The sequence below is a fragment of the Otolemur garnettii genome, unplaced genomic scaffold, assembly GCF_000181295.1.
Source record: "Otolemur garnettii isolate 467f Iridium unplaced genomic scaffold, OtoGar3 scaffold00021, whole genome shotgun sequence".
Taxonomy (NCBI): Eukaryota; Metazoa; Chordata; class Mammalia; order Primates; family Galagidae; genus Otolemur; species Otolemur garnettii.
The window spans coordinates 24,151,686-24,223,171 of NW_003852416.1; the positions used below are offsets into that span (position 1 = coordinate 24,151,686).

The window sequence follows — 71,486 nt, forward strand, 5'->3', positions numbered from 1 at the left end:
AAAAAAAAAAAAGAAAGAAAGAAAGAAAAAAAACCCAACCAGAATGTATTTATTTAATATACATCACAAGGGCTCAACCAGAGACTAATTTAAAAAACAAACAAAACAAAAATACCACCAAAGTTCGAGATACAGAGTCCTATAGAGAAATCAAGGAAAGGACAGAACACTGAAGGAAAAAATGAAAACACAATATAGGGAGAGGCTGAATAGTTTGGGTCAGGGCTGCTGGTTGGATACCTACTTTCAGTAGGTTTCTTGCAGGTACTTCTTAAAAGCTGTGGGGTTTTTCCAGAGCTCAGCAGCACGTTTATTCAAAGAGCTATCAATGTTGTGTTCTCCTAGAAGGCTCTGAATGGAAAGCAAGATGGTTCTGACATCACACAGGGCGGACCACTTGTCCTTCAGAAGTCCAGGCAGATGTTACCCTGGGTGTTCACATTGGGGTGGTAGCAGGGTGTGAGGAACTTTGCCGTGGGTTCATTGTAAGGGTGGCCACTGGGGAACTCTAGGGAGAGCTTATACCTCAGGTCTTCATATACTATGCCAGCTGCTCCATGGATGGCCCCTACTCATTTGAAAAGTTGTCTGATTCAGGGAAGGCAGAAATTCCTTTGTCACCAGATGTCATGAGGGTCATCAGCTCATGCTGTAGCCTTTTGCCCATGGGGCCCCAGGTGGTGCCCCCACTGGGCTCAGCTCCTTTACGGGCCACCGCGAAGCTGGCAGCTGCTGGGTCTCCCTTTTGGGAGGCCATCCCAGTCACGCTGGCAGGGAGATAGGAATTCAGAAAACATGGCTGCAATTGCAGCTCCCTCCCTTTCTTTTGGTCAAAGCCACTGCAAGTAAATTTATGTAATCTGAAGACAGAATGGAAAACCCACAGGGTGGAATAATGAAGACATCACCTGAATTTCTAAATTCTCCTGGTAGTGAAATTTTATTCTAATTCCTAGCTGGGAAGCAATCAAGTAAGGTTCTACTTGGCAGGTGTTGTAGTTAACAGAAAGTTTTGTAAAGAGGTAAACTTTACACCTTACAGCCTGACCTTGGACAGACTGTCTTGTGCATGTATAATGTGCACTCTGTAGATCTTTTTCTTTTATAATGCATGTTCTTTTTCCACACAGACTTCCTCTCCTGTTACAGGTGGGAAAGAAGCGGTAAGTATATAACTTGAAATGCTGAGCCTTAGTTTGGTCATTTATAAAATGGGGTTAATAATGCCCTACCCATCTTGTGCATTTGTTTTGAGGATTAAAGTTTGATAGATGAACTGTTGCCAAGCATAGAACCAGGATCAACTATTATTCTTATGACCAACTTAGCTCAGAAGTGAAAACATGTGAAATCACAGGGGCTTTCACAAAGCGTTGAGCAAAAGAAGCCAGACACCAAAAAGCACATCCCTTATGGACATCTACATGATGTTAAAAAAACAGATGCAATTGGATTCCAGGGTATGGTCACACACAGGAGCCTGAAGATGTCTGGAGGGCTTCTGGAGTACTGGTGATGTTCTGTTTCTTGAAATGGGTGTTGGTTAAATGGGTATGTTCCTCATGTGAAGTCATCAACCTATATATTTATGATTCGTATACTTTTATTAGCTTTCAATAAAATCACCACTCCAAGTGTGAAGGAGAATCCAGTATTATACGAGTTACACATTTATATGAGGGATTCTGCAGATTCTTTTCAAAATATCCAGATAATCTGAAAATGCATGTGGCTTCAAACATGAATTTTTCCATTCAGATCAAAGCAAAGTAGGAATTTGAAAATCACTTGATTAATGCATGTAGTGTAAGAAAATTTTTAAAAATTCACATCAAACTGGTATGGTAAATGTTAATAAAAGCTTTAACTTTTTGCCAAACTGGTAGATGAAAATAGTATCTAACTGTTGTTCTGAATTGTTTCTCAGCTTTTCCTATGTTGAAGAGGCATGTGTACAACTATTTCTAAGAGTGCCTGTTCATATCACTTGCCCATTTTCCACTTTATCACCCTTTCCAACTGATTTGAACTATGTAAATTAAGTCCTGTGGAAACAAGTCACTTGTCATGTATGTTACAAGCATTTTTTCACATTATTTTATTGCCCGTTTGATATTTTATATGATATTTAGGGTCAGTACAAAATGGATTCAATAGATTCTAGAATTTTTTCTTTATCCTTAAAGAATCTGGGCTCCCCTGACTGTGTGCTTTTCTCTCTATGCCAGGACTGTGGGCCATCTCTTGGACTAGCAGCAGGCATCCCATCCATAGTGGCCACAGCCCTGCTGGTGGCTCTGCTATTCACATGGATTCACCGAAGAAGAAGTAGCACTGAGTCCATGGAGGTGATTACCAGCTTCTTTGGGCCTGGGTGTGTAAGCAGGGATCAGTATGGCTTTTAGGTTGAGGGTATAAGAATTCAACCCATGTCTATTTTCTGAGGACAAGACGATGGAAGTTTCTGTGACATAATTTCATTTCAGATGTGACATTAAGCCCCATGCAGATTTGGCATACAACCCTCATTTAGAAGCTTCACAAAGGGAGGATGAAAATAATGTTAGGACAGATGGGAGACAAAAAGGTGCTGAGGGGTCTACATTAGGGATGTGTGAACTATTTGTCTCTGTCTTTCCCCCACATCTGAGCATGACAGCTCACAAGAGAATCTACATTCATCCCACCCTCAGGTCCTCTTCTCCCCAAATGCGAGATTGCTCTGGGGACCATTCTCAGAATTCAAAGGCCTTCAAGACCAATATCCAACAAGGTTCCATAGTGTCCAGGTTTCTAAGGTTCCACCACGTCATGTGGACTCTGGGTTCTAATTCCATTCTCTATTTATGAGCATTCCTCTCACACTGGTAAGCATGAATGGAAAGGTAGATAATTCTAATTCTGACTCTGCCACTTTATGATTTACATGATCCTGAACAAGTGGCTTAGCATTTTCTATGCCTTGGTTAGTTCAACTCCAAAACAGGAGTCGTAAAAGTCACTCTCTCTATTTTAACAGGTAGGCAAAGTTGTAGACAAAATGAGATCAGGAATGATGAACATCTTTTCATCATATCACATGTAGAAGTTCACAAGTTATAAACTTTAAACACATTGAGAAGTATGGGGTGGGCAGGAATGATTTATAGAAATAATAGTTTCTCAGCCTTTAGTGCACTTTAAACTCATTAAAGAGGTTAAAAAAATACCAATCACCAAAACCCAATTAAATCAGATTTTTGGATGATAAAGCTGTAGCCTTGATTTTTTTTAAAAGAAAACCTTTCTATTATGGATAATTTAAAATATATACTAAAATAGATTATTATAATGAACCCAATTATCAACTCACAGCCAATCTTGTTTAATTTCTACTCAGGCCCTAGATTATTTTTGAAGTAACTCACAATGATATTTCTTGGTTTTCTTTTGGGCTCTTTATGTGGTAGGGGGAGTTACTAGCTGTTTGTATATTTATTTTGGTTTTGTTGTTCTAATGTGCACTCAGGTTTAAAAATCACTGATCACAATGTGACTCTACCCTTCCCTTCCCTCCTCCCTTTCTCTCTCTCTCTCTTTCTTTCTTAAAACAATTTAGGAAAGTGAAAGACCATGTGAAATTTCAGAAATTGATGACAATCCCAAGATACTTGAGGTGAGAACTCTTGGTTATGATCTCTATATATCACCCACACAGTAAATAAGCTAAGAGTTTTAAAGCCTTTCATGAACGAAAGAAATACAGTGTGAACACATGTGGAAAGATGACCAAGTAAAGCTCAAGCACAGAAAAGACTCTTAGTGTATTTTTATCACTGATCTCTTTAAGATCAGAAATAAAACAAGGATGTTCACTAATATCGCTCATTCAATATTGTACTTGAGTCCTGGTCAGTGTAGAAATATGAGAAAAAGAAATGGAAAGCATAAGGCTGAAAAGGAAGAAATGAAATTGTCAATGTCTGCAGATGATATCACTGTCTACATAGAAATGCCAGATAACCTGTATCTATAGGTAGAGAGATACCATGTCAACAATAAACAAAAGAGAGGTGAATTGGGGCAGTGCCTGTGGCTCAGTGGGTAGGGCCCTGGCCCCATATACCAAGGGTGGTGGGTTCAAATCCAGCCCCCGGCCAAACTGCAATTAAAAAAAAAATAGCTGGGAGTTGTGGTGGGCACCTGTAGTCCCAGCTACTTGGGAGGCTGAGGCAAGAGAATAGCCTAAGTCCAGGAGTTAGAGGTATCTGTGAGCTGTGTGACACCACAGCACTCTACCAAGGGTGACAAAATGAGACTCTGTCCCTACAAAAAAAAAAAAGAGAGAGGTGAATGGCCTGAGAACTCTGCCTAGGCTGCAAGCTCAGGCAATTGTCAGCCTCTCCTCATTTGTTTTCTACTTCTCAAGGATAATCGTCCTTCCCTGCCTGTTGTCCAGTATCTTGAAAACTATTATTTCAAATGTTTATCTGATTTTTTGTTGTTTCAGGTGGGAGGGTAAATGTGATTGCTATTATACCATCTTGACTAAAAGCAGAAGTCTGAACTATATTTTTAAAAACCATATTTGTTTTCTCAAGAATCCTAGGCGTTCACCTACACGTGAGATGAATACCATGGGAGCACAAGAAGCCCACATATATGTGAAGACTGTGGCAGGAAGAGAGGAGCCCATGCATGACCCTTACCGCCCTACTGTAGAAATGGAGAGGAGGAGGGGGTTGTGGTGGCTTATACCCCGACTGAGCCTAGAGTGATGTGGTTCAGGCAAGGAGCAAGCCTGGAGCTGGAACAGGCCGAAGTGGTGTTAGGCCCACTGAGCAGGGCAGGCAAACAGTAATCAGTTTGCCCCAGCAGGTGGCGGCGGGGGTTGGGGGGGAACCTGTGGCCTTCTGATTTCAAGGTTGTTCTTCTATAAGCACCAAAGAAGGCAAGAAAAGCTTCAGATTTCTCTGCTTCACCCCTTTTAATAAAAGGATTTGTTCTGTAAAATTTGGAGTCAGTTAAAAGGTCACACTCAAGGATCCAGAAGGCCACCTGTGGCCCCAAGCCCGCAGTCCCCCACCTATGTGCAGGCAGCTCCTCTTCTTTTTTTCACACCCTTCCCCCTTTTTGCTGTTCCCTTCTTTTGCCCTTAATACTAATTACATTTCCTTTGTGACATTGGGTAAACTCCCTTCCCAGCACCCACCCAGCCTCAAAGACACATCATTCATTGCTCCCACTGTGTCTGTGATCAGAGAGTGTTTAAGGAAGGCAGTTCTGCAACAGGCTGTGTATGTATGCATGTGCGTGTGTGTATGTATGTGTATGCATGTGCGTGTGTGTATATATGTGTATGCATGTGTGTGTGTGTATGTATGTGTATGCATGTGCGTGTGTGTATGTATGTGTATGCATGTGCGTGTGTGTATATGCATGCATGGGTATGTGTGTGTGTTGAAAGAAAAGATGGGCAAGGGAAAGCAAGAGTTGCTCCAAGAGATTATCAGCAATGAGGGCTGTATCCGTTCTGTAGGAATGGAGAAAAGGCCCAAGTCCTTGAACCATCATGTGAAAAAACTGGCAGGAAGAGAGATCAAAAGAACCCAGGCAGATAAAGACAGGACCAAAGGAATGGACCAAATAGCAAGATACCTTCCATCTAAGGGAAGCCCATGGGCAGCATCTGCTGGCTGTGGCCAGACCTCCACCTTCACTCCCCTGAGGAAGCCTCCAGATAGCTGGTTCCTGCGTGCACAACCACTGTCCCTGTGTAGGCCAGGCTTCCTGGTGGGAAAGCCTGGGTCCAGGTCATCTTGGAGCCCATCCACCAGCTCCATGAACTACACCGATATCCTAAAAAACATTCCTTTCTCACAAAGAGCTTGTGAGTTCTCAGAAATGTGCCTCTTTCCCCTGAACAACCAAGAATGGGTTCTATAAAACAAAACTTTGTCACATGTTAACACTTGTTCTTCAAAGGGCCTTGTGAAATTCAATTTTGTGCCAAGTTGCCTGGGTCTAGTCACCTTGATTAGCAGATGTAATTTTAAGCAGACATGCCCAGTGATCTTGATGCCTGCACTTCTCTCTTGCACATCAAATAGAACACTAGATTTACTGAAAACTCAGCTATGGCCTTGGCTTTGATACTCATAGGTGTCAGCCCTAGGGCAGATTGTTGAGCACTCAGGGCCTAAATTCTGTACTTGTAAAGTGGAGATAGGAGTTCTCATCTTCTTCCCCTACACAGCGGTTGTGAAGCTGGATTGAAATACGCACACGAATAAGCCTTGTATCCTATAAAACAAGGTGTAATTTGTATTTTGGATCACTTATTTTAATTTTACTTACAATCTATTGCTTAGGATCTTTATTTCAAATTGTTTCTATTAAACTAGCAAGGTTCAGTATTTCTGTCATTTACTCTGCTATGATGCACAAGAATTTGTTTTTCGTAAAATGAAAAGTAAAATGGCCATTCTTATGAACCTAAAAAATGTCTGTGGCTTTTCTTTGCCTATAATAGGTAATTGTCCTCAGCTTTGGAACCAAGAATATCACCGATACTGGCACTTTCTTGGTCAGGCTGGAAGATGTTCAGTCCTTTGCAGAGGGTAGCCGAGAGTTGTAAGAAAAATGCTGATGTAGCCAACAGCTCTGGTTCCCAAACCCAGGGCTGCTGCCAGGTTATGGGTGACGTTAGGCAGGTTGAACAACAACACATTTGGTCTCATTTCCTCTTGTATCACTTGGAGTTGGACTTCCTGTGTCTCTAAGGTTACATCTACCCAGTTTGAACATTCTAACTTTGATTTTCCCAAACTTTGAAAAGTAAAGCAACGTGTACTTTCTTTACTTCCCTCCCCTGGTGACTACCTTTCTCACTCCCATCCACACAAACTCCTGGGCCCTCTGTGCTTCTCTGTTTCTGACTTCACAGGTGGAGAGACTTATCTATCCTATATTTTGCCAAGAAATAACAATTGTATGTAATTGTTTTCCTTGTGGCATTTATCCTTGCAACATTGTGATATTAATTGAAGACAATCGATTGCTAATGACTAATTTTTTGAAGGATTGCCAGTTCATAGAATGTTCAAATTCTGGTGTGAATTATTGTTTAATGCGTGAATTGATGTAAGGAATGAACAATGGCTTCTTTCCTGTGTCAGACAGGTCCTAAGACAACACTGGGGATATCATGAAAATGCTAAAGGCAACAGGGTTTTCTTGGAAATGTCTCTCCACCCAAAGGAATGTCAATCTCCTATTCACCCAAAGAAATAGTGTCAAGAACGTTGTCACAGCGGTTCTATGCTCCTGGGCTCAAAAACAAAAAAAGGTCTCTCTAAGGCTCGTATGAGAGAATATATACCCTCTTTCCTTCTTTCTCCTTTACTTGAACTTAGAGGAGAAGGAGAGGAAGACGTGGCCTGTCCTCCCACTGAGCGCTTCAAATGGCTAAAGAAAAGTCTGGTCCTGTCAGGGTAGACTTCAAAATGCTATGGTTCCAGCAAAAATCAGGAAGGACTCTCTCCTCAGCTCTATGGAGAAGCTACCTGAACTCCAATTAGACGTGTAAAAACCCTGGAATTGCGAGTGAGATGGGGGAACATTTTTTTTTTTTTTGAGACAGAGCCTCAAGCTATCCCCCTAGGTAGAGTGCTGTGGCATTACAGCTCATAGCAACCTCCAACTCCTGGGCTCAAGCGAGTCTCCTGCCTCAGCCTCCCAAGTAGCTGGGACCACAGGTGCCCGCCACAATGCCCGGCTATTTTTTTTTTTTTTTTTGGTTGCAGCTGTCATTGTTGTTTGGCGAGTCCGGGCTGGGGATTCGAACCCGCCACCTTAGGTGTACGTGGCTGGTGCCTTAGCTGGTTGAGCTATAGGCGCCGAGCCGGGGGGAACATTTTGTAAGATGGCTGAGTCTATCCAGTAAGCTGTAGGATCTGAAAACTGATGAGGCTCTCTGAAGGATGGGCAGGCTAGGTATGATTTGAGGCTTAAGAACTGATCTATAATTAGGTCAGATAGATTAGAGAGAATAATTTCTCACAGACTTAGATTCCCAGAGCTAGAATGAACTGGAGATTTGACTATGAGAACAAAGCATGGTGAAGGAACACCATAAATGTGACCGATTTTATGATGAAGAGTCAGGCGGTGGCTAGTGCTGACTCACCTGGCTGGGGATGATCCATTTATGAAGGCCAAGTCAGGGATGTGGGTCTTCGTCTTAGGAGCTGGGAAAAACCTAGTCTTGTGTGCTACTCCTAGTTTCTCTGTTCCAGACACACAGAACTCCCTCTGCTGTTCAGATGCCACAACCTCACTAGTACCATTGGCAGCCTCTCTGCAACCCAGACAGCTGGCATCTTCCAGCTGAAACACTTTCTCTCTGATGATCAGATGCTGTGCTCCCTCCTCCACATGGGCCTTTTCTCTGACACCAGTGTCCTCCTACCACATGGCCTTCGCACATGCTGTTGATGAGACACAAGTGGAGTCCGTGGTGGCCAAGGTGAGTAGAATTTGTCGGGTGGAGCACTGGGGAGGAAAGAGTTACACAGAGGCAGAACTCAGAGATCTGCGGGGGTACCTTTGAATACTGTATTGAGTACTGACCCACACGTGCGTGTGAGGAAGTTACTCAAGGCTGGACAAAGAACCACTCAAAAGGATTAGAGGGAACGATAACCTACGCTCCGACAGGGCCAGAAACAGTGGCTGTTCCCAAACAGTCAGAGCAGAAAACATCGTAATTCGTCAGATATCAGGTAGAATATTAACCCTACACTGAACTCTCTTAGTGCTGCTCTAGTCCTGCCTAATAAAGCTTAAGAGCAAGATAAGGATCACAGTTTCCAAGTAACTTAACCACATCCTAGAACAAAGTTCAAGAATATTAACAGGAATACAAAACTATCCAGCTCCCAACAGTAAAATTCACAATGTCTAGAATCCAGTAGAAAACTATTAAGGAGGTAAAGAGAGAGGAAAACATGTCCCATAATGAGTAGAATACTCAGAATTCGCACAGATGACACAATTAGTTTCAAGGACCTTGAAACAGTCAAAACTATATCCCATATGTTTAAGAAACTAGAGGAAAAATTGAATATGTGAATTAGAGACATGAAAGACATTTTAAAAAACCTGACTCATACATCTAAAGTTGAAAATTGTAACAACTAATACGCAAAAGATACTGAGTGGGGTTAATGAACCTATACACGACTGAAGAAAAGGTTAATAAACATGAAGATACATAAATAAAAATAAAAACTACCCCAAATAAGACACAGATTAAAGGGCTGAATAAAAAAAGTGAAAAAATAGGGGGATTCTAGGAAGATAGCTGACTGGTAGGAACCCTGGTCAGAGGCTCCTGAGCAAAGAAAGAAAAACTAGTTGGAATCAGAATCTATGAAGCCAAAGATGGGGAGCTGAGCCCCAAAAGTTTGGTAAGCTGTAAATCCAAGGAAGATCATTTAAGAACACAAAATATAGGTACAAAGCAGGCCCTAGAACTGCTTGCTAGAGCAGCCCGCCTCCCGCGGGTGGCAGGTGGCCGCAGAGAAGTCCCCTGCGCAGGGAAGGCACAGAACCACTTGCTAGAGCCTTGCACACCCCTGCAGGTGGTGGCGGACGAGTCCCCCACTCTGGGAGGACCCAGAACTGCTTGCTAGAGTCACGTGCCCCACAGGCGCCAGAGGAGACCCCTGCTCCAGGGCTCTGGGAAGGTCCAGGGCTCTGGGAAGGTCCAGAACCGTTTGCTAGAGCTGCAAGCCTCCCATGGGTGGCAGGTGGCCAGAGAGGAGTTCCCCTGCTCCAGGAAGCCACACAACTACTTGCTAGAGCCTTGCGCATCCCTGCGGGTGGTGGTGGATGAGTCCCCACTCTGGGAGGGCCCAGAACTGCTTGCTGGAGCCACGCATCCCATGGATGGCAGAGTAGATCCCTGCTCCAGGGCTCTAGGTGGGTGCAGAAGTGCTTGCTAGAGCTGCACACCGCCTGCGGACAGCAGGTGACCACAGAGGAGTACCCTGGTTTGGGCAGGCACAGAACTACCTGCTAGAGCCACGTGCACCCCACAGGCAGTGGTGAAGGAGTTCCCCACCTGTGGCGGGCCCAGAACTGCTTGCTAGTGCTGTGGGCATCCCGCTGGCAGTGGTGGAGGAGTCCGCCATTCCAGGCAGACCCAAAACAGCTTTCTAGAGACACGCATACCCCATGGGGGCCAGCGGAGGAGTTCCCTGCTCCAGGCACCTGTGCTGGGTGGGCCCAGAGCTGTTTGTTAGAGCCACGTGCATCCCACAGACGGAGGTGGAGGAGTTCCCCACGCTGGGAGGGCACAGATTGGCTTGCTAGTGCTGCACGCAGCCATCGGGCGACGGTGAAGGAGTCCTCCACTCCCCCCTTCCCAGCTACTCTGGTGGGGCTGAACTAAGACTGATCTGGTCGCTTGTGTACCCTGCACTACCACTGCCATTCCCCCACCCCCTGTCTGCTCCAGGGTGCTGAACTAGGACTGATCTGGCTGCTGCCAGTCTCCTGCCCCCTGGTCACCCCGGCAGACTGAACAAGGTCAAATCTGGCCACGCACACTCTTGTGCAGCTGCTGCTGTTCCACTACAGTACAGTTGCCCCAGCACCCGAGAACTGGGAGAAGACAACAGACACACTCTGCCTGTCTCTTTGGACAACCAGAAGAAGCCTCCAACTGAACAGTTCTGATAAGGCCTCCAAACAAGGTAAACTCAGCATGGGGTGGAATCAGGGGAAAAACTCTGGCAACTTGAATAATCAGAGTAGATCAACTCCCCCAAGGAAAAATGGAGCAGATGTAATTGAAGACCCCATCCACAAGCAAGTAGCTGAGATGTCAGAAATCGAGTTCAGAATGTGGATAGCAAATAAGATTAACAGAATGGAAGAAAGGAAGGAATTAGAAGTTCAAGAAATTATTCAAAAGATTTCTCAAGAAATTATTCAAAAGATATCTCAAGAACGCAACAATTTCAAGATAAAATGATCAAAGATTTTGAAACATTGAGACAAGAGGTTGCAGCCCTCAAGGATCTGAAAGATATGGTGGAATCCCTCCGTAACAGAGTGGAACAGGCAGAAGAAAGGATCTCTGATTTTGAAGACAAAGCTTTTGAAGAAGCCCAGGAACGCAAAGATCAAAAGAAATGGAGAGCAAAAATGGATCTTTCTCTCAGAGAGCTCTCGGATAATTCAAAGAAAACTAATATTTGCCTTATAGGAATTCCTGAAAGTGATGAAGTTGCTTCACAAAACACTGAAGCTCTTCTTCATGAAATTATGAAAGAGAACTTTCCAGACATGCCAAGAGATTCTGAAATTCAGATAGCAGATAGTTTCAGAACCCCAGCACGACTCAACCTGAACAAGACATCCCCCAGACACATCATAATTAACTTCACTGAAGTTAATATGAAAGAGAAAATTCTGAAAGCAGTCAGATGTATATATCAGTATATATCAAAATAAATACTTTTCTAGAATATGCTTCATGCTTATACAGGCAGAGATGTTCTATAGTCATGTTTTCTATGTCTTGTGCCTAGAAAAATGCATGCAATAAATATTTGTTGATCATATCAGAATAAAAATATTCATCTGTAATTACCTAGAGTCATCTTGAATATCATACCTGGGAAACGTTGGCAGCAGAAAGGGCTAGGAGAATTCTTTGTGGATGTTGGTATTTGAAGCATCTGAATGTGACTTGTCTGGTCTGTGACCAGAGGGGCTGGTTGCTGTCCACTCCTGTGTTGTTGCCAGCTTTCCTTAGCCATCAAATCAAGATGTGACAGACATGCAATACCCTGTCCAGTATATTGTTGTTTTCAGCTTGAACCATGTTTGTGTTTCAGGATGGGCAAAAAGTTTTCACCTGCCACTTCACACCCATTAGCACAGCTATTATAAAAACAAAGTAAAAAGTAAAAGTGTTGGCAAGGATGTGGAGAAATTGAGAAGCTTGAGCATTGTTGGTGGGAATGCAAGAAGGTGCAGCTGCTATGGAAATAATAGGGTAATTCCTTAAAAATGTAAATGCAGAATTACCATTTGATCCAGAAATTCTATTTCTAGGAGTATAGCCAAAAGAATTGAAAGCAGGAACTCAAACGGACGCTGGTACACCTATGTGTGTAGCAGCATTATTCATGATAGCCAAGAGGTGGAAACACCCCAAACATACATCAACTGATGAATGGATAAACAAATGTGCTATGAACCTATAATGGAAGATTATTCAGCCTTGAAAAGGGAGCAAATTCTGGCACATGCTACAGCATGGATCAACCTTTAAAGTATTATGCCAAATGAAATAAGCCAGAGACAAAAGGCCAAATATTATATGATTCCACTTACATGACACCTAGACTAGACAAATTTCATAGGGACAGAAAATAGAAGTCGCCACAGGTTAGGGGTGCAGGGAATGTAGAATGATTGCTTAGGTGGGTCCAGACTGGGGTGAAAAAAAAGTTCTGGAAATGGATGGTGATGGCTGTACAACATTGTGAATGTACTTGCCACTGATTTGTGCAGCTAAAAATGCTTTAAATGGTAAGATTTATATTACCACAATTAAAAATGAGGTTTTCTCTGATAAACTGAAGAATCTCCACGTTACTTGTGTCTGAAGGGTTCTGGACTGGCAGAGTCATGTTCGGTGTCCACAGGGTGGGGGCAGTGTGCAATCCCTGTCACCCATGTGTCCTCCCTGAAAGCTAACTTAGGTGTATTTAGTGCTGGATGGGGAATGTATTCTTGTATCATGATAACAAGTTGGAAGTGGCCATGTCACCATTTGCGCTGAGCTCTTAATTTGACAGGTGAGAAAATAAGCCCAGAGGGAGACACGACTTGGCGCAGGTGGCACAGTGTGCTAGTGAAGGGCGTGCAACTCCTGGCTCCTCTCGCAGGGCTCTGAACTCTATTCCAGGACCCACAAACATAAACTAGGGGCTTGCCAGACTCTGTCAGTAGAGAGGCAGCAGGGTGGTGACAGGGTGTCAGGGCTGAGCTGGAGAGTGCATGCCCTACACTGAGCTACAGAGGGCTCTAGCCCAGGATACTAAGTGAGACTGCAGCCTATTGTGACTTTTGTTTCTGAGGAGAACCACCGATCTTATTATTTTTTTTTTAATGTGCATTCTTTCAAGTTTTAAATATCAGCCACTAGTCAAATATTCCTAAGACACAGTGGAGGCCAAACAAAACACACCCATGTGCTGTGTTTGGCTCAAGGGCTGCCAGTTTTTGACCTCTGCCATATATAAAAATGTCCTTCTCTCCCTTTCAAGTTTTACATGTGTGAGCAGTCTTTGGAAGTGCATTTCCAGAAGTTCATTCCAAAAACAAAAGCTCTGGATCAGCTGTCCCCTTCACTACCACTACCTGTTATCCTGGAAATAGACCTTGAGGTTTCTCTAACTCAGAGTGGCCAAGCAGTGGAGGAGGGTCTGGGTGCCCCAGATTCTATGGAGCATCTCTGATGCAAGGTGCAACTCCCAGCTTTCTAGAAGTCTTTGCCTATTACTTTTGATACTCCCTATGTTTTAGTTCTGACTACAGCCAGTCCTGGAGAAACTAGATAGGAACACCCCCCTCTATCCCCCTCTCTATACCCATGCAGGCACTCAATCATGGCTGATTGGACTCCATGATGCACACTTGACCCAAATGCAGCCTGCCTATTTGTTGAGGAGCAACCAATGATCATTTGGCCTAGAGTAGCTCTTGAGCAGGGCCTAGCAGATTCTGTCTCAAGAAATAGAAATAGGCATTCTGGGAGACTGAGGCAGGTAGGCTGATTGAGCTCAGGAGTTAGGGTTAGGGTTAGGGTTGAGACCAGCCTGAGCAAGAGCAAGACCTGTCTCTACTAAAAATAGGAAAATTAGCTAGGCATTGTGGTGGGTGCCTGTAGTCCCAGCCACTTGGGACGCTAAGGCAGGATCACTTGACCTCAAGAGTTTGAGGTTGCTGTGAGTTACAACACCATGTCACTCTACCCAGGGTGACAGAGCAAGACTCTGTCTCAAAAAAAAAAAAAAAAAAAAAAAAAAGAAAGAAAGAAAGAAAAGAAAAGAAAAAAGAAATAGAACTGGGAGAAGCAGGGATTATAGGGCAAAGCGGAGCTGACATTCAGCAGGAGTGATTGGTCCCTGCTGACTCTTCTAAGGTATGGTTTGCAGGGTATCCACCTGTGCTCTGTTGTCAGTTGTTGGGTTTCATGAGATCTGTGTCCCACTCTCTTTTTAAGCCTGGCTGGGTGTCCAGATGAGTTGCTTCAGGCATCCCTCTGCACTCATTTGCTCACCTTGGCCGAGGTGCTGCTTGGCTTCCGGCTTGGGGCTCAGGTACTCTTAAGACCTAGACATGGGCACCGACAGGACTGGCATGATTGTTCTCACTTCCCGAGGGCTTGGCCACTTCTTGCCTGTCATGTGTTGGTATCAAGTACCAAACTCTCAGACACTGTCTGGCCCCAACACCAGAGAATTCTGCTAAATAATCCCAGGCAGGGGCATCTGGGTAATGCTGGTCAAACCATGACATTGAGGAGACATGATGTGCAGTCTGACACTCAAGCTTAAGAGCCGAATCCTCTGCCTCTTACCCCAAGGTGTGGCTCTGGCTGGAGACTGTCCCGGTCCACATGGGACACTGTTCCTCTCTTATTCCCTCAGTGGCTTCCTCAATGCTTTCCTCTGGCCCTGGACATGGGCCAATAATCATCAAAATTTGTCCCCTGCCCAGGAGAAAGGGCACTCTCTTGTAGTCTCCTGGGGATGTGAGGAAGAAGCACTAGATACCCCCACCACCCCGGACGCCTATAAAGTTTCCACCTCTTTCTCTCCACACACCAGGACAGGTTTCCTCATTCCCACTCCCCTCATGTCAAGCTCCCTGAAAATGGGACTCCCAGTTCTGGTGTTCCCCTATGTGTCATGGCCTAGCCAGGCCAGCCAGTATCTGAGGGCACTCCATGCCTCATCCCAGCCACCCATTCTGTGTGAGCCCTGTAGTCTCAGGGAAAGTCTCAGGGAAAGTCTCAGGGGTTCCCCGTCCTCAGCAAGGTGTACATGACTCCCTGATGAGTGGCCTTTGGTTTCCAAGAGGTAACAAGCAGAGAAGCCACTCCAACTCCCTGTGAGAAGAGACAGGGAGTTTTGTTGGAATCCTCAGTGCCAAGAACAGTAGTTGGCACACTGTAGGGGCTTGTAAGTATGGTGACTATTTAATATATCCCCCAAACCAGAAATTTTTAAGAAGGAAAGGATGTGTTATCATAAGTGTGCAGAGACATCAGGCATAAATTGGATCTGTCCCAGGCAAACCAGGATAAATGATCACCCTGTCAATATCTCTTTTGAAAGACTGAGTGAACACAGCTAATGGCTCCTTCTAAACATTCTTGCTCAGGGAAAAATATAATGGGCTTTGGAGTCAGTCAAACTTGAACGTAGAATCAAATCCTGGCTTTTCTGCATATTAGCTTAATCTTGGGCAAGAAGCATAACTTCAGGGGACCCTAGATTTCTCTCATCAGTAAATCAGATGTCCTACCCACTTCAGGGCTTATTGGGGTGATTAAATGGGATAATGCCCATGAAAGCCTCAGCAGAACACCTGTCACTTGTCATTCCTGTAGTTGGGATGTGATGTTGATAGGAAGATGGCCTTTTAGCTGTCCTGAAGGAGAAGACGGGGCAACACAGGAACATCTCAAGGTCTTCCTTTCTCTTCAAACCCAGATAAATTTCCTCTGTAGCTACTCCCTGCCTCTCTTCATTCTCACCTGCCACCATCTAAGCCTCCAGAGCTCAGTGCCATGATGAACAGAAGCCCCCTCTCACCAGCTTCAAATATACCTTGAGATCTACCAGGATGAAGTGGGACAGTTCAGAGGAAGAGCAAAGAATGAAAAGGAAACTAAGCATTTGTCTTCTAGAAGTAGTTTGCAGCCACAGACCCCATTCCCTCCCCACCCTCCTGCATCTGTGCCCTTCACTGTGTAACTCTGCAATACCTTCCCATTGGGACAGGGCACAATTCTCATTCCTGGAGGCTTAGATATGTGACATGCTTTGGCCATAGACATGGAAAGAGTCTTGAAAAGTGTTTGCACACTTGAGTTTGCTCATACTGGCTTTGCTGTCCCCACAAGAAGGATATGCCCATAGAAGCCCACTGGTCCCAGGAGTATGAGGGACTTGAGGGACAGAGCGCAGCCTAGATCAGCCAAACCCCCAGCCAGCATGTGGATTTGTGTGGTTTTAAGATTCTGGGTTTGGGGATGGTTTGTTCCCTGAATTTTTGTCAATACTAACAGATATGACCCATACTTCCAGATTCCAACCCCAGGAAGGCAAAGAGTCTCTATCCCTGTGCATTCCAGGGGAATCACCCTTCTCCTGGGGGTCCTGGATCACCAATGTCCTCTGTCCAGAAGTGCTGGAAGAGAGAAGGGCTGTCATGGGCCTCTCAATTGTTTAGTAAGCTGAGGACATCAGAAAAGCTATAACAGATGGCCTATTAGGTCCCTTCAAACAATAATCTGTGGCCTCCTGGAGAAAGTGAGAGCTGAGAATGGATGTAGAGGCTGTGAGTTCCAAGGGCTGTCTCAGTCAGAGCTACCTCCTTTCCCATGGGTTCCTGAGATGGAGAGGCCAAGAGAGATATTCCTGAGGGAGATCGAGCCACTAAGTCCAGAGAGATGCTCCAAGATGGAAAAAATAGGGAGGTATTTCTTTGGTGACTTAGGAAATTACACTTCCTTCCAAATGAAAGCAGTGAGAACACATCTCTTATATGGCCCTGTGCTGGGTACATCAGGACCCAGCTCTGTGGTGGCTGGAGAGCGGCAAGCTTGGAGCCAAGCTGAACCTGTCAAGAATTAGCAGTCCCCCTACCCCAACCCCTGAGCCTCCTTTGGAATCTGCATCTTCTAATTAAAATCTGTTTGTCTACCTCAAGACAAATAGTAAACTCTTTATTTTTTCATTTAGTTACATTTATATTTAAAAATGTTTTATAATATTAGAATGAAGAAAAGACTCGATCATCTTGTTTTCTTCTATTTTTATTGGAGATATGCAGTACTTTAGCTACACTGTGGGCAAAGTGGGCTTTGATTAGCTTCCCTGGATAAGCCATCAATGACAACACCATTTCTATTGAAAAATACATCATGGATTTTATGCAACAGTCATACTAATGGTCTATTAGAATATAACCCCTTACAAGGAGATGTTTCCAAAGCTATTCATTTTTTTCTTTTTAAGTTCTGTATATACTAGTAATTAAGCTATTTATTTCAAATATCAATCTGCATTTCAGTAAGACCTGAAGAATCTTGAACTTTCCTAAGGCATCTTTTACTAACAGGAAGCACAATTTATTTAACCTGAAGAGAATGGGGAAAAATGTAGACAACTTTTTCCTAGGCATTTCTTTCCCATGGTTCAATGTAATCCAGTCCCAGATGTGCAAAAATTTCTTCTTCACTTTCTGCTTTGAGAAATATCCTCTGAAAGCATAACAAGAAATATGTGCATTCAGCTATCTTTCTTAAGCACCTCGGTGTAGACACCATGAAAGTATTACTTGTAAACCTGTCTTGTCAGCATGAATTACTGCCAAAACATAATTCCCTCAGGAGAGTATAAAAAGTCATTTTAACGACTTCCATAATTTTCACATTTTCCCATCCTAGAATATGGTACTAACTAAATTAAGGTGAAATCACACCAGCCTTACACATTCAGCAAAGGGCATTTGGATATTTTTCCTATGAGTCAAAACTCTTAATCACAGCTGTCCTTTAAAAACCATCTAATAAGGCTGAGCATGGTGGCTCATGCCTGTAATCCTACCACTCCGGGAGGCCAAGGTGGATGGATCACTCGAACTCAGGAGTTCAAGACCAGCCTGAGCAAGAGAGAGACCTTGTCTCTACTGCAAATAGAAAAACTACCCAGGTGTTGTGGCAGGTGCCAGTAGTCCCAGCTACTCAGGAGGCTCAAAAGGATCGTTTGAGCCTTGGAATTTGAGGTGGTTGTGAGCTATGACACTCTAGCATGGCGCAACATGGTGAGACTCTTTCTCAAAAAATACCCACAAACAAACAAAAAACACCTGATAAGAGTTTAAAAAACAGAAAAACGTTGACACTTGAGCCACACTCCAGTCCAGTGAAATCAGAACCTGAGGGGAGGGCTTGTCATCAACCTATCTGAAAACTCTGAGTAGTTTCATATGCAGCTGGAATTATGTACTGCTGCTGGTAATTAGAGGATACGTGTGTGTGTTGGGCTTTCCTCCAGTCTTCCCACCTGCCTCTGACCCCACCAGGCCACTCCACGATCTCTTTAAGACCAACCACTTCTTCCCCTCCATCATTCCTTATATGTAGCACCGTGCTGGGCATGTAAAAACCACTTGCTTACATCCAACTATTTAAGGGTTAATTTCTAAGTGTTCCTTAGTTGAATCATGTGAATCTGCCTCCACTCTTGTGCTCAGCATCTGAGACTTTCCTGCTGACATCCACAGCCCCCTGTTCTGTGAGCAGCACCTCTCTCAGTCCACGAGTGTCAGGTGGAGCTGCTCCTTCCTCTAAGTGAAGCACATGACCCAGGCCTGGCCAATCAGAACTATAGTAATGAGTTTGGGGATGGACACATGATCCAGGCCTGGTCCATAGGTATCAGCAAGGATTCTTGCTGGAACTGTTAGGAAAGAGGGTCTTCTCTGCTGGAGTAACTGGGAGAATGGGACTTATTGTAAAACTTGCCTGAGAATAAAACCACCACTGAGGGAGGCTACCTGAGCACCTGGATGCAGCTGCACCTGAAGCCACATTACCCTGGGATGCTGCAGTATATCACACAAATTCCTTTATTTATTTATTAATTTTTTTGCCTGTGCCATTTTGGATTTGATTTCTGATACCTGTAATCAAGACATCCCTAACTAAATATACCTCATTTAGACCATAAGCTCCTGAAGAGAAAGGAACTTTACTTTTAGTTATTTTGAATCTTCTCCTTCAGAGTCTATTTTGGTGTTCTTAACCACTGTAAGAACAGTGGCCCTTAGCACTTGCGGATTTAACGGTTGAATATTTAACTCTTCATTGCTCCTACAGTGGCTACTTTGCTGAGCCATGAACTGGATCATGACCACAGCAAGGCCAGCATGGTAAATGGGTCTCACAGCTGCTGCGTGAGGCTGGCTGACCACTCATTTCTTGCTCCCTTTCTTGCAGGAGACTCTCATTAATGACCCACGTAGTCACTCAATGTGCTGCTGCCCCTTGAATTTGAGGGGTACTCACAAGGTATATGTGACTCACAGAGCGTGGGTTATCTCTGGTTTTCTTTGGAGTTAATCATTCAAACACCAGGAATAAACCAAGCTCAAGTAATGTTCACTACTGGACTGGTTTTGGAGGCACAATTTGCTCATCATCTTTGATCCAAAAGCTCCTGGGGTACATTCAGGGCCAGGTGGGGACCTAAGCTGTGGGGATAGTTCTAGTTGCCCTCAACTTTAAACAGCTGGGAATAAGACACTCCTAGCAAAGGGAACTGTCCCGAGACACTCAAATCAGTTTAGGAAGAGTACTTAGGAACCCAGCCGCGGGGATGAGGATCAAAGTAGCGCATTCCAGAATGAAAACTCTACCTTGGTCTTGTCCCATAAACCGTGGTTATCCAGTATCATCTTCCGCTCATGTGTGGCATAGCGCCGCAGGTCTCTCTCAAACTGCTGAACAAGAGGTAATTAAACTAAATTACCATCAAGTCTAGAATATCTTCAGCAGTAGATCTTGAAAGACATCTAAGTCCCTCAGGTGAATATCTCCAATAAGCCTTCTCAAAGTGATTTTCCCCTCTGGGGCCAGGCTTTCTTCTTACACTGGAATGTAGCCTCCGCGAGAACAAAAACCTGATTTGTTTTGTTTTGTCCATACCCCTGTGTGCCTGGCAAATAGTGCCTGGCATATAGAAGATGTATGGCAAATGTTTGTTGAATGAATAAACTAGATAGTGTGAAAATTTTGTCCAGAATAACACCTGGTTAAGAGTAAATGCTGGATAAATAAGAGTTTCGCAGAAATTTTTTGTTTCGGTTTTTTCAAGACAGAGTCTCACTCGACCACCCAGGCTAGAGTGCTATAGAGTCATAACCTACAGCAACTTCCAACTCCTGGGTTCAAGCAATCCTTCTGCCTGTTCCTCTCAAGTAGCTGGTACTATAGGCACACACCACAATGTCTGGCTACATTTTCTGTTTTTAGTAGAGACAGAGCCTCACTCTTGCTCAGGCTGGTCTGCTGAGCTCAAGCAATTCTCCTACCTTGGCCTCCCTGCGTATTAGGATTACAGGTGTGAGCCACCATGCTTGGCCTAAAAAATAAAATAGGATGGTGGAGTCAGGAACTCATTCCAGCCTGGTTTTTTTTCCCACCTGGCTGTGCATCTCTTGATTGGCAAGTCATCCACACTTTCTGAATTTTGGTTGGTCAAACGAAAGGATGGAGAAGTGCCTAAGGTCCCCTCTGGCATTAATATCCTCTCATGCTGAGAGTCCGTCAAACTGATGATCTAAGTCAGGCATCCTTAAACTATAGCCCGTGGGCCACATGCAGCCCGCCTAGGACAGTTATCTGGCCCACTAGGTGTTTTTGCTGCCGCTGCCTGTTTTGCTTAGCAGCCGACTTGCCCCGGGGCCTGCAGTTCTGCCCTCCAACAGTCTGAGGGACAGTGAACTAGACCTCTGTTTAAAAAGTTTGAGGACCCCTGATCTAAGTCATCGTCAATAACATCATTGAGGATAGTTTTCCTGAGAGAAGGAGAGATCTAGAAATTTTGTCCTTTCCCGTGTAGGATTTGAGAGTAAGCCTAGAATAATCCTGCCCTTTACTGGTGAGGAACAATTCCTATTACAGGAAAATGAGCAGCAGCTGGGTGTGCAGACAGACTTCATTACCATTACGTCTTTATAACAGGACAGAGAGGGAGCCAGGGCTGTGGAAGAATCTGGATGGAGCCATTTTTGGGAGTGGTAGCTGCAGCTTTGCGAAGGTACGAGGGTCCTGATAAGCATATCACCTCCCTATCCTGCACGCATGGGCCACTCTCCTCCGCTCCCTGGCTGTTCACACTGTTGGGGGCAACGGGAGGCTGGGGCAGTGGGAGCTTCTGTTGTTTCCATATGTTAGCTATCGTGACTAACGCTGCAGTGAACATGGGAGTATAGACGTCTCTTTGGCATATCGATTTCAATTTCTTTGAGCATATACCCAGTAGCGGGAATGATTGATAATATGGTGGTTCCATACTGTTTTCTAAAATCGCTGTACTAATTTCTAATACCACCAACAGTGTATCAGGGCTCCCTTTTCTCCACATCCTTACCAACACTTGTTATCTTCTATCTAAATAATAGCTGATCTGAGAGATGTAAGGCAATATCTTATTGTGGTTTACTTTGCATTTCTCTGATGATTAGAGACGTTAAGCATTTTTTCATGTCTCTGTTGGTCATTTGTATGTCTTTGTTTGAGAAATGTCTATTCAAGTTCTTTGCCCATTTTTAAATAGGGTTATTGGTTTCCTTTTTATTGAGTAGTTTGTGTTCCTTGTATATATTGGATAATAGCCCCTTATCTGATCCTGTATTTGTTCCCAGTCTGTGAGTTGTCTCTTCACTGTATCGTTTCCTCTCTTAACCACCTTGCTGGTTTCTCCACTTCAGTGGTTCTCACACTTGAGCAGCATCAGAAACACCTGGAAGGTTTTTTCAGCTGTGGCTTTCTGGGATCCATCCCCAGAGTTTCTGATTCCATAAGTCTGGAATGGGGTGGATAATTTACATGTCTAACCTGTTATCAGGTAAGGCTGCTGCTACTGGCGTGGGGACCACACACTGAGAATAAGTTAACCTGGCTCACTTGACTGTGTGCAGGTAGAACACCCTGATTTAGAGGTTTCTGGGCACTACCCTGTCCCCTGTTGCCGTTGTCTCTCTCCTGGGCCTAGCTAGACCAACCCATGTTTTTAGAAAGCCAACATTGTCCCATGGATCCACGAAGCACTTACCCGGGAGCCAGTCCATCCCAACAGGGCGTAGGCACGGCGCTCATAGGGGCACATGACTAAGTCCACACGGATGGCCTTCCAGGTCTTTCCTTCCTGCTGGTTGGACTGCTCACTGTCTACCACTCTCTGATGGTGCAATTTGAATATCAGAAAGCATTTTTGAAAATGATCCAAGGCATCAACCTTTCTGCTAGGCAACTTGAGCTTTTCAAATGTTGACTCCACAAGGTCACAGTATAAAAGTAATCCCTGAAAAGAACCAGAAGGATGTCAGGAAGAGGCCCTGATGGAGAGGAGCTGAGATCTTATATTGGGTTGTTAATGAAATCACAGACTTCAGCAGAATGTGGCTCTGTGCGTGTGTCCTTATGACAAGCCCACCTGGAACACCAGAAGAGGGAGCTAAGGAACGGCTGCATTGTCCTTCCTCTGTGGAAAAGGAATTTAGTGATTAGAAAGGCTGAGTCAAAGGTACTTAATGACAAAACTGCAAGAGGATACCCCTCCCCACTTCTGAACCTCAACCAATTTGGGGGTTCTCTTTAACCCTTTAAAAACAAACTCACTATAAATAAACCCATGCTGTTTCTAGGGGGGCTGCTTTGAGTTAATGTCTTCTGTTAAGTTTGCATGTTTGTTCCTCTTAAACCTCATGTTGAAATTGACTCTGATGGAGGCCGGGCCTGGTGGGAGGTGTCTAGGTCCTGGGCGAGGATCTCTCATGAATGGCTTGGTGCTATCTCCACAGTAATGAGTGAGTTCTCACTCTGAAGAGTCTGGTACTTACCCTCACCCCTGCCCACCCTCTTGCTTCCTCTCTGGCCATGTAATTTCTGGATATGCTTGCTCAGCCTTGCCTTGCGTTATGAGCAGAAGCAGCCTGAGCCTGAGAGGCAGATGCTGGCGCTATGCTTGTTGTATAGCCTATACAACCATGAACCAAACAAACTTCTTTTCTTTATAAATTACCCACCCTCTGGGCGGTGCCTGTGGCTCAAAGGAGTGGGGCACTGGCCCCATATATCAGAGGTGGTAGGTTCAAACCCAGCCCCAGCCAAAAACTGCAACAACAAAAAAATTACCCACCCTCAGATATTCCTTTATAGCAACACAAATGGACTAAGACAGTGTCCCTTTCTATTGTACTGATGACCAGGTTTAACTGGCCAAAAAAATTGGGGCTGGGGGCTGAGCTCCACTTTGGGGCAGGATAACTTGCGATTTCTGGTAGCACTTGGATGCCTTTTCTTTAATACAGTGTTACTCTACCTGTTTTTGCTCTGTCTGCTTTGGGGAATGTGAGGTAAAGTTAGTGAACCATGTTTCATCTAAAGGCACCTACCCAGAAGGTTTACAAGTGATTTTAAGATACATGCAAACAAGTTGCCCTCCTCAGCAGGCGAGCCTGACAGTACAGAACTGGTGTGAGGAAGAGAGAGGTGGGAATAGGCAATTAACTGCAAATCCCAGTGAAACTAAAAGAGCAAATAACCTCCAGATGATGTAATCACAGCTTCTCAGGTATGTGATTTGTTATCATAAATTTTTCAGGTCAGATGTTCAAAAATTTTATGAGAAGTACTTGGGAGGTCTGTAAAGCAAATCGCAGGGCCCTGTCCCCAGACTGATCTAGTGGAGACTGGGGAGGGCATTGCCAGCAAGTTGATGTTGCAGGTCCAGGGACCACACACTGAGCATCAGGGTTCCATTTATTATTGTCACTACACATGTTCACGACACATGCTTATATTTCTTCTGCAAACTTGCCAGAGACCCTGTTTCAATTCAAGAGAATACTTTTTTCTTTTGCTGATCTCTTCCCCCTTCAGTGCCTGGAAGAATAAGCAGCATTAGAAGGATGGGACAGGGGGCATTGATGTCAGGAAGAGCCCCTGGGGGAGGTGATAAATGTTGCCATAGGTAATTTCTGTTAACCAGCACCCCCCTAAATCCCCCAAACTCATATTTATACTTTTCAAGGAAACTTGCTAAAATTAGCACAGCATAGCAGACTTTCATGTTAATTTCCATTATGTAAATTTAAAAGGGAGCTATTAAAATATTAACGAGTCTTATATTGAAGCCAAATTTATAACAAACACATTCCTTTTTTAAATAACCCACAAAGCTGATTTCCTAATAAGTAAACTGTGTGTTTGTGCTATTGCCAGATGGTGGTGGCACTTGGCTGGTAATAGAGAGAGGGGCCATCCTTTCTTGGGGTTTGTCTTGAATGTTGCAAGGTGTTTGAGAATGCATCCTTGAACATAATGCTCCTGTCTGCATATCAGAAGGTTTGTCTGCAGCAGGGCACCGTTGTCAAACATGCACTTGAGCCCTGGTGTCACCTCTGGGTCTCTAGCCTCAGCTATTTGCTGATTATCTCTATTTTCTGCAGTTTCTTTCCTTTCCCTTTAGGTGACTTCTTTGAAACATCAGGGTTGGGTTCTGACTTCCCCATCGATGCCTCATTGGTTGACTATTCATAGCAGCATATTTTTTATTTTCCCTGCTGGAAACCACAGACTCCTTTCTAGGAGGAGGTATTTCCCTGTTCCTTCCTTCTTTCCTCAGAGGACAGAGCAGCCAGTTCTCAAGGTAAATGAGAGAAGAAGAGAAGGTAGAGTAGGAGGTGAGCACTTTCACCTCCCACAAGAAGAAGTCTCCATCCTCATTTAGTCTCAGTCTCTGCCAGCCTGACAGGGAGCATTGCCAGGCTGAGTGTGAGGCTCTCCAGCCCAGATCCCTGCCCTACCTTTTGTGTTCAGTTCCCTCCAACTCCTTCATGGAAGACTATGGGTTCCCCTACTCAAAGTCAAGTCGGTTTCTCAAAGTGAACATATTCTTTACTCTGTAATGTTTGTCAATACCTTAGATCTCTCAGTGCTTTATGAACTGGAGATGTGGCCACATGGAACAGTTAAGGGTCTCATGCCCTAAGTCCCACCCACCAGGTGTGAACCCAAACCAGCATCATTTAATCTCCTCTTTTTGGGTTGAACTACCAGTGGCCAGTAAGAACTCAGGCTAATGCAGTCTCTTGGGATGGCAGCTCTCCCTTGAGGTCACTATTTCCAAGATCTTTTCTTCCCTTTTTCCTACTCCTGACCGAGGGATTTCCTACAAGGCTAACATTTAGATTTAGCTGATGGGCGACTCAAACTGATACCCACTGGTGTTCACCAGGCTCCACATGGTGGATTTTTTTTTTTTTTTTTTTTTGAGACAGAGTCTCACTTTGTCACCCTCAGTAGAGTGTGTGGCATCATAGCTCACAGCAACCTCACATTCTTGGGGTCAAGCCATTCTCTTGCCTCAGCCTCCTCAGTAGCTGGGACTATAAGTGCCTGCCACAACGCCTGGCTAGTTTTAGAGATGGGGGGTCTTGCTCTTGCTCAGGCTGGTCTTGAACTCCTGAGTTCAAGCAATCCACCTGTTCTGGACTCCCAGAGGGCATGTAGTGTTTTAAAATACTGGATGTGCGTGTGTTGTGCATGCTGTGTTAGTTTGCACATGTGTGTGCCTGTGTAGAATACAATCTTTATAATCTGGACAGTGCAGTTTTTGGTAAGGCCGGCAGGACACGGGAGTGAGGTAAAGGTGGAACCTAAATATGAAGAATTCATGCAGGGCTGGAGGTTTGGAGGTCTGCCTCGCAGCTCCTCCCACTGGTCAGTGTTGGCCAGACTGAGCAGTGGGAGGTAGGGGCTGCTCCTGCTCCCTCCTTGGTTCCCCTGTGTGGCCCAGAGAGTGCTCCTGCTGTTAGGCAAAGCCCAGTAACTGATTGCGCATAAGATGTTGATAACAGTCATATGGGTTAGGCCATCCCATTCATTGGGCATTGTACCAAGTGCTTTACCTAATTCTCTCCTTTAATCATCTTCTTTAATGACTATGAGAGGCTTGCTATCCCTGCTTTATAGATGGGGAAAGTAAAACTTGGGAAAATTAAATAACCTAGCCCAAGCCACAGCCAGAATGTCAGGGCTGTGTTTTTAAAATCCCAAATCTAAAACCCATGTGCTGAAATTAAATCCACTGTATGCCTGCATGTGAAACGCCCATGGGTGAGGACCAGCAGTCAGTGTAAACGCCTTGAAAGTGAGAAAGACCATGGAAGAGGCTTCCTATAGCTATCTCCTACCCCATCCCCATCTTGAATAGTCTCCATGTGGGGAGGGGGCTGCCTATAAGCCAAGGTCACATAGGTCCATCCTTGCAGAGGCCCCCAAATGGGAAGCCAAGGCAGCCCACTCTCCACCCAGGCCTGGGCTAGCAGGGTCCGTGGATTGTGCTGCTTTGCCTGTCAATGAGAATCTTTTGTCTTTCCCACATGAGCTGAGCAGTGGAGACAGTTTGCTGACTCTTCCTTGCCCTGCCTTCTCCTGGCTTGGCCTGTTATGTTGAACTCTCACTTGATCTTAGCCAAAAGGCCAAGAAGTGATATATATTGAACTCTCAAATGCTGACTGCTTGGGAAGGATGAAGCTGTGCTGGAGAAGTATCAGCCCCACCTCCTCAGCCCACCTAGGCCTACAGGTCCCTAGGAAAGGGCCCTCTGGTCTCCCTGGGAAGTGAAGCTCTCACTAGAGCTGAACAGGAACCAGGGGCCTGCATGTGGCTGTGTCTGTAGAGTTAGTTAGTTTAGCTTAGCTTCTTCCACTGGGCTGGCTTGTCACAAGTCTGACCTCCTTAATGGGTGGGGGCTTCTGAGCCATGACCTCTACTGGGCTCAGCTTGCCATGTTAGTTTCCATCTTTCTATCTCAGCATAAAATCAAATTGGTGATTGACCAGTAGAAAGCTCAAGGCACCAGCGACACCTCTTAGACGGAATTTGTCCCAGTCTTTGCAGTCCTGCCCCTTCACCCAAGCCTGCAGCTTTCCTAGCACTCACTTCCCTGGTCTCCATGGTGCTTGTCAAACACAAATGCACAGCCATGCTGGGACCCTTTGGCTATAGGGTAAGTATAAATAAACAAGATATGGTACAGATTCATAATATGCTCTCCAAGACCCACAACACGTAAGTTTCACTGCGGTTCGTATGGCTTTGTAGAAGCTGCTGCAAATAATTGAGACTTGATTAGATGACCATCACACAATTACAAGGTAAATGATGTGCAAAATTCAACAGTGTTAGGATACTTTAATGCCTGAGTGTACAAGCATTTATTTTTGATCTTCTTACCTTCTTTTCCCATAAGTCCATTATTTTATGTAAAAGTTGTTGCTCTTCTTCCTCTGTTGATCCTGGGCTGGTAATTAAAAAATCAACATCATGTCCAATATTCTTACCCCTAATATAAAAGGCAATGACAATTGATTAGATTTTTTAGCCCTCAGTCTTAAAAAATTACCTTTGTTTCTATGCCCTGTGTTTAAAGTTTGCAACACAAAATCCTCATGACTTTTTTAAACATGTTCTTAGTTACACAATTCTGTTCCTTGCAAGATAAATTTGTCACAGAAAAAAGTCGTATATAATACATATATGTATATAATTATGTCTGTGCGGGCACAAAATAACAAATTATTTATTCTACACACTCACACTACATGCCTGCACACACAGACACACAGACATAGGGAGACAGACATGACAACAAGAACTGTATCCACATATCATAAAATGGCAGTCTTGGAATTACCATACAGATTAAGGACATTTTCTTAGATTTGACCTCCTCCTACTTTCTTCCTTGCCCCAAACTTAGCTTGTCAGAATGGCCAACAGCTACCAGGCAAGAGGGCCAGGGGGCTGGGAGGAGGAGGTCATGGGAGGGAAAGAATTCCTTTCTGAAATGGGGGGTTAATATCCAACAACTGCACACATTCTGTGAAGACTTCACTCACTGATCATTCATTGAGCCAACCCAGATTCCTTGAGCACCTACTTGGCGCCAGGCATTATACACTGGTATTGCAGAGAACTAACAGTGACAAGCTTAGCGGGGAAAGCACGTGTAGGAGCAAAGCCCTGTAACTCTGTGCAAAAAGGGTGTGGCAGTTGTCCAGGGAGCACTGAAGAGAGGTCCCTAACCCAGCATGGAGGGGGAGGGAGTCCAGGGGGCTTTCCAGAGCAGGTGGCATCTAAATTATCTTAAAGGAAGAGAAGTCAGCCAGGTGACAAGTTGAGGAATGGTAGCCCAAACAGAAAGTCTGACTGAGCATAAAAAGCAAGAAATAGCGCTGTACGCATAGGAAATGACAAGCCATTTGGAGTTGCAGAAATGCAGCATGAGGGGCAGAGGACAAAGCTGCAGATAGAAGCTGGCATCAGATCACAAAAGGTCTTTGGTGCCATTTCAGAGCCTGTCGGTCACATGGAGTCACTGAAGGTGTTAGAGCAGGGGAGGCAAAGCAGCCCCAGTTATTTACCTCCGGAAACCTCCTGTCATGGTGACGAAGGCATCCGGAAGAAATGCCCGGACGGCCTCTTTAACCAGCACGCCGACGGCCTCTGCTTCTGCCCTGGTCACACAGCTGACAAGGTCTTCATAATAGAGGAACCCTGAGAGGCCATTTGACAGGTCAATGGAGAGAGTGACACGTGTGTGAAACGACCAGCCCTCAGTGGGAGGGGATGCTGCCCCCAAACACAGCTGACAAGGCACAGGCAGGAATGCCAAACTCGGTTTCCACAGAGATAATGGTAATGCTTGTGGCTCATTTGGTTGTGAGTTTTGTACCGTAACAATGGCTGTCTGCCTTCAAATGAAGAGGCTTACAAGTTCCTGAGAAGGAAACAGTATTTCATAGCCCTCTGGAATCCAAATTGTTCAGACCTGACCTTCTATGCCCTACTATCTTTTTAAAAAGGTCATGCCTAAGGAGATTTGGGGTGTGAAGATAATATGATTGGAAGATGATACAACGATTTAAAAATTAAAGTAAGAACAGGCAGGGGAAAAAAAAAAGAACAGGAAGAAGATGGATTTGTGTTTGAAACAAGGTAGAAAATGTCCTAGGTGTTTGGCTTACTGCTTTGCCATGAATTCAGGGGAGTTCAGAGGCTCATGATGAAGAGCTGATGACCTGATTATTCCCTAAGAGGAGTGTGGAGGGAGGCTGGCAGGGAGAGGCAGAGGAGAAGGGAGGTTTATCTCCAAGCACTGGGGTGAGGTACTGGCAGGGAGAAGATCTGAGCAGGACATTCACAGAGCTGGAGGGACATCTGATTAGGCTCCAATACAGGGCGTTTCTTTCCTGACTAGGATGCCCAAGAGGAGGCCGTGCAGACTGTGCTTGAATCTCATCAGGGGGACCTCTGACGCCTCCAGAGGTAGCCTGTATCCTAGCTGTAAACTATTTGAGCTGTTCTTTCTTTTGATTGGTGTAAGTCTACTTCCTTGCATCTTCATCCACTGCTGGCCCTCTGAAATGATGCAGAAGAAATCTATTGGTCCTTGTTCTTCAGCCCAGGATGGCAGGAGGGAGGCTGTATGAAGGTCATCAAGCTCAAGCATCCTGTTCACAAAGTTCTTCAATGCAAACTTTCATTGTTATCGCTGAACGTCACAGGAACACATTGGCAGGACCAAAAGAAGATGATAGTCATACTGACGAACCTGTAAACTCAAATACCAAACCACAGTACTTGTGGAGCACTGCTTTTTTCATATCAATGCTGATAATTTAGCCTTTTTTTTAAGCCACATTTTAAAAAATCATGGCAACGCGGCCATGGGGGGCATGGCAGAGTAAACAACATTCCGTTTAGGCTATGATACAGAAATTGCCATCATGACTGATATTCGAAGTACAACTCACGGCAACCACAAAAACCTATGCTGCTTTAGGGATGTATGTCATCCCAAAGTCATCATTAGCAGCTCTTTCTTTAAGAACATGTACAGATATCAAGAAAGAACATGGAAATACTATGATAATTTGTTGACATCCATGGAAGTAATTGAATTGGCTTTCCTTTTTGGTATGGCAGGGCAGTTAACTTATTACAAGAAATGTATCACACCGCATAATGTTAGATGTGTGCTGCTGTATTCTGAAACAGAGTTTTCAAGGCAAATGTGGCCTGTGAATGCTCAAGCCTCAGGGAACTGCCATCAAGTGCAGATAGAAGCAAAACTGAGCCAGGTTTCGGATCAGACCGGTGAATCACTTTCAGCATAAAACATACTTTCGATGTGTTCAGTTAGCTTATTTTTTGTAGTATCGTAAGCTGTTTCCACTGGCAATTCTATTCACTGTGGTGCGGCTCCAAAGGGTGCATTTTGGTGGAGTTCTAAGTGTGATGGGAGGGCATGCCTCAGTTTCTACATAGAACAACGAGTAGCATTAAACAGTGTGAATGCATCTCTGATTGACTAGTGGCTGCTTCATTCACTGGTTGGAAGAACCCAATGGGAAGAGGAAAAATGGATTTACAAAGCTGGGGGATTGGAAGCTCCTTAGATCCTGAGAGAACCTGACATCACTGAATTCTCAATAAGCACTGAAAGTCTTTACTACCATTCCAAACCATTCAAACTGGCTACTTATGTCTAATACTTATGCATATTTCTTTTTAATGGCTTCTCTAGAACTGGCATCAATCATGCCTATCAAATGTACACTTCCAGGAGCCCAGAATAAAATACTGGGTCTTTTCATCCTAGGCTTTCCTATTTCCTATGTGACCTCATAGAAGAGCTTATTAGCAATCTCTCAGAGATTAGTAACTTTATAAAAGACGAGTAGGGGTCTTCTCTGATGTCATTTAGAGGACCCACCAAGATTTGATTTGACTTGATTCCTCCGTACCATGGCTTGTTTTGTTTTAATCTTTTGTTTTGCATCATCTCTTTAACAGAACATAGCTGTTCACTTTTGTTTTGGTCTCCTCTAGTATAAGACTCCCTTACTTTCACATCAATAGACATTTTGATGACATCACTGCACTCTGTAACTCCAGAAGCCATAGTGCTAGGGACTATGGCTGTGGCTCCCTTTTGAGTCACAAGTGTATTTCTATGCATATTAAAAGTAGCATTTAAAACACCCACAGTTTTTTGACCCTGTATTGGCATTTCTTCATTTTTTAAAAAATTTACTGGCACCTTCCATAAATGGAAGTGACCAAGCCACTGTCAGTCTCAGGAAGGCTCTTCCTGGCTTCAGGTGGGAGACGGCAGTTCTCATGTGTCACCGCAGTCTTCCTTTCTCAGACTCAGGAGTCCTGTTGGGTAGATCAACTCTGTGTCTAGATTTCTACCATTTCCCTTCTATTTTCCTAGTGATTTTCAGTTTCTAAAGCATTTCACATTTGTACCAGGTAACAGCTCTGGTTTGTCGGAGTTTTCTTTACTCCCCAGTCCTCCACACCAATGTGCACACCAATGTGCCCTTCTGTCCTTGGCTCCTTACCTACAGCTCTTACCCAGGGACACCACTAGGACTCAATGTTGGGACCAGTGAGAACCGGAGCAGTGGTGCAGCCTGGCCTGACGTCTGGGGGAAGGAGTAATGGCAGCTGCCGTGAAGAGTGTGTGCCTGTGCCAGACACCACGTAAGGGTTTTGCCTGCATTATCTGATTTATTTATTCCCCAGTTAAGTGTCAATGTTATCTCCCTTTCATAGATGAGGTAACTAAGGCTTACAGATTTTTAACTAACTTGCTCAAGATCACAGCGCTGGAAAGTGCTAGAGCCAGGGTTTGGATTCAAGCATCAACAGATGCCAAAAAAGTGTCCCAGTGCTCCCAGATTGGAGTCACAATGTATCTGAATTAAGTCTCCACCACATTCTGACTGACCCATACCAAACATGACTTTTAGGAGACGCTATTTACCTGCTTGCTGCATTCGTGTAAATCTCAGGCTTTTGTCCGACCTTATTTTACTCAGAGTTCTGAAGCCCATCCTGAACCACTTCTCAGAGGTCTTCAACCCTACTCCAAACACAGAAGTAAAGAGCTAAAATGAAGGGAAATACATGCCGTTAGTCTCTAAAATAATCATTCTAACAACCACGTCTTGGCTATTTCAAGGCCTCAAGCAATAAGAAAAAGTATTAGCAAACCTCTGACCTAATTTTTCCAGAATATGATGAGCAGATGGGTGCTGGTAATATTTTAGAGACATTTTTGTTTTAAGTGAGTCCTTTTGTGACATGTGGCATTATGAAATGGAACAGAAGTAAGGGACAGGTTCCGGCCTCTGTGTAGAGCTTAGGTATAGTCTAGTTGACAGATGCCTGTGCTGTCCATGCCTGATAAGTGATCTCTGTTGGGCTCTCCCCTTCGCCAGGAATCTCTTGCTCACAGTCATGCCCTGCACACCTACCCTCACATTTTGAAAAGGGATGCTTATGTAGGTCATATAGATTTTCCACCATCATACAGCTGTTGAGTGGCAGAGCCCAAACTTAAACCTCAAATCTATTTACACTCCAAGCCTGGGCTCCTGCTGATGGCCACACTTGAGGCCTGTGCATCACTTCTGCACTGAAGAATCTGCAGAAGTCCCTTCTACCAGCAACCCTAAAGCAGGGACAATTAGGAGGTAACAAGCCCTGCTTTCAAGTCAATGAGGATGCAGTGAGGAGCTTTCCAGAGGCAGATTTGCTTTTTAAAAGCAGGTTTGCCCTATCCCCCTGGTCCTTGCATCCCTATAACATTTGTACCCATCCATGACAGATTCTTGGAAGGTAAGGTAATTTGTATGTTACCACAGCAGGGCAATAAGCTGAGGCACATTTACTTACTTAGGCATTTTCTTCCTAGACTACTGCCCCCTAAATTCCTGTGTTGATTCCCAGTGTGATGCTGTTTAAGATGGGGCTTTGGGGAGGTTGTTAGGTTTAGATGAAGTGCGAGGTTGAGGCTGTTGTGATGGGAGTTGTGTCCTTGTCAGAAGAGACACCAGAGAGACTGTTTTTTGTTCTCTCTCTCTCCACCAAGGGACACAGCAAAAAGGCAGCCATCTAGGGCTGGGTGGGTGGCTCAAACCTGTAATCCTAGCGCTCTGGGAGGCAGGTGGATTGCTTGAGCTCAGGAGTTTGAGACCAGCCTGAGCAAAAGCAACACCCTGTCTCTAAAAATATCTGGGTGTTATGGCAGGTGCTTCAGCCAGGAGGGTGGCTCATACCTGTAATCCTAGCACTCTGGGAGACTGAGGCAAGAGGATGGCTTGAGCTCTAGAGTCTGAGGTTGCTGTAAGCTATAACATCACAGCACTCTACAGAGTGAGACTCTGTCTCGAAAAAAAGAAAATTAAAAAGGCTGCCATCTGCAAGCCAGAGAGCCCTCATCACAAAGTGACCAGGCTGGCATCTTGATCTAGAACTTTCAGTTTCTAGAACTGTGGTAAAATAAATTTCTATTGTTTAAGCCACCCAGCTTATGGTATTTGGTTATAGCAGCCCAAGTTGGCTAGTATGAAACAATTAGAATTAGAAATAAGATTAACTGATAAACCATTTTTTATAAATATATGTAAAAATCACTTACTTTGAAGGATTGGTATCGTTCATCATTTAACACAGCTTTAACTTCAGAACTTTCTCCTTCTTCAATAATTTCCTGCATGAACAGATGAAAAGTATTTTAAATTAGTGGTGCTGGACAATAACTGTCCAAGACTCTCAAATTTACTGATCTAGTAGCTTGATTTCTCATGAAATGGACAATAGTGCGTGCAGGGTGTTTCCCTCGCTGATCAGGAGAAAACCCGACATTTCTTTGTGATCTTAAAAATCTTAGCTTATCATATATCCAAAGGCCTCTTTATAATCCTCAGGAACAAAAATTCAGAATGATTAGGCTCCAAACCAACAGATTCCAAACCACAATATTCACTGAAAAATCTATGTCCAAATATTTGTGACAATTTCTCCTCAATGGATGTGAACTTTCTGAAATAAGAGCACTTTTCAACCTAGCAGGTTATTTTGAACCCCTGAAAAGCCAATCCACAGTTAAGCCCTATGATGTCTACTCAGGGCCACCCTCTTCCATGTAGAATTGGGACTATTTTCTTTGAATAACATCCCTTGCACTTGACTATACTGAAATTTGCTACCATGTCACCAACTTGCCTTGCTGAGGAATCCTTAAACATTGTATAATAATTAAATACATTGCATGTTACACCTACTAATGCTGGAGATGATAGCCTCTGAGTGAAATCAGTTTCATCATGGGCCCTTCATGAAGCCCATGTTTGAAACAAGACCATGACTCTACTGTCAAGCTTTTAGGTCACCTGAATCTTTCACTGTGATTAATAACAACATGAGAGAGATCTTCCGTTTCCCCTACCTATCCCCATGTCACTCCAGCTGTGATAATATTGGGGTATGGGTTATACACAATATGCATCTATCTGTTTCTATATATATATGACATGTATATATACATACATGCATCTATGTATGTCTAAGAAGAGAGAGACAGAGAGCTGACAGAAGAATATTAGGTGCCTCTCTCTCTCTTCTCCCCTCCCCTCCTACTTATTATTGGGAAGTGGGTCAAATCCCACCCCATCCCTTACCTCAATGATACACTTTACGTTGTCCCCGAGGCAGGGAACTCCTTCTGTGTCCTTCATACTGATGATTGTGAATGGCAGAGATTTCAATACAGAAGCTGCTCTCATAAATGCCGCAGAGTAGCCTTCATTTTCTCTAAACTCATAATTTTCAGCCATTATTTCAAAGGCATCCTGAAGGATAAAACCAGATAAGCAAAAGTTCATTTTCCAAGCTCCTAAGCCAGCAGTCACTTGAAAACACCTCTCACTCTCCTTTAAATACTGGAATACCACTTGACTGTTTCTTTTCTTTTTTTTTTTTTTAATTGAATAGTAACTGTGTACATTAATGCACTTCTGGGGTACAGTGTGGTGTTTTCACAGACAATCCGAAACACTTCCATCAAACTGGTTAACATAGCCTTCATGTCATTTTCTTAGTTATTGTGTTAAAGCGTTCATATTCTTCTCATAGAAAGATTCACTTATACCCTTGTAAGATGAACCCAGAAGTGAACCCTCGAATCCCCCTCCCTCCACCCATTCCCCCCTCCCTCCCCCTTCCCGTATCCTTAGGTTTTTATTAGGTTATCACTTGACTGTTTCCTTGAAGCTCAAGATTGGGTCCCTTGTCGTTCTGTAGTCCCTTCCCTTGTAGTATGAAGTGGAGTCAAATTGAAAAGACAGGCACCAGGGTGTGTTACCAAGAAACTTAGAGTTCACTGCCTTTAGATACTCAGGAATGATCTAACCAAAAAGGATCTGCTCCTCACTGCTTCCTGCTAGTCATGACTCGGCACGATCCTTCCCTCTTTGCTGTCATCCCCACAAGCTTGCAGCCAGGGCTCTGCCTTGATCGCTGGGCCTGCCCATTTCTTAGCACATACATAAAACACAGTTGGCATTTCATGTAGGATTTTTGAAAGTCATCACAGAGCACACAGACCCAGGCCAGGGTTATTTAAGGTCGGGCATGTTTGTAGCTGTGTGACCCCATGCTAGAGAACCTGGTAGCTGTAAATTCCTGTTCTTTCTTGAACAGGTGGGGCTGGAAGTCTAGAAAGGAGAAGCTCTGTATGGGAGACACTACTGCATGTTTTGTCCAGCTGACCACTGCCTCTGGGCTAGGTGCCAAGAACTTGTGAGCCGGTAGAGCTGCCATTCCCAAACCACGGCCAGGTGGAGCCTTAGAGACGATCTATCCAATTCCTCACTGAATGGATAAGAAAACTGAAGCTTAGAGAGATGAAGTGCCTTTCCCAAACTAGAGGGTTCGGCTTATCTTTTGATTTCTCGGCAAAGGCTGTTAATGCGTTATTGCTATTTCTAAATAATTTGCTCTTACTGTGTTTTAATTATAGCATCGGTTCTTTCAGAATATTTGACAAGTATTGTGTTCATTAATGACAACTCTCAATAAGTAGTAATCTACCATCTCTAAAGAATATAATCCAAAAGTATTTGGCCATTTCCAGGAAAGAAGGAGACCTACTTTTAACAGAAAGAAGATCCAGAGATCAGGCTAAGGTGATGGGTAGGTAGGGGGAAAATTTTCGTAGATTTTCAAAAAAATTCAAAATTAATTTGCTGGTCCATGGAAAGTAGCTGCAAGCCCTTTGTCTGTTCTGGGCATTGATGTAAAGTCTCATTACCGTGAATATGTGGTTACAGTTGTTTAGAGTGGTTCTTCTCTGACAGGCGTACTGCGAGATCTTTTGTACAGCGAGGGGTGGAGTCTTCTGGGGAGCTGGGTTGGGGCTAGGTGAATAGTCTCCCCTCACCTGGACAAATGCAGAAGCATCCATTTTTAATCACAATTAATGGTAATAATAATACGAAAAAGTTAGAAGCAATTGTCTCTGGAGGGAGGATAAAATTATAGGAGGCTTAAATTTTATGTTATATACATTCCTAACATTTGAACTTTCTATTAATATTTATTATCTTGAAATCAGAGAAAAACATGAAAAAGAACAACCAAGTTAAATATAACTTTCCTTTTCTGTGGACTTATGTAGTTACAGTCCAAGCCTTTTCCCTAAAGGCTCTAGCACTATTGGTCAAGTTATTTGGAATTAAAGACTTAAGTTTTATATATATAAAACTCCTACTAATGCTGGAGATGATAGCTCTGAGTGAAACTGAGGCCCTTCATGCAGCCCATGTTTGAAACAAGACCATGCCTCTACTGTCAAGCTTTTGGGTCACCTGAATCATCTGATTAATAACAATATGGGAGAGTTCTTCTGTTTCCACTGCCTATCCCCATGTCACTCCAGCTGTGATAATATTGGGGTATGGGTTATACATAATATGCATCTGTCTGTTTCTATATAGCCCTCTCTCTCTCCACATGAGACATGCACACAGAATTCCCTTCCTGCAAGGGAATTCTCACTATATGAAATATATATATACATATATATATTTCCACCCCTTTCTGAATCATCATGGTAAGAGAAAAACTAGGAACTACGGACCCTCTGCTTTTCTGGCTACCAGAACATCAAGGCTTAAGTGTTTTGAAATATTTGTGTATAAACATAGCTACCATTTATTCAGTGCCTGCAACATATCACACACTTTACATGTATGTTATTCCCATCTTCTTGACCATTTTGGGAAGTCAGCATTATTGTTATCTCATTATAGAGGAGGAAACTGAAGCTCAGCAAAGTGACTTGCCCAAGGTCACACAGGAAGTAAGCAGAGAATCTGGGGTTTAACCCAGGTCCCTTCATTCTAAGCTCATATTCTTAATCATCAATCAAAGGACCATGAAAATCATGAGGATGACACTTACAACAAGCTGGTGTTTTCCTGTCATCTCCACTGGTTTCCCTGCTCTCATACATTCTATCAGCCAGGAGACATCGAGGACTTCCATCTGTGAGCCAGCTTTGATTTTCTGTACCTGAATCCACTCGAGAACATCTGAACCCGAGTTGTTCTCTGCTATAATGTGGGTGACAGAATCGCTGTAAAATGCAAGACAAAGTTATCAGCTGAATGAGCATTCCAAATCAGAAGGGCTTCTCTTTCCTGGAAGTTTCCGAGTGTTCTATTGCTGGAGAAAGCTCAAGCTAGATCTGACCAGAGGTATGGAGAATTTAGGCCTTCCTGCAAGGGAATTCTCTCTGTGAAAGAGTGTGGCAGCAGTGGCCTATGTTACAATCAGATGCAAGAAAAATTCAGATGACATTAGCAAGACTGTGGTATTGAAGGAGCTAAGGAAATTTCACCCCAAAGTATGACTACTGAAAGGTCAAAGACTGAAAATAAAAGATTATGCTGAAACATGAACAAAAGGAAACAGAGTCCAGGTTCTTTGTGGGCAACATTGGCCTTTATTCCACCCAGGTGCAGGTGAGTTGAGCCGGAGAAGTTCATCAGCACGTGGGTTAAGGGGGATGGGGATATTAAAATGATTGGAAGGGTAGGGATTGGCACAGTCCCTTTTTCCTGGGTAGGACATTCTATTTGGGCGAGTTCCTCCCTTTGAATCTATCAACTACTTGGCATAAAGAATATTTTGAATTAAAGGCCATTCATGATCAGAAAGCATTGGAAGGGGCTTTCCCTCCATCATCATGAAATCATACTTACCTGATCAGGGGATAAAAGGGGAGGGGCAACTTCCTTTCTTTCCCCTGAATCCTAGAGGACCTGGCCCAAATCATTTAAAACACAATACCTGTCTCTCAGGTTAATTTACACATCCATCTGTTTCTACCACCTATTCATCCTCCCTAGCGACCACTGGCTGCACTTAGACTCCACATTCTACCCCTCCCTTCTAAAAGGTGTCTAGGAAGGAATCTGACCATCACTGAGACATTAGGTAATCTCACTTTTGATTCTCCCCATGCACATGGTATTTGGAAATAAGCATTTCTCCTATTAATCTGCCCTAACTGTGAATTGATCTTTCAGCAAATTTTTGAGAGAAAAAGAGCAAGTTTCCCCATGATTCTTGCAGTATCAATGGAAAACTGAGGTCCAGAGAAGGTGGAAGAGGAAATTATTCTTAAAACAGCACCTAACACTCCACGTATGGTTTGGAGTGACCTTTCAGTTTTGTTTAGGGAGGACTTAAATCTAATGGTTTTCAAGCATGTTTGACTGTGACCCACAGTTAGAAATACATATTATACATTGATCCAAACTGGAAGTAAAAGTAGGTACAGATGTAGATATGCTTCTAATGTCTGTCCTCGTCTGTTTGGGATGCTGTAACAAAGTATCTTAGGCTGGGTAATTTATAAACAGCAGAAACTTATTCCTCACAGTTCTGGAGGCTGAGAAGTCTCAGATTAAGGTGCTGACAGATCCTGTGTCTGGTGAGGGCCCATTGTTCCTAGATGGTGCCTGTTATGTGTCCTCACCTGGTGGAAGGGGAAGGCAGCTCTCTGGGGCCTCTTCTATCAGGGCACTAATCTCATTCACAAGGGTGGAGCCCCCATGGCCTAATCACCTCCCTAAAGCCCCACCTTCTAATACCATCACCTTGGTGATTAGCTTTCAACAGAAGATTAGCTTCCCACAAGAATTTTGGGAAGACACAAACTTTCAGACCATGACAACATCCCATTACACTGATCTCACAACCTGCAAATAGTTTGTAACTGTGCTTTGGGAAATTTTACTTTCTATGTTTTTCAAAGCACAACCCTGGGATACAAACCAGGCAGAGGTCCTTTCCTATAACGACTAGTAAGCACTGTCCATGTTTCAGGCACTGTCCAAGTACTTTACGTACATTATCTCATTTAGCTTGTCCAGTAAGTGTTATATTATTCATACTTCGAAAATGAGCAAACTGAAGAACAGAGAGGTTAAATGGCATCCAGATGGTCACATTGCTGATAAATTATACTTCTCCTTTTTGATCGTCTTTTCTGGATCGAGTATGTTATTGTTAATTTTTAACAAGTCTTCACAGTCAGTATCATATCATTAGACCCAGTGAGTTTCAAGATTCTTTTAGTTCAAATAGTCCCTAAATCTGAGAAATAGCAAGGACAAACAGCATACCCAGGCATACAAAGGCAAAAATAGAAGTGTTTTCTTTTCCTTTTCAGACTTGGTTTCATTGACTTCACCTTCCTCTGTGTTCTTTTTCTGACCGACTCTGGTTCATTGGGTGTTTTATGGTTTATGCACACAGAACTATCAGTGCGGTTCCTTGTGGTGGTGGTGGTGGTAACGATGGGAGGGGGCTGGGTACCAAACAATAAAAGGGAAGTCTCTGAACATTAGCATCTTATGTGAAACAGAGGGTTAACAGTGTGAGCTGTGATGGGACACGAAGTGGACGAGATCTGCAAGTGTTCAGAGAAGGAAAGGGCCAGTGGCGAGCTGGGAGACCGCTACAATGCCTAGCTGGTTTTTAGAGACAGGGTCTTGTCCTTGCTCAGGGTGGTCTCAATCTCTGAGCTCAAGCAATCCACCCACCTTGGCCTCCCAGAATGCTTGGAAATATGCTGTTTAGAGACTAATCTCCATTGTTGCCCTGTCTGTATTTCCATCTTCTTGTGTTGCCTGGGTTGGGCTGATCTTCTCCTTGTGGCTACCTAGGTCAGGGCTGCGATGTGCTTTCTCCAATCCATTGTCATCAGCGCCTTGCACATTATCCAGTCTCTGATTGTTCATTTGTTCACTTTCAGTTCTGAGCCCTTCCCAAACAGTATTACTGAGGAGACTCACTGCTGCTCTGCCGACAGTCTCCTATGTCTGTGTTGCGGCAAGTGTTTGTCTACTTGCTGGGACAGTGGTTTCTTTTCTGCTCTGAACACTCTAATACTGCAAATCTTCATAATATTGGACTGTTACTAGGTGCCAGCTACTCCGAGAGTAAGCGCATTTCAGGCATTACTTCATTTAATTATCAATAGTGTTATGAGATAAATATTATCATCCCCATCTAAAAATGAGGAGAGATAGCCTTGGAGGTGTTAAGCATTCTACCCAGCTAATAATTGATGGGTAGCGTAGGGAGTTGATTCTCAGTCTGCCTTAATCCAAAGCCTGGAGGGCTGAGCATCTGACACTGTGTGCTTGTTCTGTGGCAACGGAGGATGCTGCTCACGTCCCTCCTTGTTGCATCTGGATGGGGGTCACAGTAATAAGAAAAGTGATTTCCTCCCCAGGGAAGGCATGCAAGTAGAATAGCACTGCCTCTATGACACCATTGCCACAGTGCTCCGGCTGCTGTCACACAGAATTCTTGCTTGGCTATTTTAAAAGGTAGGACAATTTTCTAGAACTCATTCTAGAAAAATTGGTCCCTACCTTATTGCTGAATATCCCTGTCATCACTGTTGAAGTGCTCTCCTCGGGAAGCTGTGCACTGACACCAGTGCCAAGTCCACCTTCCAAAGCACTTTTTCCAAGATGAGTTCAAGTACTTTAATGTCTGATTTCATATAGTGACAGCTCTGATGGCCATTCCAGAAAAAGAGTTCCAAAATTGCTCTGAAGGGTGGCCTAGGTGCTGGCATCAGTGTATAGCTTCCCAAGGGCAGTACTTTGAAGGTAACTGTAGTGATATTCAGTAATGGGCTATGCAGTATTTTGTCTATGATGCGTTCTTGAATTTAATTGTCCTACCTCATATGTGCAATATCATACAGGCTACAACAAGTTGGCAGGGCATGGAGAGCTATCTCAGAAGATCTGAAAGAACATTGCTAGAGCCACACACAAAGATGGAGAGGCCACAGGGAGGTCGTCAGACCTCAGGGCTCTGGGTTCTGTCTGAATCTCTGAGTCAGATGGATGTGCCAAGCAGAAGCTCCGGGGTTCTCCTTCCAAGTTCAGGCCCCTCTCCATCCACTCCCACCCCTCTGCTCCTTCACCACCATTTTTTCACCTAGAAGTCTTCTGGACATAGCGCTGCCTCTGATGGGGACATCCAGAATACCTGGGGGGCGACAGGGAACTGCAGTACAGTAACGATGAATACTGTACATACCTCAAACAAAAAGACTAGAAAGAAATACTAGACTATCAGCAAAAATAATAATAATGACCCAAACACATGTATACATTCTTACTCAATCCTCACAACAGCCTTGTGAGCCGAGCAGTGTAATCACAGATGAGAAAACCAAGGCTGGGAGAGGTCACGTGAAGCCAGGATTCAACCCAGGTGTGCCTAACTCGGGCAACCTCTTAACGTCCTACTAGACTGTGGTTAGACCCCTGAGGGAGGTTTTGCTTGTTGTTTGAAAGACTTTTATATATTTTCTCATTTTATGTCATGAACTGTATCATCATTTCTCTACTTAAGAGAAAAAATACACATGAATGTTGTCTTCAGGGGCAAATAAATCTGGGATGGGACTGAGGTCTCTGCCTTGCCCATGGGAGGCCTTATAATAAAAGGTGATAGAAATCCTCAGGCAGCTGCCTTCAGCCTCTTCCAAAGACCCCAAGGTGCTGCTGAGATGGCTATTTCTAAAATATCGGTAAGTTCAATTCTCATCTAGTTTCTTAGCTATGACTAGTTACTCATGTTTTCAGATCTTGAACTGATTATAGCAATTCTAAACTAGGATTTGTCCCTCAGGTTCCTACAGGAAGGAAGATTCAGTTTCCTTCTTCAACTCGTGTTTAACTATCATGTGTTCACCTTGATCCTCGGTGTCCCTGCGGCCAGGGACAGTGGCACAGTCTCTGGGTTATAACCATGCCTGGTGCCCTGCACACAACCAGACTCATAATAATGGTAATAGATTATGGTAGACCGAATAAATGAATGAACTGATAGCGCTTAAGGAATGTCTCTGAAACTCTAGTGTCTACCAGAGACACCTAGGAAGCTCGGTTAAAATTCAGATCCCTGGGCCCCTTTACCCAATTACTTCAGTTTCCCTAAATCTCACCTGAGGCCAGGAATATGCATTTTGATAAGCTCCATTGGTGATTCTGATATAGTCAGTCAGTTTTAGTTATCTACTGTGGCATAACCAATGATACCAAAATGTAATGGTTTAAAAGGCAACAGTTTTCTTATATCTCACTATTTAGTGCAACAGGCAGGCGTGGCTGGGTGATTCTTCTGTATAGTATAATTCTGAGGGGTCCTGATATGCCATATGGTTCTACATTCCACCACCTTGGCGAGGATGTCTGGAAGGCTGAGCTCAGCACAACCAGGGACAGGACCACCTTTATGTGGTCTGAGAGGGTCTCAGATTTCTTACCTGAGGCTCTGGGGTTCCAGGGAAAGTCACACAGCATCACTTCCACTGTACCTCATTGGCTGAAGTGGTCACTGGCCCTCCCAGATGCAAAGGATGGGAAAAATTCCTGCCTCTCCACTTTTAAACTATCCCACAGCCCAAGAAGTCCACATTGAGAAGCATCGCTGTAGAGAAAGATCTGTTTTGAACCACCTCAGCCTAGATTTGATTCCCACACTGGCTTCTGGGCTCAGTTATAGCAGGATTTTTCATCATGGTGGTACTGGTTTCTCTCTAGGTACATGAGATAATTTTAGGGGGTACACATTGAATATTTTAAAAGCCTCTGTGTTTACTTATATCTATTGTTTTTAATTGTGTATATCAGACCATGGTTTTTATGGATATTATTCCTTATGGCAGGACTACATTTTCTTAAATGCATCAGTTTAGGGACAATTCAAAAGAACACATTAAGCATATAATAATTCATGGAATTAACTCACAAATCTCAGTTCTAATTTTTTTTTTTCTCAGATATGAGTTTCCTTATACTTCCTGCCTTTTTTTTCCTAGTTGGTCCTGCCTCTGGGAAGGGATAATTAGAAAAACCTTCCATGAGGAAAGTGGTAGCTGATTTTCTTTGCCTGAGGACAGATGCACACCCCAGGCTGACTTTCACTGGTCCTCATGGATGGTTGCCTGCTACTATCTTTGTCTTTAAAACTGTTTTCTTTCCAGGAAGAGTTAATTCTGGTTCTTCTTATCAGATGTAGGACTTATTTTGTAAACAATGACGTTAATCATTTACTGACTATTTACAGTTTAAAAACCCTCCTGCCAATTTCCTTTAGTAACTGATCTGTTTCAGAGTCCTTGAAACAAGAAGAATCAAGCAGTTTTATCTGGTTTTATCCCACTCTTTTACTAGGACCAATAAAGACAGATTATTTATTAACATTTCCAGCCCTCTACCCTTATGACTAAGAGGATCTTGCCTTGAATTTTTGGCCCACCTTAAATGAGATGATGAAAGTTTTCATTAATTCAAAGCCATACATTTTGAAATAGAAAGCATTAGAATAATTTACATTCCATGTGCCTGAATTTATAAAAATAAAGTCTTTATTATATTGCTGATTACAAAAGTAATGTGCATTATAAAAAATATTTTTCAATTAATTTTTTAACAAATTACACTTTATAAACATAGGTTCCTTGGAGTGGTTTCTTATTTACCAGATAAATCATCCTCTGAGCAAATATATATATATTTTTTTTGCAGTTTTAGGCCAGGGCCAGGATTGAACCTGCCACCTCCAGGATATGGGGCCGGTGCTCTACTCCTTTGAGCCACAGGCACTGCCCTGAGCAAATATTTCTTGAAGACTACTATGTGTAAGAAAATTGTCTGAGATCTGCAGAGGAGTTCTACACGTAGCTCTTAGAGTCAGAAAGGGGTGATGGATGCACCTTTGCTGGTCACGGGGGAGAGCTAAGAGCATACCCCAGGCAATGAACCCCACTGGTATTCCAGGGAGGAAGGCCACTCCTTGGGGGACTTTCATGAACCTTATAAGCATCCTGGAAGCAGAGTGATGTAGGGAGAAGGCATTCAAGGTAGAGGGGAGAGAGTGAGAAAGACCAGTGATGTCATGTTTGGACGCTGGTCCAGGAAGAGGCCTGGAAATGAGCCAGTCCGATATGTTCTTTTCTAGAGCAGGTAACTGAACTCTTTCATCTGGTGTTCTGTTTATTTTGCAAATAATGACTTTGAATGTTTTGAAGTGTAGAACATTGTCAAAGATAAAGCTGGAAACTAGTTATCTAGTGGTAGGGATGTTTTTATTCAGTAATAATAATGACAATTAGAATGAGGGTCCAGCATGAACTGAACTGAACTTGGTAGGAACAAAAGGCATGAGAATCTTTAAAAGCTAGGGTGTGCTAAGGGAAAGACCCCGGGGTGGTGGTAGAGAGATTGGTCCATGTGACTAGGAGGGGTTTGTTAATTGGAGCTTATCTGGAAGAGAAGCAAACTCTGTGATGCCAGTTAAAGCAAGGTGCCCACTGAAGTTAGGCCCTGGCCTACCCACCGAGCCTGGAGGAGAGAATTATATCCTGGAATGTTCGCATTCCTCGGATCCTTAGATGACAGTTCTGGGTGGTTAGAAGATTTATGTTTCAAGGGGACAGAGCAAGGATTTATAATGGTAACTTTCTAAAGTAACTACACTAAGAGGAGGTTCACAGGCCTATCTGCCTATTGCCAGGGTTTGGCTAGACCAAACCATAAATTCTCCTGCCAGCAAGGAGCTTCCATAGGCAGGCATTCTATGGGGCACCATCCTAGAGACTTGGCCTTAAACTGCTAGAAGCCATGCTAGAATTTGGTCAAGAAAAGAGTCTTTGCCAACATCCAGGTGGAATAATCACAGATTTTACCACTATGAGATTCCTGGGGACTTTGGAGGCAGTAGTTTGAGAACCGCCCCCCAACCAACTGAATGTACCTGTTATTGGTCAAGGGGACCCCAGGGAAACCTTAAAAATGGAAATCCCAGCCATGATGGGATGGGAGGTCAGAAATAAATATACCTAGTTATACCCCATCCCTTGCTTATTGCCATCACGCTCTTTGCCCTAAGGGTTATATTGAAACCAGCCCTTTGGAAAGATGGCCCACTGCTGATTTCAACCAGCCTAGTGACTGGCCCTCCTCTTTTGTGGTTTTGGCACAACTGACCAGCATTCCTCTCTGAGAAGAGGCTACCAACCATGGAGTGGTTTTGACCAGTCCATGGAGGCTGTGCACAGAGGGCCTTCATGTCACCTTTTGACTTCAGAGGACTGAAATACCAAGCTAATGCTGCCATTTTTATATGTGGGACCCATGAAGCGGTAGGAGGCTCAGTTGCACAGGTGCATGTTTCTCCCTTCATAAATACTCGTGACTCCTCCTATAGCTTATGATATATGCATATTCGGCCATCCTGCTCCGTCCTCAGCATAAATTCCTATTCCCTTTGCCCCTCCCTCAAAGTGCTTGCTCTCACTTCTGCCTGAGGCTGTGCTTCCTACCCTACAAGCTGGGTGCCTGCAGGTATGACCCTTTCTGAAGAACAAAGCTCTCCTTTCCAAGTTTAGGAACCTCCCATTCTTCATTTAACAGGTTTCAGGTTAATAAGTGAGGCAGAAACCACATGGCAAATGTTATATAGTGACTAGATAGAAAGTATAAGCAACCATGCTAGATAAATCTAAACCAAAGAAGTACAAGAAGGCTGGAAGGAGAGGATTGGGCAGGCAAATGCTGATTTGAAAAATTTGGCAGAGCGCCTGTGGCTCAACTGGCTAAGGCGTCAGCCATGTACACCAAAGGTGGCCGGTTTGAATCCAGCCCAGCCCGCCAAACAACAATGATGGCTGCAACTAAAAAATGGCCGGGTGTTGTGGCGGGCGCCTGTGGTCCCAGCTACTTGGGAGGCTAAGGCAGGAGACTCGCTTGAGCCCAGGAGTTGGAAGTTGCTGTGAGCTGTGATGCCACAGCACTCTACCCAGGGGGACAGCTTGAGGCTCCTGTCTCAAAAAAAAAAAATTTATAGTGGGGGTGGCACCTGTGGCTCAAGGAGTGGTGCGCCAGCCCCATATACTGGAGGTATACTGGGTTCAAACCCAGCCCTAGCCAAAAAAAACTGCTACAACAACAACAATAAATAAATAAATAAATAAATAAACTATGGGGAAAACTACTTTACTCTTGGAATGTATGGTGTGCTATTTTTTAATTCAAGGTGACAACAAAGGTACAGTTCCTGGCTCCCTTGTCTGATCGTAAACTCCCTGCTTACAGCACACATATCTTCTACTATTAATATCTTGTGTCTCCAGAACTTGACAAATATTGTACCTAGTGGGTGCTCACAAAACCCTTCACTGGTGATGACGCGATGCTGCATCTCCCTTTTACTGAAGGCAATGTCTTCCAACGGCCCCTTGTTGACAAATTATGAAGGTCTAGGCAGGGCGATAGTACCACCTGGTCCGTTTCCAGCTGCTTACACAGTGGGATTTGGCAAGTGCTCAACTGCTAAGTACACAAGGAGAGCCACCCTGCCTGCATTTTCTTCCTCAGCATCAACAATTTGGGTCAAGACACAGAGAAGCCTAGCTCATGTATTATGGAGGGCGGGTAACAGAATGAAATTTTAAAATAGCTCAATGTATTGGATCATCAGGTAAAATAAGAAAGCAACAAGCAGCTGATTCTCAACTTCTCCAGCCTGTCCGAGGTGAGTTGAAGAGTGTGAAGTTGCTCTGAAATGTAGGAAGCTGGTTGTAGAATAAAATTCAGGATGTTTTTCATACATATGCAAAAAATATGACAGGGGACTTCACGTCTCCCCTGATTTATGCTTTTAGAACCAGTTTCCCATGGCACTTGAGTGACACATATTTTGCAATATAATATAAATATTAATGAAGCCCCACCCAATATGCTGGAGAATGAAATACCTCCCGGTGGTTCAGCATATTGAGGTACGCACACCACTTCTAAGCTGTGTGTTCAGACCCAAGTAAAGCAGGAATCAGGATTTCTCTCCAGTTTAATCCCCTTCATAGCCACAGAATGTGCTGGTAACTATGGAAATTGTTACCTATTTCAGAGCATATTTTTTCCTTTTTGTTTTTCTTAGTTCTTCTGCTTTAAAATCTTATATACCAAGAAAGAGAAGCACAGCCTTCACTGTTGAGAAATAATCCTTTAAACCCAGCTTTCTTTGTTATTTTTACTTTTAAAGTACAGGGTTATTGTAAAACATTTAAAAAACACAAAAAATAAAAACAGCCATAATCCTTCCCTACTCACTCACCCCCAAAACCGCTTTTAACATTTTGACGGGTTTCCTTCCTGTCTTTGTTCTATCTGTTTTTACCATGTGACCTAGTTCGTATTGTAAACTGAGAACCACCTCCTTAGGGTTTTGCTGTAAAGGCCAATGGATCCAGGTAATTCACAAGTGAATAATCACACTTTCTATGTGAATAGCTTTTAATTTGTCAAAGCACCCTAACATCACATTTAGTCGGAGATAACGTCAGATAAATTAGGCCACTTATCAGGGTACTAAAGCCAGGAGGGCAAGAAGGGACCTGGCCCCATACCACGGCAGGACTGAGGAAGGTCACAGCCAGGATTTGAAGTTTCTAAATTTCTCAACTATCTAGAGATTTTCCGCTTCCAATTAAAGGCTATATATCTTTTTCTTTTCCTTTCCCATTAAAGGCTATGTATCTATGTACAGAAATTCCGTTTGAGAGCTGGGACTTCTACTTCCTGTGGTTTATTTTTGTGCCATAGAGCACCATTGTTTGTAAGGCGTCTTCTGAGCCACCAGCCTGGGAACTCTGCCACCTCACATGTGCAGCAGCAGCCTGTGTGCCCCGTGCCAGTTGAGTTTCCTCTGCTGCCTGAGCAGCTGGGCTGGGTCCCTGGCAGCATCTGGGGCACTGAGCTGCCTCTCCGGCCCTCCTGCCCACAGAAGAAACTTGCCTCCTGTCGTCTCCCTAAGTACCTGCCGCAGCCACCATGTGTGCATTTGTTGCTGCGTCTGTAACCAAACCAGTGGGCCCTTGTGGAAACTTGGGCATTTCAACAGAGAGCTTTTCATGTAAGTGGCCCCTCGACCATCTGGCTCTCGCCTTCCTGCCTGACCCTTGCCCAATTTCCTTGCCCACGGAAAGCAGTTCCATATTTGCTAAGGCTCTTAATTTCTGTTTTTTAAATTTCTATTTTTACGCTTCTGTTTCCTTGCCTCTTTACCTATGCGATCATCTCCGCTCCCCAACTGTAACACTTCAGGTAAGTCCGTCAGATTAGATGGCCTCGACAAGGAAATGAAATCCAGGATTTTCATGGAAAGGATGTTAGGAAATGAGATTAAGAGTGGCTGTGGGAATTTTGAAAAGAAAAGAAAGAAGCAGAAAGGGACTAAGGGAAGCTTGATAGAGAGAAAGCAGACGACAGACCATGGGAACTCAGGAATTTCTGAATGGGGCATTACAAAAAATAGTAAATGAAAAGCCAATACTATATGAAAATTGGTATAAGATTGGTGAAAACTGAAATATCTAATTATTGACACTTGAAATGTGTCTCCCCACGCTTGAAGCTGGCATTTCTTCCACAAGAAATGCTTGTCAGTTTTATTTTCAAATATCAAAAGATTATTTTTTAAATAAAAATGTCTTTTTACAAAGGATTCTCAGGGTTTTTCCTACAAAACTTTGTGGCCAATCTATTCCTTGCACAGTGGAAGCTGTCAGGCAGATGAGTCAGCACCCTCTGCTTCGAAAGCTCCCTGCCAGTTCTGTTTGGAACCTTCATCTACATCAAGGTCCCCAGATCGTTTGTTTCTGGATTTTGTTTTGCTTTCTCTTCATGTCTTTGAGGCCACTGAAGAGCTTACACAGCAGTTAGATAAACAACAAGAATAATTGCTGGGTAAGGTGAGTGGATTAGTGAGTGAACCAGTCTAGGTGGTCCAAAGGGCGGCTTCGGTTGCCTCCTACTCTGGGCTGTGATTATATCCCACTTAGTGTGGTATCTGTCACCTCTGGACAGAGCCATCTGTACAAAGAATACAGACTCTCTTTCTACACACCCCGTTTGGACTGCTCTTCAGGAAAACATGATTAAGGGCACATCTGTGTTGGAGTAAGCTAACTAGTCATCCTAGCCCGTCACAGATACTGATCGCCTTAACACAGCCAGATGTGCAGGGAAGAGCCAACCAACCAAATCATCCTTTTTGCCTCAGAGCAGCTGAAAATTTTTAATTGAACTCAGTGGCATTTTGTTCAATTTGGTCAAGAATGAAATTGAGTGGTTTCAATATTAAATTTTCCAACCAGTTTTTTGTTTATCATCCCTAGAAAACTCATCTCGTAATAGTCAAAGGCCAAAAAAACCCTGTATCTTATCTTTTCATGCCAACTAGTTTCAAGGTCATTCTACTTAGACCCCGCTCATCTTGTTTCCCTTCACTGATCAGCTCACATTTGTTCTTTGACTTTAAAGCTGTTGTTCTCCCTGTGGGAACATCACCTCTTCCATATGTGGAAGAAAACACAGGTGCCTGGGGTCCCAGAGAAGCTGTCTGCAAAGCCCCTGCTTATTCACAGAGTAAAATTGGTGCTGTCCTACCTGAACTCGTTTTCAACCCTGAACCCTTTGGTTCGGGCCAGCTCCATGAGGAATGTCCTGCGGGTGGTTCCCATTTTCTTCTCCAAAATAAAGAGGACCAAATCTCGAAATTTGATGTCTTGAGGCGTGGAGACCATCGATGCAGCTGTCTGCCTGGGTCTCTTCTTCCGAGGGCCCGAGTGGGCCATATGCAGAGGGTCCATGGGGTGGGGCTGCTGCTTCCTCTGGCTGTGCCATCAAGTGGTGTCCCCAGAAGTGAGGACAACCTGCCACCCTCCCTCAGGAGGGGCTTTGATGTCATCTCACTGGTAGACTCTGAAGCCAGGGCAAGGCTTCATGGGTGCTGCCCTGGCAACAGCTTCCTGCCAAAGAGCAATGGGGAATTTTTATCTCCACTCAGTTCGTTGGTCTAATATGGAGATCATAATGAAAACAGTCAACTTTTGTCTTCATATGCATAATCCCATCAGCTTCTCAGAATAACCTTGTGAAGAAGGTAGGGGAGGACCACTATTTACATCTTATTTATTTGGTCTTAACTGTATTGAGACCCCTCTATTGTCTTTATTTATTGATCCCCTTGTGACCTCCCAACTCACATGCATGCTCTTCCTCATGTAGACAATCATATACTATATTGGATCTCTGTATTTGCATAGGTATTTCAGGTTGTGTGTGGTTATTTTGATAAATGGGATTGTTACACTTCTCCTTCTGCTAATCATCTTTTTCTTCCCCCAAGCAGCAGGAACTATGTTTTTCAGATCTGTATTCTATTCTGTTGCTTCTAATTGCACCATAGTTCTTCATCATGGGTATTTATCACATGTTCCATTATGTAGGTGCATAAATGAGGAAACCAAGACTCAGACAATTTGAATAATTCCAATAATAAGTCACAGAATAAGGGGGTCAAACCAGATCTTGAATTCAGTTCTCCTGACTCCAAATGCCATGTATTTACTTATCCCCCTCCGCCCCCGTGGATGAAGTTTGTCCATGGAGTAGTCTGTTATTGCAACCCTAAAATAAGATCTTTTGTAGTGGGATGGGATGAACTTTAGATGAGAAGCACTGCCATAAAAAGGCATTTCTGCAACTTTATATGCAAAATAAAATTTGTCTATTTATAGATTTGATTTCCTGAACACCTACTCCACAGCCCAGGTAAGTACCTACCAGGTATAGCTGATGGAACCCTTACAATACCACTGTCGGGTATGTACTACCATGCTCGTTTGGCTAAACAGCTTGCTCAAGGTCACAGCTAGTAAATTCTAACAACTAGGAAATGATTGAAGTAGGATTTGAACTCAGATCTGTCTGATTTTAAAATCTGGCCCTTTAGCCACTAGGAAGCCCTCTTCTGTACAAGTGTCCCCCAGTTATAAATCTGAACTCTGCTCATCTGCTCTGCCATGTTATTTGAGACTTTTGCTATCCCCTAAAGCACATGAGTACCTCTCCACCGCACCAGGGGAAGAGGAATGGGATAGCAGCCTTCAAGCACTGGCAAAGCCCTGTATTGCTCAGGAAAGCAAAATCAAAAATATTTCAGGTGGATGTTGTACAGTAACGGAATTTAATTCTCTGCAAGTGTGTACTATTTAGTAACTACAGCTGTCCAAGAATATAGGGAGGGCTGCTTTGTATGGCTGTGTATTACAAGTCATGAAAAGTATTCAAACAGATGCTAGACAACTGTTTATTGAACCGTTACGGAAGGGATTCAGATATCTGGCAAGGGCCTTTAATTCAGCTTTGGTATTCCAGGATGCTATGACTGTTTTCTGGAGAGTAACATTTGGGGATAAGAGTCCATTTGGTCCTCATTATTAGGTATTTGGTTACTGAGGTTACTTTCTTGTCACAATGCTGCTTTTTTAAAAAAACAGAGATCAGAATCTCACTTGTTGCCCTGGGTTGAGTGCTATGGTATTATAGCTCAAAGCAACTTCAAACTCTTGGGCTCAAGTGATCCCCTTGTCTCAGCTTCCTAAGGAGCTGGGACCATAGGCACCCAGCACAACACCAGGCTAGTTTTTCTATTTTTAGTGGAGACACAGTCTTGCTCTTGTTCTTGCTCAGGCTGCTCTCAAGCCCCTGAGCTAAAGCAATCCACTTGCCTCGCACTCCCAGAGTGTTAGGATTAGAGGTGTGAGCCACAGGGCCCAGCTCACAGTGCCGTCTTAAATACAAAGTGGTGCCACAGCATGGGATCAACAAAGGATTCTAACAGGAGTCTAAAGTTGTTTTGTTCATTCACAAGGTAGGGCCACCTAATGGAAAGGTGTACCACCTAGACAGCAAAGGGAATGGGGAAGCAGTACGGACATGTGATGAAAAGCTCAGGATTTGACATCAGGCTGCCCATAAAAATGCCATCTCTATTGCTTTGAGGCTGTGGCCTTGAGCAAGTTGCTTAGTTTCTTTAAGCCTGAGATTTCCCCAGTTGTAAAATGAGGACCTACCTACCCACATAACCTGCGGAGCAGAGTGCTGGACACAGGGCAACACCTTTAAATAAATGTCAGTCAGTAGTGATTTGTGTTGTTTTTGGAGACATCCCAGTTCAATCTGAAATCAGATTTAAATTTTGTAAATCTATCAAATCATCAAAATGCCACATTAACCAATGCCATATTTAATTGCTTTTGAATCACTGATGTTGAAATGATTTGCAACAAAAATTTAAAATGTGATAATGCGTACATGGTTGTTAGGCTATTGTCTCTAAACTCCAAATCTACCTTTCTCTGATGGATTCCATGAGGCTGAGACTGGATTATGCAAATCTTACTTTTCTTTGATTCCATGTTAGAGTCTGCCCATAGGCTGCAAGGCTAGAGAAGAGCAGGCCTTGACCCTTTATGTCTGCTTGCTACTACTGTCAAGGTCTTCTCAGTAATGGTCTCTACTCAGGCAGCAGTTGTTGGTTCCAAGGTTTTTACTTTTTTTCACTGCACGACCAGATCCAGCCTCATTGCACCCTTCAGAGGCATCAATGCCAGCCAGGCAATGTCTCCATCTCAAATATCTGAGTCCCAGTTCTACAGGGATTTTCTTAGGAACTTCTGTGGTGCCAGCAGCAACAGGTAGCACTACTTTGTGAAAGATCTGCATTCCAAGGTGGCACCTGTGGCTCAAAGGAGTAGGGTGCTGGCCCCACATACTGGAGGTGGCAGGTTCAAACCCAGCCCCAGCCAAACACTGCAAAGAAAAAAAAGAAAAAAAAATCTGTGTTCTAGCTCCACTGCGATCCTTGCTCCAAACTCCTGGTTTTCAGTGTCTCCAACTCGTTGCATTGTTGTCCCTCATCTAGGGGTGGGACATGCTTCCTGCAGTTACTCTAAGTTATCTGGGTGTACTCTTTTTGTTTTCCAGCTATCCAATGCTTTTTAAGCCAATCCCTTATATTTAGTTCTCTCTGTTAAAAAACCTAGTGTGATTTCTGTTTTCCTAACTGGACACTAACTTTTGCAATGTCCAGTGAAAGTAAGGCATAGAAAATGGTAACTCAACCATTCTGCTGGAGTCTTTCTAAAGAGCAATTTGGCAACAGTGTGAAAAAATCTTTAAGACATCTAAATCACTTGACTCAAGATTTCCATATTTTTAAATCTGTGTGTTCTAAGATGTTCATCACAACATTATCTGTACAGGGAGAACTTAGAAACAGCATAAATGTCTAATAACAGAGACTTGAGAAGTATAATAGAACACTGTGCAGCAACCTAAATCATGTCACATAGAACATTAAATAATCTAGTGACTGTAAAAATCTGTTTACAAGATAAGGGTTACTGTATGACACCAATTTTGATAGAGAAGAAAACTATATGGCAGGTCTAACATTATAATAATGGATACTGGTTGTTGGGTTTAAGCATGAGTTATATTTTGTCCTTGTGCTTTTATGAGTCTTACACATTTTCTATAATAAACATGAATTATGTTTATAACTACAAAATGATTACTTTTTAAAAATATTATTGAGTTGACACCATGTGGCTCTAGTAAAAAGCTGTAATGCAAAGGCAACCAGGTTGCCTCCAGGCAAGTTAAATACCCGTTGGACATGTTTTCTGATAACTACAGCGTGCACAGAGCTGAGGGACAAATACTTTTATGCTTTATATAAAAATTCTACCTTACTGCCAGGCGAAACTCCACTGAAGTAGAATGTCTGTGCTGGAAATAAAGGGGCTTAGTAACACCACCTGGCTTAGATAACTTACTGAAACTGACTCTGAGCACAGAGTTTGTGGTTTCTAAGCCCATTTTTCTGCCTTTTCAATGGCTTCGTGTGACTCACATTAAGATCACAGTAATGAGAGTTGAAAACCCATTGCCATGGCTGGTGAAGGGAGGTGTGAATCCATTTGTCCCCACTTTAAAATGGGTCTGAGAACACCAAAGTCTTGTTGCCATTTCAGGAATTAAGTTAAATCACATTCATGAAGTGCCTTAAAAATAAGGAATCATTCTGTATAGGTCCATAGTTCTTACGTTTCTCCTTGGTGTTAGTTAATGCTAAGAGCAGGAATTGATTTCTTCTTACTATACTGTTATTTTCTGACACAATTATTACCAGATGTTGAATATCCCCTTAAGAGATTGGTCAGTAACCTCCACATCTCAGTGGCTTAACATAACAAAAATGGCTGGGCATGGTGGCTCATGCCTATAATCCTAGCACTTTGGGAGGCTGAGGCAAGTGGATTGCTTGAGCTCACAAGTTCAAGACCAGTCTGAGAAAAAGTGAGACCCCCATCTCTGAAAAATAGCCAGGCATTGCGTTGGGTGCCTACAGTCCCAGCTACTCAGGAGTCTGAGTCAAGAGTATTGCTTGGGCCCAAGAGTTTGAGGTTGCTGTAAGCTATGATGCCACAGCAATCTACTGAGGGTGACAAAGTGAGATTGTGTCTCAAAAAAAAAAAATAACAAAAATATATTTTTCTTTCATGCTACTTGATGGTGGAGAGGTCTGTTCCACTCATGACTTGAGCTAATGGAGGTTTCACATTTTTGTACCTGCATTGTCCGTGAGGGCATCTTGGTCACCTCAGCAGGAAAGAGATCAGTGAGGGGAGGAGGCTTTACATCACCACATAACCTCAGAAATATACATGTGCCTGCCAGGGATAGTCACACAGGCCCACATAACTGCTGCAGGGCTGGGCTGGGAAAGGCAAGGGGCACGTGGGGTTTGGAGAGCACACCTATTCCTGCCACAGTCAGGACTTAGCTAAGTGCCGGTTGATGGTTGTGAGACTCCCAGCTAAGGGAGTCTACTGCCTCTGCACTAAGCATGGGGGCAGAGACCAGGGAGGCCCCAGAGGCCTCAAATTCTGGGAGGAAGACTATTCTGTGCAATGGCCAGGCCATTCTGGAGACTTCCTAGAATTCTAAGTTATTGGTCTGGTCCTTCTGAAGTACCTTCATACTCCCCCTCCTTTCGAGCTCATCTGGAGCAGAAAGTTCTTTAGAAGGTGTCAAAGGGCTACCCTAGGTTTGGGTCAGACACCCTTCCTGCTGCCAAGGTCTCTGCCTCCTTGCCCAAAGGAGCATGTGCCATCCTGTGTCTGTAAGGGTCCAGGGCTTTGTGTGTACTTTCCACTGGACTGACTGTAGGTCCTGTTTATTCACAGCTTCATCCCTAGCACCTGACACAGTACCTGGTAAGGTAGGTACCAATAACTGTTTGCAGAACAAATAAGAATTCAAATATAAGTATATAAATTGATGTTATTATTGAGTTTTGATACTATTTGGCAACTACGATATGAATCTTCTTCCATGACTACCCCTGTCCACCCCACACATTCTCAACTAAATGTCTCTTTAACACAAGCCAGGAGAATATAGGTATTCAGGAGCCACACTACCCACATTCAACACCAGACATGTGCGAGCTCTTTGACCTTGGGCAAGATACCTTGTCTCTCTGTGCAATGGGGGATTGTAATGATTTCTATCTTATAAGTTGTTAGGACTAAATAAGCACTTAAACATACCAGCATGCAACAAGTGCTCAGAATGTTCATTGCTATTCGGGTAGCTCAGGCTTCTCCTTGTTCCCTCTTCCTGTCCCTGTGTTCCATACTCTTTGTAGATGTTCCTGGCAGAGCACTTCCCAGTGGCCTTTGGTTTCTCTAGACCCTTCCAAAAGTGGTGCCAGGCCCATTCAAGAACAGACCCAGGATTTCAGTGAGACTGGAGAGGTTTCCGGCCATGATTCATGGGAACACTAGTCCCATGATATATTCCAGGCAAAACAGACAGTTCTGTAGTGAATTAAGACATATTCCATTCAATGTGTGTTAAAATGCTAAAGGCTTCGAGAAGTCTTACAGGGGTAATCTTTGTTTAACCACTGTATTTCCAACTTGCTTACGTTTATTTTTTTGTTTTGTAGAACACTTACAGCACCGTGGTGAATACAATGCAGAGTGTTGGTGACTCTGGAGTTAGACAAACCTGAGCCACCTGCCACTTGCCAGGTGAACTTGGGCAGTTTCCATAACCTGTGTGGTTCTCAGTTTCCAATTTGTGAAATGGCAGTCGGGGTGCCAGCTTCATAGCATTGTAAGTGATGAATAAGATGACATGAAATCTGCCTGCCTCACCTTCTGGGGGAGCTGGGTCACTGTTCTGTCCTTCTCTTCACTGTCCTTCTCTGTCCTTCGTGTTCTTAAGTGCTACCTCCTGGTCAGGTGCTGATGGCTGCACCTGCCCACACCTGCCTACTGGCCACTGCTCTGATGCTCCCTCCAAGTCGCTGCTCTTCTTAGTTTGGTCTCAATTGTGCTTCTTGTTGGTGGAGAGGTCTGTTCCACTCATGACAGTTGGATAATATTTAGTATCCACATGATCGTTCTTAGAGCTCTTTATTGAGTAAAAGTGTGTGGGGCAGGCAAGAATGGGGGAGGATTTCAGGGAGAAGAAGGTAGGACTCTTCTCGTCAACAAATATTATTTTTATCCTTACGAGTGCTGCTGCTGTTCTCTGTGCACTTGGAGGAAGTCAGTTTGAGAGAGAAGACTTCTGTTTCCGGCAGGTTTATTTTCTTTTATATCAAGTATCTTATATTCATTTCAAGGTGTAGATCTGGGACCTTTGCCATCTTCAAATGTGCGGGCAGAGTTTCGTTTTGGTTTGGTTTTTTACCGAGCACCAGCTTCCTCTGTTGCCTGAACAGCTGTGTTTGGTTCTTGGCAGCAAATATCTTCTGGAGCTTAGAACTACCCTGGCAGGAAAACATGTAGAGTTTCTTAAATGAAAATAAATCGTGGAAAATATACTTCTTGTGCTTGAGAAGCAATCAATAGCTTTATATCCTGGGTGCCTAGTTAGTACAAGAAAATTTTGTGTTTCTGTTATAACAGGGTTTCACCTTCATCCACAGGTGAGAAAAGATAACTAGAAAGGGATTGATGGAAACAGCAGCTTATCTGTGACTTACTGTCTTTATTAAAAATATTGATTAAGCTCTAGCTGTGCACAAAATGGTGGATGACAGCATGAGTCCTGAGCTTGGAGGTCAGAACATACAGATCTGTGCCGGAGGACAAGTTTGAATGGGAGAGTTGGGGTTTTATTTACAAAGATTTGGGAGCTGTTGACAGTGTTTAAGCAAAGCAGAATGTGAACAAAATGGTGCCTTGGGGAAATTAATCAGGCAGTAATATATGAATGGGGTGAATTGGAGAGAGGGAAAAAGGGAAGAAACTAGGAGGTGATTATAAGATATGACCTGGGATAGCCAAAGAGCGTGGGAGCCAAGCCTGAAGTGAGATGACAGGCCTTGAAGTTTGCCTGCACTATTGCTCACTGACTGTTCAGAGCCATGGCTCCCGGGCACCTGGGGGAAAGTCTTCCAGCCCTGCCAATACCCTGTGACTTCCAAATCTTTTTTTTTTTTTTTTTTTTGAGATAGAATCTCACACCGTCACCCTGGGTAAAGTGTGATGGCATCATCATAGCTCACAGCAACTTCAAACTCTTGGGCTTAAGCAATCCTTTTGCCTCAGCCTCCCGAGTAGCTGAGACTACATACGTAGTCTGGCTGGTTTTTCTACTTTTAATAGAGATGAGTTTTGGGTAGGGTGCCAGCCCAATATACCGGAGGTGGTGGGTTCAAACCCAGCCCCGGCCAAAAAAAAAAAAAAAAAACTGCAAAAAAAAAAAAAATTAGGTTTCACTCTTGCTCAGGCTGGTCTAAAACTCCTGAGCTCAAGCAATCCACTGGCCTTGGCCTCCCAGAGTACTAGGGTTACAGGTGTGAGCCACTGTGCCCAGCCTAACTTCCAAATCTTTATCTCCAGCCCATTTCCCTCTCTCTTGAGCACCAGGTCCATTTACTTAAAAATTTGGGGCCAGGTGCAGTGGCTCACACCAGTAATCCTAGAACTCTGGGAGGCCGAGGCAGGTGGATTGCCTGAGTGCACAGGTTCGAGAGCAGTCTGAGCCAGAGCGAGACCTTGTCTCTTAAAATAAAAAAAAAAGGCAGCACCTGTGGCTCAGTGGGTAGGGCGCCAGCCCCATACACCAAGGGTAGCAGGTTCAAACCTGACCCCAGCCAAACTGCAACAAAAAATAGCCAGCGTTGTGGCGGGTGCCTGTGGTCCCAGCCACTCAGGAGGCTGAGGCAGGAGAATCGCCTAAGCCCAGGAGTTGGAGGTTGCTGTGAGCTGTGTGACGCCACAGCACTCTACTGAGGGTGATAAAGTGAGACTCTGTCTCTAAAAAAAAAAAAAAAAAAAAACCAGGCATTGTGGCGGGTGCCTGTAGTCCCAGCAACTTGGGAGGCTGAGGCAAGAGAAGTGCTTTAGTCTGAGAGTCTGAGGTTGCTGTAAGCCATGAAGCCATGGCACGCTACCAAGGGTGACAAAGTGAAACTCTGTCCCAAAATAAATAAATAAATCTTAAGTAAATTTTATCATACCATGCCACTTTAAACTCTTACTCAAAGTGCCTGAAACAGAATTACTCGTCACTCCCCGAACTGCTCGTTCGCCTCTGTGATTCCCAGATCCTTGTAAGTCTCTCTTCGTTGACTGATGATACTTCTATGGTAACCAGTAAAGCACATCTCTCTCTCTGGTTTATGACCCAGAAACAAGCATGGGGGTCAGATAGGTGGTGGGGTGCACCTGACTGGTTAGCAAGCAGCATGCAAAGCTTCAGGACATTTAACCGTTGGTTCTTGCTAGCTGGCACTGCAACACACTAGATCAGCTTTATTACTGGTGACCTGGAGAGCTCAGCTTGATAATTTACCTCTGACCTCTAGGACGTGTATAATTTGATTGAGAAGATGGGCTATGATAATATTATGGCAATGTACTAGTAATTATGGTCAGCTGTGAAGATGCTGGGCCTCAGGAAGGACTTTAATAGTTATTCTCACATTCTTCACAATACCCTGGAGGACATGAACTTACCCCTCACACTCTTGTGCTGGAGGAATTCAAAGGAGGAAGAGACAGTGGTGGCAGGAAGGGCACTCCCAGAGGAGGGGGCTGCAGGGGACAGGAGGGATGGGTGGGATTTGGGCGGACAGAGGAAGATAGGTCATGGGGAAACTGAGCAAAGCTAGGTTTCAGGTCTCACATCGAAGGGCACCGGGAGCCTACACTGGGAAGCCAGGAGAGCTACCAAGCAGGACAGTGGCAGGATGAAAGTAGGGCTACCGAGGGTCCATCTAGCAGTAATGTGTCCAATATTCTAGAAAGGGGACGCCTTGGAGACAGAGAGAGAAGCAGCTGTGACTCTAGCCAGGAGAACATTAGAAATGCCCAGGAAAGAGCTGGTAGAAGCCCAGCCCAGCACCATCCACTTACTCATTCAACAAACATTTCTGGTATGTCTACAATATGCCAGACCCTACTTTTTATGACAGAATACGGAGTGCGTAAAACAGACAATCCTTGCCTTCTTGGAATTTACATTCTATTAGAAGGAAACAAACAATAAATGCAGTTATTAAACTAGAGCAGGTCAGATAGTGATAAGTGCTGTGAAGAAAAATAATAGGAATAGGCCATGTCAGGATGGGGTTTGGGAGGCAAGTTTAACTAAGATGCCCAAGAAGACTTTAAGGAAGAGATGACATTGGAGCAAAGACCTGAAAGACACTAATGAGAGTAGAAATGGAGACTGGCTCAGCTCTTGTGGCTCAAGCGGCTAAGGCGCCAGCCACATACACCTGAGCTGGTGGGTTTGAATCCAGCCCAGGCCGCCAAACAACAATGGCGGCTGCAACCAAAAAATAGCCAGGCGTTGTGGCGGGCGCCTGTAGTCCCAGCTACTTGGGAGGCTGAGGCAGGAGACTCGCTTGAGCCCTGGAGCTGGAGGTTGCTGTGAGCTGTGATGCCACAGCTCTCTACCCAGAGCTTGAGGCTCTGTCTTAAAAAAAAAAAGAAATGGAGACTAAGGGCATAACTGTGCTAGACCAAGGAGACAAAAAATCAAGAAATAACTTTAAAGAGAGAAAGAATGGCACAATCATTTAGACAATAAATTGGAAAACAATGGCATCATAACCAAAAATTATAAAATACATAAAATTAAACCAAACTTGAAATTTGTTTGATTTTTATGGTTTGAAAAGAGTCAAATATTTCAGTTAGTCTTTACTGGACTTTATGGAGTAAATTTTATGGGGTAGTAGTATTTGTAACTCTAGGGGTTTTAGATGGTCTTAGAGCAGTAAAATGAATAGCAGATGAAGCTGACTATAATATAGCTGTATGCTTCCAATTCCCTGATTACTTTCAGTTCCTGACAAGGGACCTTTTCCCCTCCTCCTGCTGTGAACATTTGTCATCAGGTCCCTGACCACCCCTTGTAGTGGACGCTGTGGTGTGTGGCCAGGACCCCTCTTCAGAACTGGGGCAACTCATTCCCCCTGCTGCTGGGTGTGTTGGGAGCGGAAGGCTCACTGACAGAGAGCCACCCTGCCTAAGGACACTCCCCTCCCTGACTTTCTAATTATCGGTCAATGGTTAGGGGGAGGTTAAGAAAGCCGGGCCATCTTGTTTCCAGTGGTGACAACCCAGAAGGGTCACCCTAGATCCACAGCATCCTGTCAGGTTGGCTGAGACCTGTATTATGATGGTATCGTGGTTTAACTCTTCCTCTGGCCTTCTACTTCCTTTACTGCCCCACAGACGCTGATCCCGATGGCATCTTCATCACACAAATCCTCACCTCGGAGCCAGAGTTTTTGGAACACACCCTAACAATACACCTTTGATACTTAACCTGCTTTAATTGCCTTCTGCCTCTAACTACCTTTCCTTGTGTAGACAAATTAATTCAGCTTGTCTTCCCACTCAGATTTTAATCTTCCTTGTGTGTCCTGGAGGGCTTAGTATGAGTCCTTGTTACATAGATGACAGTCTCAAATTATAGGCTGGAAAATGCCATTTCTGCACCTCTCTAGAGAGACCAGTGGGAATTCTGTTTGTAACACACCCCTGATGTTTAGAAGTGGGTAGCTGGCCAGACATGGCAGCTGATGCCTGTAATCCTGGCACGCTGGGAGGCTGAGGCAAGTGGATTACTGGAGTTCAGGAGTTCAAGATCAGCCTAAGTCAGAATGAGACCCCCTCTCTGCTAAAAATAGAAAAACGATCTGGTCATAGTGACGCACGTATGTAGTCCCAGCTACTCAGGAGGCTGAGGCAAGAGGATCCTTGAACCCAAGAGTTTGAGGTTGCTGTGAGCTATGATAACACCACGGCACTCAATCCAGGGCAACAGAGTGAGACTCTGTCTAAAAAATAGAAAAAAAGGAAAAAAAAAATAGAAGGAGCGCTCATGCCTGCAAGTGTTTGTGTCAAACCATTTCTCTAAAGCTGGTTTTGTTGGAGATGCAGCCCAAACTCTCTCTTATTCCTTGCCAGGAAGTGAAAGTCTTTTATCACCACCTGGGAGGAAAAAAGGGTTCAACGGCCCAGCAGAAATAATCTTACATTGTGAATTTGTTAGCAAAACTTAGTTATTGATGCAACAAATTTAAGAACTTAATTTTAAGTGTTGATTTCTCAAAGAGAATAATTTAGTGGAGGGAGGAGGAGGGAGAGGGCACTCACTGTCAATATCATAATCTTTTCATAAAGGTTTGCCAGCAATTGTTTACTTTCTAAAAATAACAGAAAATCTTTTTTTGTTGTTGTTTGTTTTTTTTGTTGAGACAGAGTCTCACTATGTTGCCCTTGGTAGAGTGCCGTGGCATCACAGTTCACAGCAACCTCCAACTCTTGGGCTTAAGTGATTCTCTTGCCTCAGCCTCCCAAGTAGCTGGGACTACAGGCACCCACCACAACACCTGGCTTTTTTGTTGTTTCAGTTGTCATTGTTGTTTAGCTACCCCAGTCCGGGTTTGAACCTGCCACTCTCAGTGTATATGGCTGGCGCCGTAAGCACTGTGCTACAGGTGCTGAGCCAATAGCAGAAAATCTTATGTTTAATGTTTTAAAATTGTATAGATAATAGTTTAGCTTATAATTATATGTGAAACAGCATGGTTATATTTAACCAAATGTTTTAACTTATATAAACTATATGCTACTTTGGGATTATGGAACTGCTATGGTGCTACTATGTTGTAAAGAGCCTGGCTCCTTTCAAGAGTTTTCTGAGATAGCAGGTTACTTAGTCTCAGAGGAAGTAAACCGAAGTACTACCAGTAAGTCTTGGCTCTCTTAGATAAAACAGAAGTAGGCGTGGCAGAACTTCTCCTAAGGGGAGAGGTTTGCCTCAGACAGCTTGGGAAGAGGGCACAGGGAGAGAAGGGGAAGAGATCCAGGAAAGTCCAGGAGGAGGCTGGTGACTCTTAGAGACAAACTAGGTAAATTCTGTATATTACAATCTCTAGAGTCACGAGGGTATCTTAGTTCAGGATGCTACAAAATTACCATAGACGAAGTGGTTCAAGGTCAAGGTGCCAGCCGATAAAGTTTCTGGTGAGGGCTCTCTTCCTCATTTGCAGACAGTGACCTTCTTGCTGTATCCTCACATGGTGGAAAGTGAGAGATCATCTCTCCCATGTTTCTTTATATAAAGGCACCATAGTCCCATTCATGAGAGCTCTACTCTCATGATCTGATTAGCTCCCAATGCTCACTCCAAATACCATCACAAGGGGGATTCAGGATTCATCATGTGAATTTTGGTAAGAAACAAACATCCAGTCCAAAGCAATGGATAAAAACAAATGTGGCTCAAAGGAGTAGGGGGCCAGCCCCATATGCCAGAGGTGGCGGGTTCATACCCAGCCCCAGCCAAAAACTGCAAAACAAAACAAAATAACACCGCTTATTATGTGTGTACATTGTTGCATAAATATTTGCTGTCTACTTGGAAGTTTAGTTCACAATGCTGGCTATATGATAAAACTACCTGAATTTTAAAAACATCATTGACCAGGCTCCAACTGAGACTAATGGAACCCGCATCTCAGAGGGTGGGAGTGGGGCTGGGGATCTGTGGTTTCTGTAAACTCCGTGGTTCTCTTTCTGTGCCACCTCAGTTGGGAAACCACTCTGTTGAGCATGGCTGAGATGAATAACTCAGCTTGTCCTCCTTCATATAAAGCTAAAACGATATAGAGGTACAGACATCTTCCCCACTCCCTATTGTTATTTGGGTTTGCTAAGTAAAACAATTACTTTTAACGGGTGGCTCATTCTCTTCAATGGTCTAGGCAACTCAAACTTGCTGTCCCAAGCCCCTGCCAGGTGGCAGGAATCAGGGCATCAGAAGGTGTTTCCTCCTCTTTGAATACCAGCTCCACTCCATCAGCCACCTTATGAGACAGGGCTCCCCAGGACTCCAAGGACAAATAGCCACATGCTTCTCCCATATACCCAGGTGCCATCTTGGGAGGATGGGAAAATTCTGAAAGATGTTACATTTCCTGGGCTTATCCAAGCAAAAGAAACTGAGTTACTAGGTGGGACAGTTAAATGATTGGATTGGGCTGAAATGGCCAGATGGGCCTAAGCTTTAGTTCTTTTCTCCCATCACAGCAAGAAGAAAGAAAATCAGCTCTTCTATAAACAAAATAACAAAGCTCACATTTTCTCTGTACACGTAAGGCAAGGTGAGTGATTTTGCACGCTGATACATAAGCTTATAAATACCCACATGAATACATCCATCTGCATGTGTCTGTGTGGATCCCCACACCTATGCGCTGTCGACCAAGGCAGGGTGCCCTGGGTCTTAGAGGCACAGCTAGTGCCTGGCACGCTCTGGGATTGTGGTGGCAGAGAAGGAAAGCCAGCTTGGTGGGAGAAATCCTGACACACACACATGGAAAATGCTCCCAAATGAAATCCATCAGGGGTGCCACTGACAAGCCAGTTCTGCCAGGGAACTATTGCTGTCATTCAATCTACTGTCCCAAACACAGCATTTCTACTTGTCACCATTGGGTGTCAGTATTTTCTATCTGAAAAGGTGTCTGGGTTGTAAAGCAAGAGGCTCTGTTGGAGAAAGTCTGGAGTATTTTTACTTATGAATGAATTGCTTTATTTCAGAAGATTGCAGTACTTTGCTTTTTAGCCTTCCCTGCTTTGTTTTATGCTTTGTCATTTTTTTCCTTTGTGCAGAAAAAGGGCTGCATCCTCTTCATCTGCAAAGACTAGGATCAGGATTCTACTCTCTACTCAAGCAACAAATTTTGGGGACAAACATCATGTAACACAGCTCTCTCCTCCTATAGAGCTGGATAGCAGCACATACAGGTGGCTATTGGAGGCCTCAGTTCCATGGAAAAAGAGTCTGGCCCTGGCTTTGAGGCTGGCCTTTCCACTTGGCAGCTATGCCCTTGGACGAGAAACTTAACTTCTCTGAGCCAAGTCTTTTCATATATAAACCATACATAAAAAATACTTATGTAATAATATAAAGGATAGTTTATCGTGAAAATTTAAAATGTTGAGGGATAAATAGGCAGAGCACAGAGGTTTTTTAGGTCAGTGAAACTACTCTGTATGACACTACAATGGTCTTTATATGTTTGTCACACCCATAGAAAGTATAGCACCAAGAGTGAACTCTCAAGTAAACCATGGACTTTGGGTGACAATGATGTGTCAGTGTAGGTTCATCAGTTGTGACTAATGTACTCTTCTAGGGGGTTGTGGATAATAGGGGAGGGTATGCACTTGTGGGGGATGGGGGATGTGTGATATTTCTTTACCTTCTCAATTTTGCTGTGAGCATAAGACTGCTCTAGTGCGGCTCTGGTAGCTCAGTGGGTAGGGTGCCGGCCACATATACCAGGACTGGTGGGTACGAATCCAGCCCAGACCTGCTAAAACAACAATGACAATTGTGACATCAACAACAAAAAATAGCTGGCCACTGTGGCGGGTGCCTGTAGTCCCAGCTACTCGGGAGGCTGAGGCAAGAGAATCACTTAAACCCAAGAGTTTGAGGTTGTTGTGAGCTGTGATGCCAGGGCACTCTACCCAGGGCAACTGCTTGAGACTGCCTCAAAAAAAAAAAAAAAAAAGACTGCTCTAAAAATAAAGTCTATTTTAAAAATTAAAAGTGTTACTGGCATTCCTGGGTACTTATTAAATGTCTGTTTAATGTGTCAGCAGAGGCTGCTCCAGCTGTGCGGGCTTCTGGCTCTAGGGCTGTGATTTGGAATCAAATCCAAGTTCCATCATTTGCACTTGATGGCCCTTTAGCAGCAGGTAATTTCCTCAAATCCTTTATATGTGCGTTTCACTTTTGACAGATACCACCAACCTGCAAATGGCTCTCCATTGACAGTGTGCCAATTTACACCCAGATCACACACCGCAGTCTCTGTTCTCAGATTTGGGGATCTTTACAGATGTGACACGTGGAAGAAGGTCTCCTAGTGGAGCTTGCATTTGCTGTTCCCATGAGTAAGACTGTACATCTCGTCATCTATTTAAGGGCTACATGGATTTCTGTGAACCATCCATTTATATCTTTTGCAATATTTTTCTATTAGGTGTGTCATGTTTTTCTTATGGATTTGTGGGATTTGTTCACATATTACAAAATTAACCTTCTTCCCTCTTACAGGTTCCAAATACTTGCTCCAATTTTGTGCTCTGACTTTTGGCTTGATAAATGGCAATGATTTTTAAATATGTAGATATTTTTAAATAAAGTCAAACGTATCGATCTTGCCTTTTATGGCTACTGTGTTTTGTGTGATACTTAGCCCTGTCCCACTCAGAGGTTCCAAATGTGAGGTGGGAGGAAGAAATTCCATGTTCTCTTCTAGTTTTTATAAATTTACTTTTACATTTAAAACTTTAATGCACTGCGATTTATTTTTGTGGACCAAGTGATGTATTAAGTTCCAAGTTTCTCTTCCCCCGAGTAGCTTCCTACTTGTCCTAGATTCTTTTATTAAACAATCTATATTTTATCTGCTAAGTTAAAACTTGTCTAGGTTTTGAAAGAATAAGTGAAGGTCAGTGACTTCTGAATTTGGCAGCAGAAAGATATCTAAGTGGCAGAATTTTAGACTAGGCTCCTAGTTCTTTCTGAGTGGTGACGCTGGTCATTTGGAAAAAGAAGAAATAAATGTGCACTGATCTGAAAATTTAGTTCAACAAATAACTGTGTGGGAGAATGGAAAGAACACAGGCTCCCAAGTTAGAAAACTTGCTTCACTTCTCACATTGACTAATTGTGGGCAAGTTACATAACACTCTGGGACTCAGTTTTCCCCTCTGTATAATGGACATGATAACAGCATCTATGCCATAATCTGTTGTGAAGTTCAAGTGCATTAGTGCTCTATAAATTATAAAGGACACATTAGTTGTTATTTGAATTTTTGTGAAGTGATACAGCATTGCCAGCTAACTTATGCAACACAATTATAGATTTTTAAATGTTTAATCCTGAAATCCTTTCAACTTCTTTGGAGGCAGTTAACTTCTTTTTCCTTGCTGTTAAGCATTTTAGGTTTGCAGTTTTTAGTTTTTTTAAAAATCTGTTTTCTGATGGCATCTGAATTGAGGAAGTGGTGGCAGCAGGGGAAGGGGTGACTGGGAAGTGGGTATCATCCACTGGGTTTTGAGGGACAGTGATCTAGCAGAAGGATAGAAAACGGGAAAAACATAGGGCAGTGAATGAGCTGATCAGCAATCTTCTAAATACGATTATTTCCCAGGAAATGTTAAACTTTTGTTTCATGATTTTTCACAAAGTTTTGTGGGCAGCACAGAATAATGGCAAGTGTTAGTGCAGCAGTTGAATCACAGTCCCTCCTTGTATTAGTCATGATTTAACCTCTCCAATCACAATTTTCTCATCTGTGCCCAGGGGGTGGCAAAGATTAAACGAGACGATATTCATTCATTCCTCATGCTCATGTGAGTCTAGATTGGAAGATGGAGTAGACAATTGAGGAAAAAAACATCAATTTCATGATGGCAGCTTGTGTTGCGTTTGGAAGATGCAACAGGATCCATCTACAATCAATCCTGCTGGAAAGGGGCAACTGGAATCCAGACAGGTGCTCTTCCCCACCCCGCAGACACGCCCCTCTCCACTGTGAAGCCAACAGAAGCCCTGGCAGAAGAAGGTGCCGCTAGTATCCTGCCAAGTTTGCAAGAAAGGACATGGGATCAAGACTCCATTATCACAAGGATAATGTGTCTAGGGGACAAAGTGTCTAGGGGACAAAAGATAGGGATAGTGGATGGGGTCTTCAAGAGGGGTCTATGGGACCAGCAGAAGGACCAGGAGAAAGTGAAACCATCATTTGATTGCAGCTGTGGGGAAAATGTGCCTGTAATTTAATTTCTTGGAGTCAGAGAAACCTGTTCTTCGGCGTTTTTTCAGCTGCAAACCTGGCTTTATCAGCTCTTCCATCAGCCAGCCATCAATCCATTACATGGCGACTCACGTTGATTCTAGTTCTAGCACGTACCTTTCACAGACATTATCACAAATGCTTCCAGCCTAGGGCAGTGGGGGAGGGGAGGGAAGGTGGCTCCAAAATGCCTTCCCTGTTTAGCACATTTTGAGTATATTTGATTATGTTCTAAAACTTTTAAACCAGAGCACCCCCTAAAACCCCATTGATCAGTTGGTCCAGGTGTTGTAACTAATGACAACAATATTTTCTCTGAGCCAGTGATCATAAATAAGTGACTTCTCAGGAAGTGTACTGGAAGCCACCATGGGATGTTTACACTTTGCGAGGGGCAGTTTTGACATCCCTTAATTTTCAATGAGAATTTTTGGTTAATTCTATACCAGCCTAGAAAAGTATACATGTGGTGATGTGTATGTGCTCTCATTAACAAAAACCCACCAGCAGGGCCAGCTCCATGGATGTGTGACCTGTGTCACCACAGGGCCCGTACTCAGAAGAGCCCACACTTAGCTTAATGCAATAACAGTCTTGAAATTACTGATAATTTTTGAATCAAGAGCCTTCTGTGCTCATCTTGCTCTGGATCCCATAAGATATGTAGCCACTGCTATCCTCTGTGAAATATGGGACTTTTTTCAAAAGCACAAGCAAGTTAAAAAAACTTGATAGTTACTAGTTTTTTTGTTTTTTTTTTTTTAAACTCTACTATTTAGGTATGTAGAAAAATATATTAAGGTCTACAGGGGAAAATGCCTCATCATGCCAATGTGCACACAAAGGGTATGAATCTTGCATAAACAGCAGTAAGCAAATGGTTTTGAAAGGGGGGAAAAAGTATAGGTAATTTCCTCGGTTCAGAGGGCATTAATTCTAACCACGTCATACACCATAATTAGAGGAAGTGAGAGAGAAATAAAGAGACCAAGGAAAGAAGATCAGTCAAGGGTGTAGAAGAGAAACAGAGAGGAATGAAGAGGTGGGAGAGTGAAATGAGTCAAGCCCGGAGTTCAGTCGTTTTCCTTTGATGCCAAAGAGCCATGGGCATGGTCACCCCTTCTGGTGTGTGCGTTATCTGATGATACAGATGTATCAGGAAGATAGATTATGTGCTGTTTTCATCGTGTAGGTGTCCCATTTTTGTTCCTCTGGGCTTGCTCTGAAGCAGACTAGAAACCTCATTGTGGCAATCTCTTTGGGTAGCTAAACTCGCAGTAAAACCAAGCTGTGCAGGAAGCTTCAATCTCTGATCTTTCCTTATCCTTGGAGGGAAGGGAAGCACGTTTTTTGAAAGTTAGCTTTAAAAAACAGGGAACAAGGAACAGCATGTTTTTTTAAAGTTAGCTTCTTACTTTATATTGTGTGATCCTGTATGTGTATTTAAATATATATACACACACATATGTATGTATGTACATATCTTTCTTCCCTAAGCTTTCAGTATTGCTATTTTATTTTTTTTTTGTGGTCCAGCCATTTCTTCCACCATGTTTTCTTTAAAACGAATACGTGTTCAGCAAAGCAATGATTCTGTTGCTTTAAGAGGGAAAAAAAAAGAAAAAAAGGTTACACTTGGTCAGTCTGAAAATGCAACACCTGGTGCCCATATTTAGAAATTCTGTGACACATACATACACACACACCAGCCTTTGGCAATAAAGTGTGCAAAACGTTACAGGAAGCTCATGGCTTAAAAGCAAGTGAGTTCAATCATTTCTTTGTAAGTTAGTTGTTTGGAACTTGAAAGGACTTTTTCCCATAGAAGCAAAGCTATAAATGGTGCTTTGGTCCCCAGGCTCACAAGACTGTTGCAGAAACATCTGCCCTGGTGATGAAAATAGAAAATGATTCTGTGGTAGGACAGTAATTGAGCCAAAGAGAAAAGCCAACAAAGTCAGAACTTGTTTGCTTTGGATGCTTGTGCTTGGAGAGGAATGGGTTTTGTTTGGGGCCACGGCGGAGGTAGCTGGAGATTTCCGAAGTGACTGCGCATCCTTTCAGTGGCCCAAACTCTGCCTGTTTGGTTTAAGACATCAACTGCCATGGGAACTGTGATTACTTTACACAGGTTTTGAGTTGGGGAGGCCTTGTGAATTATATAGACCTCACATGTCTCTTGACCTATCTTGACGTATTAAAACACCGTAGCCACAAGGAAAAAACATTTTTTTCTAGTGTAGTAGTCAGTGTGTTAAAGCCTGGGTGTTTTTCATCCTCCTGGTAAGGCTGTGTCAAACAGTGCTTTTGTGTGACCCCCGTGTTTGGGTTCTATTTTTGGCTCAGAACAGAAAGGACAGCAAGAGAGGCAGGGAAATCTTTCGGAGGTCTAGGGTATTGGAAGAGAGAACAGGAGAGGAAGCTGGGTGACCTGTGGTGCCACAGCCCTCACCTTCCCTTGGAATATGCCTTCTCTGTGCTCCTTGACCCTCCCCCCCCCAGGGAACCTCCTATATGTATGTAAAGGTTCAGCTCACACATCCTCTTCTCTGGTGACCTGTCCTCATTTTCCAAACTCTTTGAGTACTCTCAGTGCTGTGTTTACAGATCTCTATCTTTTTTTTTTTTTGAGACAGTCTCACGCTCTCAGTAGAGTACTGTGGCGTCACAGCTCATAGCAACCTTAAACTCTTGGGCTTAAATGATTCTCTTCCCTCAGCCTCCTAAGTAGCTGGGACTACAGGTGCCTGCCACAATGCCCAGCTATTTTGTTGTTGTTGTCCTTGTCACTTAGCAGGCCAGGGTCGGGTTTGAACCTGCTGCCAGCCCGGGTGCATGTGGCCGGTGCCCTAACCACTGAGTGACAGGCACTGAGCTGAATCTCTATCATTTTTTATTTGTTTGTATAAGAACCCATTAAAGGAAATATTTTAAATTTATTTCTTAAAGATCTCGGGAACCTGTACAATACAGAAACATATGTTTCACTTGTATAAGTTCACGCCATGCTGTGAGCAGTAAAAACCAGGCCTACAGGGTGAGAAAGTAGGGACTTCTCCCACCAAGCGGGTTGAAGATCGTGGGGAAGATGTCTCAGACCAGAGCCTGCCCATCTCATCCCACTTCCCAGAGCGTCTCTGGTCCAGAACCACATGTCTCTTATCCAAGATGAATGAAGAAGGAGATCAGCAGGAGGGTTGGAGGAGACTGTGACTACACATGGCCACTGCTTCAAAAAACTGTGGTGGTTCTACTGTGAGGTTTCCCCAGGAGACATTTCTCCCTTCTTCCAGTGACAGTTCCTGGTATTCATATGGGGGTCACCCTAAATACACTGGCGTGAGTGGGCCTCTAACCTAGATCCAGGTTAGAGGACAAGGCATCACTTTACCCCTGGTCTTGATGTTTGGTTCAGAGACGAAAGTGTGACCAAAATATCCAGAGCGACTCCTAGTGCTCGGGAGGGTGTTGTCTTCATCCTGCTCTGCTGGAACCTAAGGCACTGTGGGGCTAGAGAGCTGGAATGGTGTAGTGGAGAATGTTTAATGAGTGGCTCTTGAGGGCAGTGCCTGTGGCTCAAGGAGCAGGACACCAGCCCCATATACTGGGGGTGGTGAGTTCAAGCCTGGCCCTGGCCAAAACTGCAAAAAAAAA

The 71,486-nt window shown here is 43.7% G+C and overlaps 2 protein-coding genes and 1 pseudogene across 4 annotated transcripts in view; 1 reads left to right on the forward strand and 2 right to left on the reverse strand.

Annotated features, from left to right (window-relative positions):
* The window catches only part of OPALIN (oligodendrocytic myelin paranodal and inner loop protein), a 12,603-nt gene extending 7,807 nt beyond the window's left edge, over window positions 1-4,796 (forward strand). For 2 of the 3 annotated variants that reach the window (XM_012803556.1, XM_012803558.1), the window contains 4 exons: window positions 1,131-1,163; window positions 2,229-2,348; window positions 3,599-3,655; window positions 4,581-4,796. In XM_012803556.1, the coding sequence (XP_012659010.1) occupies window positions 1,131-1,163; window positions 2,229-2,348; window positions 3,599-3,655; window positions 4,581-4,757 (387 nt within the window). In that variant the 3' untranslated portion in view covers window positions 4,758-4,796. The remainder of the gene's footprint in view (window positions 1-1,130; window positions 1,164-2,228; window positions 2,349-3,598; window positions 3,656-4,580) is intronic. The other variant, XM_012803557.2, reaches the window with a different exon arrangement.
* On the reverse strand, window positions 220-757 carry LOC100963290 (annotated as a pseudogene).
* A 12,613-nt stretch (window positions 4,797-17,409) lies between the features above and the next one.
* Window positions 17,410-50,375, reverse strand: DNTT (DNA nucleotidylexotransferase). The gene is made up of 11 exons (XM_012803568.2): window positions 50,003-50,375; window positions 37,413-37,587; window positions 36,262-36,390; window positions 34,631-34,801; window positions 33,589-33,660; window positions 31,930-32,053; window positions 28,517-28,649; window positions 27,327-27,435; window positions 22,137-22,385; window positions 19,717-19,800; window positions 17,410-17,557 (listed from the first exon to the last, which is right to left on the reverse strand). Exons 1-11 carry the CDS (start codon window positions 50,203-50,205, stop codon window positions 17,471-17,473), a joined length of 1,536 nt encoding a protein of 511 aa, XP_012659022.1. The 5' UTR covers window positions 50,206-50,375; the 3' UTR covers window positions 17,410-17,470.
* Window positions 50,376-71,486: the final 21,111 nt, after the last annotated feature.

Bases quoted from the DNA above. Each gene is read 5' to 3' on its own strand.
- DNTT (XM_012803568.2), bottom strand. From the start codon at position 50,205: ATGGACCCTCTGCATATGGCCCACTCGGGCCCTCGGAAGAAGAGACCC. The intron at 36,391-37,412 runs GTAAGTGTCATC...GCATTTGTCCAG, and splicing joins CAGGAAAACACCAGCTTGTT to GTGAGGGGAGACTATTCACC. The intron at 22,386-27,326 runs GTAAGAAGATCA...GGTTCTTTTCAG, and splicing joins TGGACTTATGGGAAAAGAAG to GGATTACTTTTATACTGTGA.